Source organism: Lolium rigidum, chromosome 3 (assembly GCF_022539505.1).
Source record: "Lolium rigidum isolate FL_2022 chromosome 3, APGP_CSIRO_Lrig_0.1, whole genome shotgun sequence".
Lineage (NCBI taxonomy): Eukaryota > Viridiplantae > Streptophyta > Magnoliopsida > Poales > Poaceae > Lolium > Lolium rigidum.
Genome location: NC_061510.1, coordinates 180,528,478 through 180,588,739, shown reverse-complemented (window position 1 = coordinate 180,588,739; position 60,262 = coordinate 180,528,478). Strand labels below are relative to the sequence as shown.

At 44.4% G+C, this 60,262-nt stretch overlaps 2 protein-coding genes across 2 annotated transcripts; one reads left to right on the top strand and one right to left on the bottom strand.

The window, feature by feature from the left end:
• Nucleotides 1-9,170: 9,170 nt before the first annotated feature.
• On the top strand, nucleotides 9,171-28,198 carry LOC124702773 (DUF21 domain-containing protein At1g55930, chloroplastic-like; the record flags this gene model as incomplete). The annotated part of the gene is given in 15 exon segments (XM_047234933.1): nucleotides 9,171-9,512; nucleotides 9,722-9,819; nucleotides 9,920-10,013; nucleotides 10,112-10,194; nucleotides 10,289-10,387; nucleotides 11,307-11,388; nucleotides 11,897-12,036; nucleotides 12,116-12,194; nucleotides 12,297-12,360; nucleotides 12,621-12,712; nucleotides 16,798-16,863; nucleotides 18,302-18,418; nucleotides 20,631-20,810; nucleotides 25,287-25,552; nucleotides 27,856-28,198. Coding segments are annotated over 15 exon segments (1,968 nt in total), but the record flags the coding sequence as incomplete, so codon positions are not given.
• On the bottom strand, nucleotides 25,561-26,308 carry LOC124702774. The gene has a single exon (XM_047234934.1). The coding sequence runs from the start codon at nucleotides 26,179-26,181 to the stop codon at nucleotides 25,765-25,767; it is 417 nt and encodes a 138-aa protein (XP_047090890.1). The 5' UTR covers nucleotides 26,182-26,308; the 3' UTR covers nucleotides 25,561-25,764.
• Nucleotides 28,199-60,262: the final 32,064 nt, after the last annotated feature.

Sequence of the window (60,262 nt, the reverse complement as noted above, 5' to 3'; positions counted from 1 at the left end):
TGTGGGTCATCACTTGTCTGTGAGCATTTACAGTGAATCCTTCATCGAAACTGCTTGTCAACACCTTCTGCTCCTCGTTGGGTTCGACACTCTTATTTATCGAAAGTACTACGATATACCCCCTATACTTGTGGGTCATCAATGCCCACCGGTTGCATGCCGGTTTGATCGCGTCCCAACGTCCTTGAAGGGATCGGTACGTGCGATCGACAGGATGGAGAACGTGCGGCATCAGTTTATGGAATTTTTCCTTGATGCGTTGCTAGTAGCGCTTCCCTGTTTGATCGGTCCCGGAGGTTGCATCCATCCCCACAGCGGCCCAAGCTCGGCACAAGGTGGCGTCTTCTATTTCCGTTAGTTGTTCGCCCGTCTCTTCTTCCTCTTTCCATCGGCCTCCACCTCGACCACACCCTCTTCCCCTTCATCTTCTTCCCCTTCGTCCCCTTCTTCCCCTTCATCCACGTCGTCCTCATCTCCGCCGATCCCAGCATCGAACAGAGGAAGTGGGGTAATGTTTACCTCGTCCAACATCTACATGTACGAGGTGTTCTCGTTCCTAATAGTATGTGACCTCAATATCTACTCGCAATGAAAAACCGAAGAAGAGTTGTATTGTGTACCTTGTTGACCCGTCGTCGAGCACGTCCGCGGGGGTCGCATGGGTCGTCGGGGTGGTTGGTGTAGCGGCGGAAGCTCCGGCGACCGCAGGAGCAGGTGGCGGGGCCTGCGAGCTAGCAACGGCGGCCGGCTGGGTCGATTCGAGACTCATGGCGGAGAAATCGGACGATGGTGGCGCAGAGGAAGGTGAGGGTGCGCAGATCAGCGGCGGCAGCGGTTGGGAGGAGCTGAAACTTCTCTCGCGCGCAAACTAGGGGTTGTGTTCGGGCTGGTTCGGTTCGCTCCGTTGTCCCCTGCAAATACAGGCCGAGTATGGGTTTCGGTCTCAGACCGAATTTTCTTTTTTCAGTTACCGATTAGCGCCATTTTTCAGCCCGAAAAACTGGCGGTTATTTTTCGGTTTTGGCCCTTTTACGGCTCTGCTAGAGATGCTCTTAGGGCATGTACAATGGTGATGACTCAGTTGTATGTAAGAGATAGTTATAGGTGATTTTGGTGATGTGGAGGAAAGAGAATGAGGAGAGAGAAGGAGGCTGCCTGTAAAGTTACAGACAGCTTACAGACACCATTTTTGTTGTTGTATGAATGGTGTCTATAACTTATACTCACATATAGCTATGACTAAAAATAGATAACTTACAGACGGACTATTGTATACACTGTCTATATCATTGTCTATAGATGACATGGAGTAGTATTACAGACACCATCGGTCTAACCCAATGTACATGCCCTTAGAGCATCTCTAGCAGAGCCCGTAAAAACGCGAACCAAAAACCCTGAGTTCAGTGCACCGAACTCGTGTTTACGGGCCGGAAAACGGCTGGCGCAGAACAAAGCCCGTAATCAAAACTGAAGAACAGAATCTGTTCTTCAGTTTTGGTTACGGGCTCTGTTCTGCGCCAGCCATCTTCCGAACCCGTAAACACGTGGTTTTTCATAGAATTCATATGCAACAGACAGAACAATCGATCATAATTAATCAAATAATCACTACAACAGGACCCCCCTTTAGCAACACATTGATGCGTTGCCAAATGTTCATATAAGCGTTAGTAAGGTCTACACCAACGGATTTGTATGCATTGCCGTTGGTGGCGTTGCAAGGGTCTACAACAACACAAAAACATCCGTTGGTAATCAGCATCCATAAGCATTGTAAGATAGCAACGTATATAAGGAGAGATCAACAACACCTCATATGCGTTGGTGGTATCATGCATAATGGGTTTTGAAACCGATATATCGCTGCATAGCATGATCAGCTAATATTATGTTTTCTACATCTATTAGTAGTCACTAAGTCAATGCACTTAGTGCATAGGAGCCACGAGATACGGAAAAAAATATTTCATATAATATATTTACTATGTTCAACTACAAAGAACAAGATTCAAAGAACACAAATTATCTAGTACTTGCACCAATACAAATATATTCTCTTCCCAACATTGACAATTAAAATGACATTCTAAAACTAATTTAAGCTATCCAGGATTAGCATCAATCATCCTCTTGCAATCAACATCTCAACAATGCATAATCAATTTATCTTGGAAATCTACAAGAAAAAAAGATGAGATTAGTAAAGAAAAGGCATCATGTTTATAAAGTAGTTAAATTTTAGAGGGGCAAACATTACAAGAGGGTGACATACAAAGGTTGAAGGACATGCGATAGTTAATGTTGCTTCATGACAAATAATCTTGACCTTTTTGAGTGGTCATATCAAATCATCAGATTTTGGTAATGTGGCATCAACACGCACTGCCCATAACTGATTTCCAAGTTTAACGCCTTCCACTGCATATTTTGGGTCGCTACTTTGGAGTGTACCAAGAGAAACGTTATTGTTCGTATTTTCCAAACTCTTCAAAAATACTATAGTGCCAACCTTTTAGATAAACAAAGGTGCATGAGAAAACAATATACAATGCAGATTAAACCTGCAAAGAATCTCGAATGAAAGAAGCATAATGCACATACATCTATCGAGTTGGCACCCAATCCATTCATCGTACTGCCTTGTTTCTGCAGATGACAGTGCAACATCAGTATGCAATAAAGTGAAACCATAAGAAAACTGAAAAGGAGAAGTAAAAGGTTTCGAAATTCCATCTCATACATTAGCTTGGTTTGTTGCACTAGCCACTTTTGATATCTTCATGTTTCGGCCACCATGCTAATGAGAATTGCAATATAATCAGATATTAGAAATAAAAAAACTTCGTAAGAAACTTGAAGTGATAAAAAAATACACATTTTTCTATCCACAAACTACCGCTGTATAGTACAATTATTTTTATACTTGGGAACTGACTTTATCCTCTGTTTCATATATGTGTGCATTAGAATTGTTCCGATGACTTATGTAGGTTGGTCAGCACATGGAGCAAGAAAGGTATTAGCAGTCCAGGAAGCTCAACTTCACAGCCAGTTGGTCAATGTGTTACTGTTTTTTCATCTAGACTCAGATATGTGGTGGACTCAAGGATTGTGCATGTATGTAGAAGCTACATTATCAGTAATATGACTAACCAGATCATAAAGGCGTGCTTAGCCAGGCCCGTCCATTTCGAAGGTACAACTGTTAAGATACGGAAAGAAATATCCGTAGTCAATTATAATGAATTTAGGGTAGAAAGCACACACAACACGGACCAGGTTGTTACATGTCATTACATCATACAACTTTACGGAAATACACCGATTAACTCCAACCGAGCACTCAAGCCTCGAGGGAATGTGAACAAAACAATAACAAGTTAACAACATGTATGGTTATGTTTGTTTGATGCGCCATTATTCCTGATAAGAAGCAAGAGACATACTTGATTATTGAAGCAAAACATGTGGTGATGACCCTGACAAACGGCTAATGACCTGGGAATACAAAATTACCATGCATTAAGAGAGTTTTAGGTTTATTGCTTGATTTACGTTAGTGGGTAGAAGTAGCAAAAAGCAAAACGAACATTGTCTAGACAAATTCTTGCCAACAGATTCAGTTTTAGAGGCAGCTGCATGACTATTATAATCAGTTGGTTACTGGTAGAGCTTGGAATTGTATGAAGTGGTACATAGAGAGACAAAATGAAGATTCATCTGCAGTAAGTAGTAGTGATTAACCTTATCTTGTTTCCAATGGTCGAATTTGCATCATCATTTACAGAGTAAGGTGGTAATTCTAGGCGATGATAGTATTGTAATCTCTAATGCTTGTTGAGGTTCTTTGAGGCTGACATAAGAAATAGGCAATGGTAGTACATACAGTACATGTGAACATAGGGGCTTCTCTTATATGATGCAGACTAAGAAGGTTAAGTACTACTACTTGCTTCAATAAAATAATTCATGATGACATTTAAGTTTCTAGGCATGCCATGAAATGATTCAATATACACATTACCATACCTAAATATTTGAAGGAGAACTGATATAAAAAGGACTTAGATATTCAGTTATTTGCAACTCCAAGCCATATAAATAACAGGCATTGGCCATTCAAGATTAGGAAAGTACCCTTATGTATAATAAGAAAGTTGAATTGGCACCTGAATACCTGATCAAAGGGGAGAAGTAGTACACATGTACAGTAAAAGATGTAAAATTCCATTATCAGTGAGTAGAAAGAAAAACCCCGATCGATTAAACTAATCAGCTTCAGATCAAGATAGCCAAAAGCATAATTGCATACATCCAAATAATAAAGCCAATTCAATATACATATTAAACCTTCATGCAAGAAAAAAAACCAATTTTAGATAACCAGATCAGCACTGCACCATCCGATGACCTTAATTAGGTAGTAGGTGACTTGAAGCTTCGGATGCTGAAGTTGTTTCTTTTACCCTTCTTGTTTCAAGCATGCGGACGAAGGATCCAAATAAGTTGATTTATAAATAGTAAATAGTGTACACCTTTTCCGTGCTTTATTCATGAGTAATGTCATTTTTTATAAGTAAGTAAACAATGCTTTTGTCACTTGAATCAGCAGCTCTAGCAACTTGAATGGTCGCCAGTAACTAAAATGTCATAGGAAATAGGACAAACCTATGAAGGAGCTTGGGAGAGGACCGCAATAAAGACGATCCGAGTAGGAATCAACAACGAGCAAAGCAAGTACGATAAAAATCAACCAGCCCATAGGCCATTGTCTCTACTTGCACAGAACAACTTAGGCAAGTACTTCTCGGGACATCTAGATGGCTCTGCAAAACATAAGGAACACAATAAACATAGCGATTGTCAGACCGAGATCCACTCGAACCAAAGGCAACCGAGGGAAATAAGGCAAACGTCGAATAGTTACAGGAAGGAAGGAGGACCGCGGTAAAGACGATCCGAGTAGGATGGAAGACATTAGCTGACAATAACGAACATATTAATCATCATAATTAAAGGAAGTAATAGGTCGCCATAATTGGAGGAAGGATTGAATCGAAATTGCCACCATGATTACGGCACCGGCGGTTCTGTTTGCAATCCGCAATTAAACAGCTGCCCAAGGAGAGATGTTCCTCGGATCATGGACCGGGTCCACCGGTGAGCTGGGCAATGGTGGATGGTATGGAGGGAAATCAGTACACAGTCGGCAGCCATACAAACTTCGACCGCACCGTCGCCTGAGAAGAAACCAGAAAAACATATTAGTCGGCATGTTGTAAATCCGTCAGAACAAATAGAATGCAAGAAGAGAAGCAACAGGAGTTTGTAAAGTACCATCGTTGTTTCAGTGCAGGGAAAAGCTTGTCGGCCATATAGCGATAATATATATGGTTCCACAGATTGGTAGCTACAGCCTAGATGATACATGACCACGAGTGCAGAGTGCTGCCGGCTGCTGAAAGGGAGTGATTCATCTCTATCTGGTTACGTACATGGATGGCAGGGTCTAAGAGGCCGTGCTGCGATGGCATCGTGGCCTTGCGGATCGGCCTGAGATGCCGCCGCCGGCATAACTCGCCTTGGTCTGCGACACGCTCGGAGGCAGTAGCCGGATGGATCAGACAGAGGAGAGAAGACTGAGGGGAGAGGAGGCACTGACCTTGCAATCAGAGAATACGCCGCCGAATCGCTCCGGCCGCCGCCACCAGTCGACAGATTTTTGCTGGAGCTTTTATTGGAGAAGAGACCCACGACTTGGGATAGGGAGGTGCGGAGATGGGAAGTGCGGAGATTTAGAGGAAGTTGCAACAATCCTTTTTCTTTACATTTTAAGTAACTCATTTCACTGTTTAGTTTCTATGAGAGGTGGGGTCAATAAACTAGTACCATGCCATCCGGAACTTCCTTGCACTAGGATCGTGGGCGATAATTACGGGAGTAGTACGGGAAGTTGTTTCGAGCGGATTGATTGAGAAGTTGCAGTCCGCCTGCGATTGTCCGCCATGCTAGTAATCGTTAGATGAAAGATGTATGGCCCTGATTTGGTGGATCACCACCCTCTCTCCCTTTTAATAGTAGTGGTGATTAAAATGAGAGAACAACGCGCGCGTAATCAGCAAGCGTGAAAAAGAATCGGGGGGAATGAAATAATTGGAAGGATAAAATGGAGGGAAAGGGGGAGTACAAGAAAAAAAAAGGAGGAAGATTAAAATTGTTACAGTCCGCAATTTTTTTTTTTTGATGCAGTCTGCAAAGGGAAATTTTATAAAAAGGAAAAATTTAGGACTTCTGTAAAAAAGGAAATTTAGGACTTAATACCTAAGATTCATTGAAAAGGGAAATTTATCATTAGTGTTATATTTTCTAATCTTTATTATGTTCAGGACCAAAGGTCAAGAAACCAGTTGGTAAGGTGTTCCGATTATGTGTACCACTTCAATATTTCCGTGTCCCAACGCATACACTGCAACGCATGGAATTCGTTGTGACTCGTATAGTCCGTAACGGATAGACTTACCAACGCAAATATCCATAGCTATGTTGGTATTTTGCAGCGCATTTTTAAACCGTTGCAAATTATGCGATGCTATATGTGGGGGCTTGTTGTAGTGAATCATCCAAATTATTACAACACATAAACAATAGTCTGAACTAAATTATTACAACAATTTTGGAAAAATTGAACAAGTGAGAAATGTCTCAACCAAATTACAACAACTCTCAGAAAATTGGACATATAAATAAATGTCTCAACAATGACACATGTGACAAACAAATGAATGGAATGGTAGGATCACAGGCGACGGCCATGTCTGCCGATGAGTTTCAGATCATAGACGAGCTGGGCATGGGTACTGGCATTCTCAATCTACCGATGAGTTTCAAGGAAAGCTTCAATGCGATCCGAATTGCGTTTGGGTTCCACTCGGGTGCCAACATTGTCATAGAAGCAACGCAAGCTCAACTCTCTTTCATCCTCGATGATCATGTTGTGAAGAATCACACAACATGTCATGATGTTGACAAGGGTTTTCTTGTCCCAAATCTGGCTGGGCCACGAACAATGGCAAATCTTGCTTGCAAAACACCAAAGGCTCTCTCAATGTCCTTGCGAGCTGCTTCTTGGACTTTGGCAGATTCAGCTTCTATTCTATTTTGGGGATCCTTCACAGACTTAACAAAAGTTGCCCAGTCCGGATAGATGCCATCGACTAGGTAGTATCCCATGTGTACTCATTGTTCATGACCTTGTAGTTGCAAGTGGGTGCTTCCCCATTTGCCAATTTGGCAAACAAAGGGGACATTTGCAGCACGTTGATGTCATTGAGTGTCCCCGACAAACCAAAAAGCAATGCCAAATCCACAAATCTTGCGATGCAACGGCCTCAAGTACAATGGTTGCATCTTTGCTCTTGCCACGACATCGTCCATGCCGTTCCTTGGGACAATTCTTCCATGTCCAATGCATAGAATCAAGACTACCAAACATGCCCGACCAACCTCTTTTCTCGTTTATCTCCATCAATCGTTTGGTGTCATCCTCATTGGGAGCTCGGAGATAGGTTGGCCCAAACAACTTGATAATCAGGCGAGCAAACCTGCAGGGATGCCGTACACAATTACCCTCATGGCAGCAGAGATTTTTTGGAACGCGCTGAAATCCATCACCCCGGCGGCATTCCTACGTTGCTTGAAGTAATTCGATTTTTCTTTGCAGGCCTTGACGATTCGGACGAACAAGCTACGCCGCATGCGATACCTCCTACGGAATAGATGGGGAGGATAGGTAGGTACCTCGGCAAAGTAGTCCTCCATCAGCTGCTCGTGGCCGAGGAGGCGATTCCGCTGGATGTGGTTCCGGTCAAACACGGACCCGCGCCTCCGATTCAGCAGCTTCGCGCGGTCCTCCAGCTCCTTGACGGAGAGGAGGAGCATGGTGACCTCCATCTCGTCGTCCTGGAGCAGCTCGTCGAGGTCGGAATCGTCCGAGCTCGACGAATCGGACAGATCGACATCGACGAACTTGTCGCCCGAGCTCATCCTCGATTCGGACGGAGCGGCGGCGGCGGCGGGGGTGGCACCCGGAGTTGGGCGAGGAACAGCGGGCGGGGTGCGGGCCGACCTGCGCAAGCTCCGGGATGCGGGGCTCGGGCGAATCGGGCGGTGCGGCGGCGGCGGAGTGTGGTGGCGGCGCGGGGAAGGAGAGAGCGAGCGGTTGCGTCAGCTGAAATTTCAGCGCGCCCTAGATAAGGATCGAGCGTTCGGTTCGCTCGATCGACCACTACAAATACATGCCGTTTTTGGTTTTCGGTCTCGGCCCGAAATTTTTTTTTTCGGTTTTGGCCCTTTTACAGTAACTCATCGGCGTCTTTTTTCAGACCGAACCCGTAAACTGGCGGTAATTTTTCGGTTTTGGCCCGTTTACGGGCTCGTTGTTAGAGATGCTCTTAGACTGGCCATAGTGGGTAGTATTATATAGTAGTATCATATATATGATACTTTTGTATGATACTAGATCCATAATGCATAGTATCATAGACTAGTATCATAGTTTTGCTATATTAATTGATATGTAGAATCTCAATACAATTTGTGTACAAGATTTATTTGATACTAACTTTTCTCGTGATGTGCGCTATGATACAGTATCTACCTATGATACTCTAATCTCCTCACTCATCCATAATTACCTGCCACATCAGCATTTTTGGTGGAGCTAGGATGCATGATACTAGCTAAGATACTAGCACTATGGCTAGCCTTATGTGACAAGTTCTCTCCAGTGGCAGAAGGTGGGGTCGTGGCCTCCTGGCGGGTGCGCCCCGTCCGCCCGCCCCACACCCCCAGCTCCCATCTCCATGGCATCATCCCTCACGCAACCACCTCCCGTCCAGCGGCTAGCCCCCTCTTCCCAAGCCCACCTCCGCCTCGTCCCTCAGCCGCCGGCGAGCGCCATGTCTGCCCCTTCCACCTCGTTCCCCTCCACGGCCTCGTTGTTTCTCGCCAGCGGCAGGCTCCCGCGGTTTCAGTTCCAGTCGCTCCGCGCACCCACCAAGCCCCCCTATCGCTCCGCCTCCGCCTCCGCCTCCCCACCCCCCTCCTCTATGTGGTTCCGCGGCGTCGCCAGGAACACCCTGCTTGCCCCCATCTCCGCCTCTGCGCTGACCGCTGCTCCTCGGCCGCGGATGGATGCCGAGGATGACCCCGACCGCCGGGCGGCCGCGACGAGGGTCGTCCTGGCCCTGGCGTGTGGCGCGTTAACCTCGGCATGGTGCCGCCGGGCCCTGGCTATAGGGGCAGCCGCGGCGGGAGCAGGGGCAGAGGCGCCCGGGGCGGTGGAGGCGGCCGTTGGGGTCAGTTGGGCGGCGCTCCGAGGGAGCTGGCCCACGGTGCTCAAGATTCTACAGCTGCTAAAGGAGCAGGGCTTTGTTCTCGCCCTCTTGCTTGGCCTCTCTGCCTTCTTCTCCATGGCGGAGACCTCCATCACTACGCTCTGGCCTTGGAAGGTTCGTGCATACCTAGAAGAGAAATCCACTTTTTAACTTCCATGCCACTACTTATTACTAGTAGCAATGGTGCCGATGCATTGTTTGCATGTATTATGGGCCTTATATGTTTCCATTTGTTTTATTTTTATATCTCGAATGTTATAGGCCAATGGCCTATGCTATATAATAAGCCTATCTGCTGAAATTTTGCAATATGGTTCCATCAGGTTCGTGAGCTGGCTGAAAAGGAACCTGAGAATGGTGTTTTTAGAATGCTCCGGAATGATGTCACTCGCTTCCTGACAACCATACTCATTGGCACAACGTAACTATCGCTTTGCTGTGTTGCGCAGTGTTTCATGTAATTTACGTTTTACTCATACTAATTATCTTCGTCATCGGTGGGATGCTTTTTTATGAATTAGTGTGGTCAACATTGGTGCGACGGCAATTGTTACCGAGGCAGCAACAGCAATGTTTGGTGAAGCAGGTGTCAGCGCAGCAACTGGTGTCATGACTGTATGTCTTCTATCCCGTTTTGAACTTCTTTGGTTAACGCTTATTTGCTCACATGGTGCGCAGGATTCACTTTAACTGTGGAACCCTGTTCTTTCCAGGTTGCTGTTTTACTTCTTACAGAAATCACACCCAAAAATGTTGCAGTCCATAATGCCACAGAGGTTGCTAGGTTTGTGGTCAGGTGAGTCAGAATAATAACTTATTATCAAACAAGTTGTGTTGAAATACTCTTCTTGCTACACTGTATTTGAATGGGATCTTCTGTGATTTATCAGACCAGTTGCTTGGCTTTCACTTATCCTGTATCCCGTTGGGCGGATTGTTACAATTATATCGATGGGAATTCTAAAGATTCTAGGCCTGAAAGGAAGAAGGTAGGAACGTACATGCCACTATTCTTCAGTATTTCTTGTTTGCTTTGTGTGGTGCTATTGAAGTTCTCTAGTTATTGATCAACTGGCAACCATTCTTTTTTGAAAAATGTCTGCACGTCTATGAACTTGATCAGCTAGTATGGGAGCTTGAAAAGGGGAGTGTACCTGATGTTCACGGTGCTCTCACTTTAGATATAGTCTAGGATATTTCATATTGATTAAGACCAAATGAGGTGCTCCCAAGAAGTTTAAAATGAATCCCCTCAGAAACGTACGTCCACTTGTTCTCAGTTGTATTTAAACCAGGATTGCAGTTGAATTGGGTGTTTCTCAATACAGAACCTGTACCTTTACCGTATTATTCTTCAAATGATTTTGATTATACACAAATATTATATGTGTCTGAGTACCAAAGAAATGGTTACCGGATATAGATTTATAAAATTTCCTTGAACATATGTGGAGATTCTGTTTGACAGGATACTAGCTTTAATATCTACTAAGTTGTATATTTAATAGATTTTTAAAATCCTATCCTTAAATCAACACATGGAAGTATGACAAATTTCAAATTAATTTCGACAAGTCATCTATTTTCATGCATAGTAATTACTAGCTTTGTAATTATTTTTTGAAACTTGTTGTCGATAAGCAAAGGCATTGAAGTTTATTGAATTTGGACCTTTAAGTACATTAATTGAGACAGTGATCTGTATGCGGATTTTGACGGTGTAATTACTTTTTTCAGATGCAAAAGTATTGAACAAACCCATACCCTATGTGTTTCAGTAGTAGGTTAATTTGGCATCTCATATATATTCTTGATTTTACACCCCTAGCCCACTAGCTGTAACTGCACCTTATATGCATTTTGTAAGAACAGGCAGTGACAAGGTTTATATGCACTTATTTTCTTCAGTGAACCATATGTGACTGAAGACGAATTGAAATTAATGCTCCGCGGAGCGGAGTTGAGTGGTGCAATTGCGGAAGACGAACAGGTTAGATAGTTAATATAAGATGTACATGTACATTCACATATCTATATTCATGCCATATGTTCCTATTGTTCTTCTTTTGGTAGATCTCCCAGCACATTTTCTTGTCTCATCCAACATGTGTAAATTTCTTGTTGTACACATGTTGCTCCTTTAACAAATTAGGAGTTCTGCATCACATTCTGACAAAAGAATTTCACAATATTTTGTTGTTTACTTTGACTCTAAATTAATGCTTGCTTATGGCCCATATGTGTCCTGAACACCTGGAGGAATGATATGCCTATTTTTGTTACTACTTATGTGAAGATACTAGGAAACACTGCTTTTAAAATACAAACAGGACACATAACATCGAAATCAGCCTAATAATAACATCAGTACAATGTACATTATGTATCTACCAGCTGCTACTATGTTACACTATTGTGAACATCTGATTTATTTGTGGTTATGTATGACTATACTTAGTGAATGCATGACTATACTCAGCGCATGGGTCTTGTAACAGGATATGATTGAGAATGTACTCGAGATTAAAGATACACATGTCAGAGAGGTGATGACACCTTTGGTGGACGTAGTTGCAATTGATGCTGCCGCTACACTGATTGATTTCAAAAACCTTTGGGAAACTCACCAATACTCTAGGTATTCATGAGAACCCCAACTGCCATTTAATATGTACCCTCTAGTCTTGTCATTGACTTCTTCCATTATTCCCTTCCAGAGTTCCTGTATTTGAGGAGCGCATAGATAATATCGTTGGAATTGTATATGCAATGGACATGCTTGAATATGTTGAAGAGGTCCATCTCTCATCTACCACTTTTAGTTACAAACTAATTATATTGATTCTTCTTTAGTCTGTACAGTAACTTTCTGAAGAATCATTTATTTTTCTTTTGCAGGTTGAGAAGTTGAAGGAAATCACCGTGAAAGAAATCGCACATATGCCTACCTACTTTGTCCCAGGTAATTTTCACCACCAAAGCGTTTATTGTTTACAACGGAGTTCATCCGGACCAAAGCAGGATGATGCAACTAAATAAATACTTCAGGAGGCATTCATTTATCTTTTTAACTAGCTTATTCAATTATTTTCAGCTCAATTTTTTATTCGATTATTTTATTTTACTTTTGCATGTTTAAGCCATGGATTATATTTTTCTTCCTAATGTTTCCTCTCATAAATGCATTCCATGGTTGTAAAGTTGATCCTTTTAATCTGGCAGATTCGATGTCTGTTTGGAACCTGCTAAGAGAGTTCAGGATCAGGCAGGTTCATATGGCAGTGGTCCTCAATGAATATGGTGGAACTATTGGTGTATGTCAAAAACCCCATCCTTTGAATTCTTTGCTTCTACAAAATAAACCCAGCTTGCTACTTAATTACTTAATTTTGGGTCTGATCCCACATGGTTTCGTACCCATGGCTTTTACAAAATAAGCGTGTTAGAGAAATTCGTACTCCACGGGACGGCTAATTTATCCTTGACAGTCTTATCGCTGGGGGTGTGATGGTCGACGCAAACCTTGTCCCATCCTCATGACGAGGAGGACCAAAAAAGGGAGACCAGCTTATTCAAATCATGCCTTCGCACAGCATGTCATCACAATGCTTCTCCAGCTTGTCCTTTTCCAACTTCACAATCCGATATGATCGTATAACCACCAAGTCTGTTTCAAAAAGGGCACAGACTCGGTTATGCTTACGTTCTGGCAGCACGCTATGTTGCTCAGCTCAGACGTCATTGAAGTCATTGAGGAGCTCCTCCAATACGTCCGGTGCAGCACTGTTGTATGTGTGTCCCCAAAGGACTGGTTGGGAGGTCATGCTACTTACCTGCCAGCCTGCCTTGGTAAACCACTTGCTCATGTTGGGCTCCAAACGACGGCGTAAAATCCGGACCGTGGCACAAGGTCTCCAGGGGAACAGCTGGGCTTGCGACATCCACGGCATCCTTGGTATCCACGAGATTGGCCAGTACTTGCAGCTTTGGATTGCCATCGCTCAGACAACGCTGACGGCGGAGCCCGACAGACTCGTCTGGAAGTGGACGGACAGCGGCTGCTACACCGCCAAGTCCTGCTACCTCGCGATGTTCCAAGGCTCTACCACGTCCAGCTCGTGGAAGCTCACCTGGAAGACCTGGGCGTTGCCGCGCGTCAAATTATTCAGCTGGCTGGCGAGCATGGACCGCTGTTGGACCACGGAGCGGCTGACCCGGCGAGGACTGCAGCACCATCCCAGGTGCTTGCTGTGCGACCAACTGCCGGAGACGATGCACCACCTCATCCTCGCCTGCCCCTTCTCCAGGCAGGTCTGGCACGAGGTGTTGGCACGCTTGCGCTTGCGCATGACATGCCAACCGCCGACCGATTCTGACGCAACCCTGGACGACTGGTGGCGCAAAGCGAGGCAGCAAATCCCCAAGCCCCTGCGCGAAGGCCTAGACTCCATCACCCTACTCACGCCATGGCTTATCTGGAAGCACCGCAACGCTTGCGTTTTTGACAGGAGCTGGCCATCGATCTATGGCTTAGTAGATGACATCCTGGAGGAGGCAACGCAGTGGGCTAGGGCTGGTGCTAAGGGTTTAAGGGTAGTGCTGCCGACGACATGGGATGTGCACTGATGTATCTTCTTTTTGTTTCCTTCGCCTCCTAGGAGGATTGTAAAACTCTCTATCTTTTCAATGCAATGAAACACAAAAGTCTTTTGCGTTTTCTCGAAAAAAAACTGACTTGCTCATGTTAGAGAAGTCCCATATAATCGCCAAACGCATCTACCTTATTGAGTGTAATTTTATACCGAGCTACTGAATGTTGAGGATGATGTTGAAGGCGTTGAGTGGCAGTGTAGTCCATTGTGAATGCTAAAAGGGGAAGGGGACGTATGCTGGGATGGGGAAGAAGCCCGGCAGTGGTACGCTAGTGGGGAAGAAGGGGAAGGGCGGGGTCTCCATGGATGCGTACAGGACCAAGAATGGTGTGGAATTGATACGAATTGGAGGAAGAAGAAGCCGCCGGGGAGAAATTTTTTGGTCCGAGAATCAACCGCTCTGGTACCATTTGTGAGGATCCCGATTGGATCTGACGAGATAGGATCATCTAAAACATGAATTTGAGAGAAATTGAGAGATAAACTGGTAAAATTGCAGGATAGAAATTAAAGGATAAATAAATTGTAGGAAAGTACGAACAGGAATTAAGGGCAAGATAAATTTAGGGTTGATTCTTGATTGATATCACAGGATACAAATGTAGTCTTATATGGAGTGCCGCTAGCTACAAGATGATGGACTAGTTGAAATACCAATACTACCCTCACAATTAATAACCACTAGTAACCCCATATTACCTACATATCCTATTCCCTGACACCATCTGTCTCCCATTCTGTGGGCGAGTAGAGGGGTCATAATGCTATCACATTTTCCCCCTTAGGTGCCTTTTTGCCCTTCCATCAGATCCTAACGCTCCATTTGGGCATTAGTCATCCCGTTGCTAACCCTAACCGGCATATCCTTGCATTGGCCCCTTAACATGTTCAACTTCCTCCTCTATTACGGCTTGCTCAAGCATCTGGGCTAGTGGCGACTGGTCCCCAGCTGGTCTGGCAGGATCAGCCTCACTAACCAGAGCCCACCCAAGTCTTGATAATATGAGTGGGCTCAGCCTCATCCCGAGCTAATCCCACTTATTCTTGACGAGGTGGATGGGGTGATTTCGGAGAGTCCATCGAATAATATTGTTTTTGGTGGGTCCAGAAAAAAAAAAGCACATACAAAATATTTTGTGCGTTGAAACATTTCACATATAAGAGAATTAAGGAACTGCAATTTGACAAACAAATAAGTCTATTTTAGTGGGAAATAACTAGGGCTGCTTTCTTAAGGTCATAGATTCAACCCTCAGTTGCAATAGTTTTTTTACGGCCCGCATCCCATGGCGGGCTCGGAATTCAAGACCTACAACGCACTAGCTTGGCCCTCCGCACACAATGACAATGGCTAAACCGCATCGACACCAATCCGCGCATGGGCAGGCCTCGACTTGCAGTTCACCACCGAGGAGACGGATTTCTTCTTCGCCTCGACAACCATGACACTTGGCAATGGCCAGACTGCAAAGTTTTGGGAGGACCGCTGGATACATGGTCGCGCCGTCCGTGAGATTGCGCCAGACCTATATGCTTGCATCCCTAAGCGCCGACGCAAGGCCAGGACGGTGGTTGATGACTTGGCCGCGAACCATTGGGCTCAGGAAATCCATGGCACTATTGGCATCAACGAGCTTGGCCAGTACCTCCGGCTCTGGCAACAGGTTGAGCACGCGCAGCTATCAAACGACGATGACACTGGTCTGGAAGTGGCACAAGAGCGGCAAGTACACTGCTAGGTCTGCATACCTCGCCTCGTTCCACGGCTCCACCAACTGTGCTTCCTGGAAGTTCATCTGGAAAAGTTGGGCACCCAACCGCGTCAAATTCTTTCATTGGCTGGCCAACCTGGATCGCTGCTGGACCGCCATGGGATGTGGGCCGTAAAAAAACTATTGCAACTGAGGGTTGAATTCAATAGTTCAACTTCCTCTTCTATTACGGCTGGCTCAAGCATCTGGGCTTAGTGGCAACTGGTCCCCAGCTGGTCTGGCAGGATCAGCCTCACTAACCAGAGCCCACCCAAGTCTTGATAATGTGGGCAGGCTCAGCCTCATCCCGAGCTAATCCCACTTATTCTTGACGAGGTGGATGGGCTGATTTTGGAGAGTCCATCGAATAAAATTGTTTTTGGTGGGTCCAGAAAAAAATAAACACAGACAAAATATTTTGTGCGTTGATTCTCGTTGGGTGCGGTGTTAGCCGGTGCCCCCGGTTGCCTCCCTATAGTCTGGGGTTGGCCCTGGGGCGCCGGATAAAGAAAAGTTCGCGTTGGCGCGAAAGTTGTTTATAGGGGACGTGACTTGGGGCGTTTTCTCTCTCCGGCGCCCGTATTTTGGCTTTTTTTGGCCCTTTGGGGAGGATGAGTGGAGATGCTCTAACTTTGCTCTCTTCTCAGAGCTGGTTTCTCACTTCCTGTGGGTGGGCTTTACATCCTGTGTGTTTTTGTGGATGGCATCTAGGTTGGGGTTTATTTGTGAAGTCTGTTGTAATGTTTGTCTAGCAGTTGTTGGTCACAGTCTTATCTTGAGTACCGGTTGTTTCGATCTAGTCTTAGGCATGTACAGTTGTATAAAATTTTCTATCAATGTATCAAGGTGCAAGCTTCGCGTTCTTGTAAAAAAAAAGAGTACATGTTGCAACTATTGCATGTTTCCAATTATACTGATGCATTCTCTTCCAGCAACTTCTGATGTCATTTATCCCCTCTTTAATTTGGGAATAATTTCCATACTAACAAATCGCAGATTGTGACATTAGAAGATGTGGTGGAAGAAATTGTCGGCGAAATCTTTGACGAGAATGATTCAAAGGTGATTATTCTAGGATTTTGTCAATTTGAATTTATCAGTTCAGTGTTCAATGCCATTTACTTGCATGCTGTTTTATCTCTGTTTTATATAGTTTTACCACTGGTGATAGTACTCCTTATTTTTTGTTAAGTTCCTTTTATCCCTTGTATTTCTCCATGTATTGGAGAAGTGCATTTCATCTGGAGTGAGGAGTTTTTTTCAGTAGATCAATTGTATAAGGAGAACGGCTTGGCAAGGGGATAAGACACTAGAATGGGAAGAAGTTGACCATAGATAAGGGTGAAAATCTTTTGGTGAGATAGACTTGCTATTTCTTGCTCATTAGTAAGTTGAATGTGCAACAGGGCCATACCTGAGAAAATGGAGGCCCTGTGCGAAACAAGAAATTAGGCCCTCGACCTAACCATTTGCAATAAGGGAAAACATGCTTTGTCATAGATCTCATGTTGGTGGTGCAATTTTTGGAAGAACATCTTAAAAATCTGTTACTACCGGAATTTAAAAGTATTCACTCTGTTCCAAATAACTGACTTAGATTTGTCTAGATACAAATGTATCTACATATCCGTATCTAGACGCCGAGTCACTTATTTTGAAGTACTACATACTTTGGGTGAAAGTGCCATTGTTGAGAAGTAGCAGAGCAGAGAATGTCAAATTGAGAAGAAACCATGAAAGAAATCGATGGTAGATTGACGGTGCAGCTTGCGGTGTGCCATGTATGCCTGTTCATTGCAACAACAGATCTATTCTCACAAATCTCGACGTAATTAATCTACATAGGGGGCAGCGGTAGTGAAACGAAAAAAAAGAGAAATATAGATGCATGGGTGACTTGGGGCCTCTGGAGTTACTTTGGTGGTAGATTCCAAGGTAATACTGCTCAGCACATTCATTAGCCCCAACTATTTTTTAGGGAATAGATTAGGCCCAACTGAACCAGCCATTTGCAGTAGTAATGGTAATTTGGGGGCCCTCCTAATTGGGAGGCCCCATGTAGACGATCACTCTGCACATGCATCAAATATGGGCCTGATGTGCATAGCTTCATATGGTTCAAACTTTATGTAACATTCCAATCTAGTTGCAATTATGTTTTTGACACAACCTAAGTCACACTCTCCTGATGAAACTAACATATCAGAACTGAAACAAATTAATATGTAATGGTGCCGTTGACTTGTACTCAGATGGATTAATGGAATCTTGACTAACATTCTGAATTGGCCATAAGTCACACTGACCCAGACTAAATCAACATCGACTTGGTATTAAACCAACAGGAATTTATTATCCTGACTTTGCTGTGGCTGGAACGGCACCCACTGGATTTGGATGTCTTGATGATAAGTCATAACAGTTTTTTTCTTGTTTCCATTTGGGAAGCCAGGAGCTCTGTTAGTCTCAGTTTCTTATGCTACTTATTTACCCCATGTAGGAGGAAATCCAGAAGAAAACAGGTAATATAGTAATGCTGGAAGATGGAACATTTGATGTTGATGCAAATACATCAATCGACGATCTATCTGAAGAGCTCAGTGTTAAAATACCAGAGGTATATTTCTCATTTGATCTCTGTTTTCTCATCACGTTGCTAGGCACTCCCTCATACTCCGGTAAATGAAGGTTTGATTTTGTATAGTCTGTTTTAAAAATGCAAATTCAGTGACAATTTGTACCTAATATAGGAAGCGTTTTTCGTTCACATAATGTAGGGCGTATTGAGCGTAACAAGTGCTCATATGTGGTACATCTGCCCAGAATTAGACGTCAAAGATTTGTCTAGATTCGCATGTATCTATACACTAAAAAGCATCGTGTCTTGACTAATCTGCGACAAGTAATTCGGGACAGGGGGAGTATGATATAGGAAGTGGGTATTTTTATAAATATGCTAATGACTTGCATCTTTTCCTGTATTTCACTTTGGGTGTCGTAGGAATAATATATGTGTACTCAAATCGCTAAAACGCTCAGCAAAAGAAGGTGTATAAATTTTTTCTGAAGTCAAACAATGTAAAGTTTGGCCAAGTTTATCGAGAACTATAATACTAAATAGATATAATTTGAAAATATAGGTCATGATGTATCTAATGATATTAATTTGACATTTATAGATTTTGATAGGTTTTTCTAAAACTTGGTCAAACTTTACTTCGTTTGACTTCTTTTGAGGAAAGGAGGGGTTATTTACTTACATCACATGCGGTAGTATATGAGACATCAGACATGCAACTTGTAAACTGTATAACGTTCAGGGGCAGAGCTACTTTGGGGCCAACCTGGACCGTGGCCAGCCCAGGATTTTGTCACAACTTCGGGTTTTTTGCTGGGCCAGCCCATGAATGCTCCAATTATGAAGAGAAAACATGGTCTGTTGCAGCCTGGCCCACCCAGGATTTCTGCTGTAGCTCCGCCACTGATTACGTTACAATATTGTGGAGATTTTCTGTGAGACAGATCTGCATGACATGTTTATATGGTGGATATAAACTTGTTTGTGGAAATGCAAATAGTTTGGCTGCATATTTCCATGGTGATTATTGTTTGATTTGGAGTGAGCTCATATCATATCATGCTCCACAAAAAAAACAAGATGCTTTTCTTGCATGCTCCATATGAATGCTGACATTAGTCCACGTAAACATCTGCCCTTCTGTCTTTTATTCGGATAATACTTTTTGTTGCTATTCTCTGAGCTGTATCAGCACAGAAAGGAGCTGCTACATCTTCAGTGAGGCTCGTGACGGTTCTTCGGCCGGAGTTGGCAGCTGCCAGCAGATGTCCTGGTGAAGCAGTGGGTGTGGGCTAGGGTTTGGATCAGGCATGAGAACCCATGCGCTATGGTACCGTGTCAAATCTATTGCTTGTACCGCCAAGTTGGCCTAAGTGGGCTGATATAGCCTATATCATATAGGAGAGCTACAAAAAAGGAAGTAGGCATAGAAGTTGTACACAAGTGCTAACGGCAAATATATCATCTGTGCATCATATCGTGCCGTCTTGAAGTTCATACTGATATATGCACCTATGCTATTGATGGATGATTAACTGATAGTAGTGTACTCCCTCCTTGCTAAAATGTAGTTCATATAAGATTTTGCGAAAGTCAGACGATGTAAAGTGTGACCAAATAATTAAGAAAAAGCATCAACATGTAGAGCAACAAATCAATACCATTAGATACATCATGATGTTTATTTTTGTATGGTATATATTTGATATTATAGATATAGATGTTTTTCTCAATAAACTTGGTCAAACTTTACATCGTTTGAATTTTAAAAATCTTATATGCACTACATTGTGCCAAGGAGGGACTGTGCCATAAAATTAGTCGACTCATGTCAAGTAATGGAATGAAGACGCAGAAAAAGATGGATACCTAGTCCTCCGTTATATATGCACCTATGCTATTGATGGATGATTAATTGATGGTAGTGTATGCCATAAAATTAGTGGACTCATGTCAAGTAATGGAACATCCTATATCATGAAGACTCAGAAAAAAAACGGGTACCTAGTCCTCTGTTATGGACGTCCTCTGTTATGGACGTCACATTCGTTTGAGGTTTTCTGTTGATTCCTGCATAAATCATCATCTTCCACCCTTAGTGAACTCTGGAACGTGTGAACTGTATTATGGAAAGGTTGTTTTAGTGACATGCTCCTGGCGATCACTACATCTTACCATGTAGTCCCGTTATATATTCTTTTTCTGTTAGAATTGACTGAAATCATGAAATTGGAAATACATCTATTTGCAGGGCCATCAGTATGAGACCGTGTCTGGTTTTGTTTGTGAATCCTTTGGCTATATACCAGAAGAAGGTGGGAAAATGCTTGTCATACTTGAAAGGGATAAAAGAGAAGAGAACGGTGAATATCAGGAGGAAGGGTCTGATCACCAAGATGATCGAGAAACGACTCAAGCTTATGAACTTGAGGTAACTGTGACAATACCTCATGCACACTTTCTTTTTGGAGCAGAATCTTGCACGAGTTCTTTAGTACCACAATGATCCATCATTCTAAGGTAAACGTTTGAATGCTACTTCCTCTGTTCCCAAACATAAAACGTTTTGGCAAGCTAATTTAGTTTGCTAAATGTCTTATATAGTGAACAACGGAAGTATTTCCTTGTGTATCTGTGCCACTTGTATTGCATTGCCCCTTCACATTTCCTTTGCCATTAGTTGTATGCTTGTTGATTTGGTTCTTTTTTTTGTCCTTTTCAAATTAGAAATTTCATTATTGAATCTATTTTAGTAATGGAACGAAATGAACCCAATATTAGTTTGGTTCAGTTGTTTTAACTGGCTTGGATGCAGGGCACTGAAACCTTGTTTGTCGTCTTTGGGATTTTCAGTTGCTAACGAAATGATATTTTCATTTATATCCTTTCCTGTTGGTGAAATTTTTCAGAAAAAAAGATGATGCTGTCTAGTTAATGGAACCCAGCCAATCTAGGAAACAACTAATATGTTCTTTAGCCTTGCACCCTTCTCTAGTATAACTGCATTGTAATTTGTAAAACAACCATTCTCTAATGAATGTATGGAAAAGACCTAGCATATTCAAAGGCTAAGTTTGGACTGTATTATCAAAGGGATTTAAAAAATACTTCAAATCTTGAGTTTTTTTTCTTTCGAGAAAACGCAAAAAGCCTTTGCGTTTCATTTCATTGAAAAGGAGAGGGAATTAGTTTGTTGTTACAGTCCTCCTAAGAGGTAGGATCCGAAAAGGAAAAAACAAAGAGATACAGCTCAGTGTACATCCCAGTTTTGGGGCAGCAGAACGCGTAGGCCTGACGCCCCAGCCCTTGCCCAAAGCGTGGCTTCGTCCTGGATTTTTGCGACGGTGTCGGGAATGGACGGCTTGGCTCCGTTGAACACGCAGTCGTTGCGATGCTTCCATATGACCCAAGGCGTGAGGAGCGCGATCAAGGCGAGGCCTTTGCGCAGAAGTTTGGGCGTGGCGTGCTTGGCCTTGTGCCACCATGTGAGGAGGGTGTCGTCCTGCTTCGGGCGGTTGCAGGTTGCTTGCAGCCAGGAGAGGACGTCGTGCCAGACCTGGTGGGAGAAGCAACAGCCGTAGAGCATGTGCTGGATGGTTTCCATCTCCTGATCGCATAGCAGGGAGCGAGGGTGGTGCTGGAGGCGTCGGCGCTGAAGGCGAGCGACGCTCCAGCACTTGTCGAGGTGCGCGAGCCAATGGAAGAACTTGATGCTCGAGGGAGCCCAGGTTTTCCAGGTTAAACGCCAGGCGTCGCACAAGGTGGAGCCGAGGAAGGTGGCCTTGTAGCACAAGGCAGCAGTGTAGATGTCGCTGGCGTTCCACTTCCATGTCATGGCGTCGGCTTGGTTGGACAGCTGAATGTGTTCGAGCCGACGCCAGAGCAGCAGGTATTCGTCGATTTCATCAATGCCAAGGGTGCCGTGGATGTCGCGGGCCCAACTGTTAGCTAGGAGGCCATCATCGACGAGCCTGGCGTGACGGCGGCGCTTGGGGATGCATGCGTACAAGCGTGGCGCGATCTCGCTGATCGAGCGGCTGACGATCCAGCGATCCTCCCATAAGAGGGCCGTGCGGCCATCACCAATGGTCATGTAGGTCGAGGCCAAGAAGAGGGCGCGTTCTTCAGGAGTGAATTGCAGGTCAAGGCCTTGCCAGGCCAGGGATGTGTCGGTCCGGCTGATCCAGAGCCACCTCATGCGTAATGCGAGGCCAGCTTTCTCCATGTTCCGGATGCCCAGTCCGCCGTGCTCGATAGGGCGGCAAATGCGGCTCCAGCTAACGTGGCAGCTGCCGCCATTGGCTTCTTTGCGGCCAGCCCAAAGAAATCCTCGCTGTATTTTCTCGATGAGCTTGAGGACTTTCTTGGGCGGTGCATAGACAAGCAGCTGGTGGATGGGGACGGCAGTGAGGACGGATTTGATCAGCTTAAGCCTACCGGCCTTGTCCATCAGGTGGGCTTTCCACGTGGGAAGCTTAGCAGCGACGCGATCGACCAGGGGCTGGAGCTGAGCGCTGGTCGGCCTCCGGATGGTCAGTGGAATGCCCAAGTAGGTGAGCGGCATCTCCACGATGGGGCAGCCAAGCCCAGCTGTGACGGTGGTGGCCTTGGCCTCGGTGTAGTTGATGAGGGCGCGGAGCTCTTGCTGTAGTTGACTCGTAGGCCGAAGGCTTGGCCGAAGAAGCGCAGGATCTCGCGGACGGCGGCAGTGTCGTCGTGGGTGGGTCGGCAGAAGAGCACGACATCAGAAGAGCACGACATCGTCAGTGTAGAGCCACATCTCCGGGATGTGTCGCCGAGGGTGGAGCTCCGCGAGGATGCCGAGGGTGGCCGCGCGTCTGATCAGCCGGCCAAAGACGTCGATGGCTAGCACGAAGAGCTGCGGTGGCGGAGGCCACGGTGGTGCCATATGGGTGGGGCTGGGCTCGCCAATCCAGGAGCTGTGCGTCATGGATCTTTCGGCGTCGAGGGCGAGCATCCTGGTCGGCAGTTCCCCAGGTGATGTCAACGGCCAGCTCGTCAGCGCGGTGGCTGTGGCTGGCGTCAGGCCAGGAGAACACGTCGACCGCCATGCCATCGGCGCGGCCGTCCGAGGGTGGAGGGTTGGGGCGGCGCCGTTCCCTGTTGCGCCGGCGTGGGGGGGGGGGGTTATGCCCAGGCGCGTCGTTGCGGTCGTCGTCGGCATGGCCGTTCCGTCCTGGGCGGCGAGCGTTGTTGTCGTGGGCGTCGTCGGGGGAGGGTGCGCGGATGCTCTCGAGTTCACCGGGTTGATGGAGATGGGGTAGGACAGCCACGTGATGGTCGGAGGCTTGGAGGGGATGCGTGCGGGGTGACCTCGACGATATCCAGCATGGTGTGGCGGCGGATGGAGGATAGGTCGCAAGTCCTGGCGTCGATGCGGAAGGTGGCCATGTCGTCCCTGGTGCGCGTGGCGCGTGGCGGGGTGGATGCGCTCAATCCAACAGCTGGAGCCGATGAGGCGCTCCGCCGTGGATAGGTTCCACGCCTGGGCAGGGATACCGGAGAGCTCGAGCTGGAAGTTGAAGTCGAACGAGCCTGCGGTGGCGTGCGGTGGCGTGGGCGAGCTTGCACCAGGGCCGGAGGGAGAGGGTGAAGCCGAAGCCCGCGCCGCCCAGGAAATGGTCGCCGGAGAGCCTGTCCTTGAGCTCCTGGGAGCGGAAGATGAGGAGGAAGTCTTCGGGGCGGTGCATGTGGACGGAGAAGTTGCCGGGCCGCAGGTCGAACTGCTCGCAGATCATGGCGGCCACGTTGTCGGCGGAGACCGCGGGGCGTGTGCCCGTGATGGTGGCGACCATGGCGCGTCGCATCACGTCCTCAGCCTGCACAATTTCGATGGTGCGCGAGATGATGACACGGTCCGGATCCAGCGGATCAACGGCCGGTCTGCGCACTATCATCGTCATGGCAGGTGGCGCAGGAGGTGCCGTCGGCCTAGGGGCAGCGGCGACGCGTTGGAGGGGCTGAGGGCCTGGGCTCCTGAGTGCGCGGCGATGAGCGGTCGTTCTCCTGGCGGTGGTGGCGGGATTCGTGGCCAGACTTGTAGCAGAGGCGGCAACAGACGTCGCCGGTGCAGTCGCGGACGCGGTGGTGCGGCGACAGGCAGCGGAAGCAGATCCCACCTTCCTCCTCCGGCGTGGGGCTGCGAGGGCGTTCGTGGCTAGGGGGCTCCGGCGCGCGTGAGGCGGCTTTGCCTGAAGCGGCGGCGGGGGCGCTGGAAGCCGTCGACGTCGACCTGGGCGCCGTGGGGCACGCGGTGCACCTCGGGACGTGGCCCAAGGCGGGCTTGCGCCGGCACCCTGGCGGCGGAGGTGGCGACCGGTGGTGGTGGCGGCGGCGTGGAGGGTGCTGGCGACGTGTGGCGAGGAGCAGCGGAGGCGCTGCTGGCCACGTCGCGCTGCGACGAAGCGCCGGAGCCGCTGTCGGTTCCCAGCCAGCGGCGGGCGCCAGAGTCGGAGGGGGTGGCCATGGCGGGGAGGGGACTCGGTGGCCGGCGGCAGCGGGCTCGGGGCGGTGGCTAGGTTAGGCTAGGGGAGCTGGAGGAGGTGGGAGAGCTCCATTCCACCGAGTGAATAGTAAATTCTTGAGTTTTTGAGTGAGATATACAACCACGCTTGTTTTCACTTTCCTTATTAGTGACATTCATTCTTCAAGTTTGCACAGGGAAATTCGCCAACTCTTGAAAATCTACTTGCTCAAGTTACGATTAATGTTCTTCCAAAATAACCAACCAAATCCAGAACCGTAGCCGCAGTTGGAATCTTACCCATATTCTTCGTTTAGTTGTTTCCAACTACCAATCTCCCAAAGTTTCTTACACATAGTTGACTACATTTTCGGTTTTTTTTTATAAGTTTGCCCTTTTAAATGTCTGTCCTGGCCTTTGCAGGTACTGGAAGCTAATGCACGAAAGGTGAGCAAAGTACGTTTCAAGCCAATAAGCAGCGAATGTGTAGACAGTGACAACAAGGGTGTGAACCGGCTGATGTCGAAAAAGATAATCAAAAGGAAGAAAAAGAACCCTGGTGATTCTTCGGACAGCGATGATGATGAGTGCCCTGATATAACCGAAAATGGTTGCCCTGCAGAGCTAATTTCATACTCAGATGAGAAGAGTGCGGAGCTAGAAGATGCTGGCAGTTCCACAGCGACAAGGTAACAAAGAAAACAATGAGCACCGTTGTACTACTGGCAATAATTACAGCTCACCACCCTCCTGCCCCTAGTTTACAACTCAACCGAAGAAGAGAAAAGAGGACAAACATAGTAGGCTTGGTTACCAAAAACAGCAAGAGTAACACCGAGGAGACGGAGAAGGCTAACAGCTTAGGGCAACATTTCTAGTAGTAGCAGTAGTAGCAACTAATCTAGAGGTGCAGTGAAGTGTCGACATCAACTTCACTGGAGGCTTGCGTGTAGGCCTTGCTGGGCCACAGGTCCCCGGCAAGCGAGTCGCCGCGGAGCTGGATGGTTTTGCATTCAGAAGCAGTTGTGGTGGCCGGCACAAGCGGGAACAAGGCAGCGGTGCCACGCAGAGGCCTGCATGGATACAAGAGCTCCGGGTGGAAGAACCATCTAATCGGCTGCTCCCCTGGAGCAGCAGCAGCGATGGCGTTACTGCCGACGCCGAGAGCGTGAGGAAGGAGGTCAGCTTCGCTAGTGGTGAGTATCTGGAGAAGCCTCACCTCCCGCTTCTCCTTGACCCTCTCCAGCTCCCTGAACCTCTGCTGCAGCAGCGCGATGGAGGAGAACATCACTGCGCCTTCGTTGCTCTGCACCCCCATTGATGATTGATGAAGAGAAATGTGATGATTGAGTACTTCTAGAAGTTGAGTTGGGTCGAGTTTTCGTTTCTGTGTCTCCTTTGCTTTGGTTGCTGCTGTGTGGGGCTTGTTGTGGAGGGCGGTGGTAGTGGAGAAGAGCATCGTGGCTACTTATAAGCAGCAGGTTTTTGTCGCGGCGCAGGTCGTCGTCTTATGGTCGTGTTGCAAGTTGGTTTAATTCGTCCCCCCTTTGCATTATTTGATGTATGCTATGTTATGGGATGGTAGAAAATTATAATACTAGTGCCACTAGGTGGGAGGATCTGGGAGGGGAGAATGTCACGTTGTCCGAGAAAGAGAGCGGAAACGTGCAGCAGGTAAGAGAGGGGCGCGTGGGATTGTCCAAGGAAACTGGCCCTGGACGCTTGCGGTTGTGCGGTTTCTGTAGGTGGGAATCGTGTTGTGGGGTTGGCATGATTGTGCCCTGTTTGTCTCCTCTCTCAGCCTTTTCGTTTCCCACCCTCCCTCCCTTCTCTGGAAGGAGAGGCCGTGCTTGCCCTGTTCTTCTTTTCACTCCTTTTCTTTCCCTAATCACTGCCCCTATCGTCTAAACAGCCAGATGGTTGCGTCGGAAAATGCTCTCTCTCTCCCTCTCTCCCTCTCTCTCTCCATTATTTGGTGGAGCTAGTAGCTCGGTGCCGTGGGTTCTATCGGTTCTGTAGAGTAGCGTAGCGCAGTTCTGTGGTGCGGCTGAGATGTACAGTAAAATCCAGCGCTCCTTTCAGATGCCAAACTGTCCGCTGCATGAGCCCATGTCTTCGTGTGATTATATGGCCTTTGCTGCGGTCTTGGGTGCAGAAAGCCCGACTTGATTTTGCGTGTTCTCTACTCTGTGTTGACCGGATTTTTATACGCTCTACTGTAAGTTTTCAATTCATACTACTAGTGGGATACAGTAATCTTTATCTTCACTATTAATAAATTGTGATCCATCTGTTCGTACGTGTACGTCCTCTCCTCGACCCACCCGAGCCCCGAGCTCCGCTGGTCGATAAAAAAAAAACCGTATGTAGGGATCCTGCCAGATCGGATCTGCTAAAATAAAAGATCGGAAGAAAACCGCACGTACCTGATGTCCCTACTCGTGCCGAGAAAGGAGCCAGCAGCGGCGTGTTCCGCCACGCTAGGGCCACCCTCCGCGGCCACGCGAACATCGCGGCTCCACACCGCTTGCCATACAATCCTCTCCCGCTGCATCCAGGCAGGACGTATCTGTCTGCAGACTCACGCACAACAAGATCCTTGCCTACCGCTGCATCCTAGCAGGATGCATCTGCCTACAGGCTCGCACACAACAGGTCCTTGCTCGACATGAACTAGCATGGGAACGGCTGGGTTGTGAGGAGGGTGCCCCTTTTGATGAATTGATGCCCCGTGCTGTGCTTCTACTATCTATGCGTTCTTGGCTATGTGTAAAATTATGCAGAGACATGTATAGTGCTGCATATATTGAAAAATCCAAATTACTTCATGTTCTTAGTTTGTCGTTGTTTTAAGAAGTATGGATATGATTCTATGCGTAATAATTCTGCGCGCCACCTGGGGTCTTTTCCCTCTCGACCATTCGATTGCCTTAACTTTCGTCCACAGACTTCGTTTGACCTAAAACCCCCTATATATATGACCCCTCCCCAGGGTTTCCTTGACACGACGGAGGCCAGATCGAAAACACCAAAAGAGAGAGTCTGCTAGCGCCCGCCGGAGGAAGATTGGAGGGGGAACCGCTGCCGGAATCGCCTTTGGCCGCCTCTCTCCCTTCACCAACGCCTCCTCATCAATCTCCATGATGAGAGGGGAGTAGTCCACCCCTGTACAATGGGGTTGTGGTGGTAACTTGATCCAATCTCTCTATGTATGATCATGGATGAATTACATATGATATGCCTTGTATGTCTATGGATCTATCTGTATAATTCCTGTGGTCGATATTATGGTGTATGGTGATACTTGTTATGCATCTAAGGTTGTGTTGGAATTATTATGATTTGTCATACTTCGGAGATGCTTCGATGATACATGTTGTGATTTCTACGTTGTGATTTCTACTCTTAATGCCTTATTTATCTTGTCATGAGGTGCTTGACATCAAGTGTAGGTAGATGGGAGGGATGTTATTTGTTTCACACAACACATAAATCATTGCATCCATATCTAAAAGTGTTTACAATATATTAATATGATGTATATAGGTACTGGATGGCCAAGTGACAGATGGCATATGCATTGAGTGACATGTCAATGCAGCACCACATCCTTTATCTCGGGGTAAAAAGGGAGAAGTATCATGTGTGGTGTGACAATAACCAATGTTGCGATGACAATAACAACACAAAGGATTATTTCTTCTATGTGTTCTTGAACATGTAGCCATCATAAGTATTACCACTAAAACATGACTATGTTGTGTACTTTTATTATCTATAACATGATCACCACCATAGATTGAGAGGGAGGATTGAGTGAACCCATGAACCCATGTCCATTGTTCCTATAAGAGAAAACCCTATAAGAGAAAACCTCTGTCTTGTCCTCTTGTGTTGAAGAGGATTGGGACACTTTACATTGTTATTTTGCTGCACTTTATTTTCTTGTATCAAATAAACCTCCACCACTCAATTAAATTGTCTAGTGCATAATCAACTAAAACTTGTGACAATTTAGTCGTAGGGAATATTAGCTTTTCCTTCTTGCTCCCGCGGGTCGATGCCCCACTTCTACTTGTGAGGTGCTACAATGATCCTCTGCTCTTGGGGGTTATCAGTCATTAAATCTCCTTCTACTCGAGATAAAAAAACATAAATTCCCAGGAAAATTTTGGGTGGTTAAAAGGAATAAGGAGGATATATACCCATCCCAACTTGCCCAACGTGGAAACCCATGCCATTTCATCTCCTCCTTCCCCTGCAACAGTGCTAGGAGTCAACTCCGCCGCCATGGAGAACTTCCTTTTCAATCCACTGGCCTTCCTCTCTGACGACATGCCGATCGACCGTGGTCCGCCTGATCGCAAGGTATGCTCACATCTGGTTGTGCCTCCCAATGGACCATTCCAGCATGATATAGTTCTGATTGCGAAGACGAATAGATTCATCCCAATTTAGTTTAGAGAGCAGATGAGAGAGGATGTTAAGAGATTTGCTAGTGGAATCAGGACATATTGTGCGATATCATGATGATCATCCGTTTGGCCTCAGAGCGTATACATTCCCAGATACCCTCACAAAGGATAATGTGGTTGGCTTACGTTTGAACTGGATGAGGACACCACTATTAATTTTGTGAAGCACAATGAGGCTAAGAACATGCGTCTAACTTCATTTGGTAGGGAAAGTTGGATCTTATACTTCATTTGGTAGGGAAACTTGGATCTTATACCTAGGTTTTCCTCCAGACTATCATACTCATATTACATTAATGGTGATGTTGAAGACTTTGGCCTCCTCTTTGTTTGGATAATCCTCGTGGAAACGAGAAGTTTGTTCTGGTTCGTGTTTGGATTGTGGATCCAAAGTTTGTCCACAAAAGCCTTATTATTCATCAGTTGGGCGGATCAAGGTGCTACTGGTCTGCTCCAGTTGCGATGCTTCGAAGCACAAATTAGAATGCTCATGACCAACCGATTCCTCCTCCACATGAAGATCCTGAACCACCAAATGGTGACCCTCATCCGCTCTATGGTCCTGATGCCTATGCTGAAAAGATTTATCAACATCAGCTTGCACTTTGGCTCGATCAGAATCAGCAACTTGGTCCTCGTCCTAACAATAACCACGGGAATCAACATGTTCAACATATGCAAGTTCCAGTGAAAGATCTTTTCCCTATAACTACAAACAACTAGGGCTTCAATGACGGTATAGGGCTGACGTTTGAGAAATCCGTCAGCGAATGTATTTTTCTGTGACGGTACCGTGTTTTCGCGTCACAGGTGGCGTTTTGGGCCGCTTGGCCCCAAAAAATAGTGACCGACGAGCTCTAAACGTCACCTATTGTCCATAAATGTGCGTCGCGGGAGGTGGGCGTCCCGAATTGTGGAGTCGGCAGGGGGGAGGGCATCACAACAGGGGCTTCGGGCCGGTGGACACACCTGGCCCACACTCTCCATGCTTCTATTCACGTACTTTTCTATCTGCCCGCACAACAGTCCAAGGCCTACAACACTAGGACCGATATTTGTAAAGGGAGATAACCACTATCCGCATACATATACCCGACCTGCAGCACTCGGGCTCGCATGTCAGGTACCGACACGACCCTCCAGCGTGGGGCCGCCCGTTCTGACAGTCTCCCAGCATGCGAAGTGGACCAGAACTATCAGTACGATCAACATGGGCTCCACATGTCAGTTGTCAATGACTACTTTTTTTGGGCACGTGCGATCACAATTGTCTGCTTGCCTTCAATTCTGGACGCATGGCCCCACATTTTAGAGCTTGGTGGGCCTACATAATATGTCGGGCCTACATGGGTCCCAGGTGTCATTCCCGTCATGCCCACATGGAGATGTGGTGTGGCCCCGCATGTCAAAGCATCGGTGCGCCCGCATGTCAGAGCTTGGTGGGCCTGACATGTAAGATCTTGGTGGGCCCGCATGTCAGAGCTTGCTGGCCCTACATACTATGTCGGGCCTACGTGGGTCCCAGGTGCCATTCCCATCGGGCCCACATGGAGATGTGTCAATTCTGGACGTGTGGCCCCGCATGTCAGAGCTTGGTGGGCCTGCCAGGCCAACGTGGGTCCCATGTGGCATTCCTGTCGGGCCCACATGTAGACGTGGACCTCATGGCACTAGGTGTCCCACCTGTCAGTTACGCGTCGAGGTATCTTTGAGCCAGATTGGCTGACTAAAGGCCCAAGGCCAATTTATTCAGGTCGAAACAAGACACACAGAGGAAATTACTGGGCCTAAATTATAGGGCCCAGGGCCAATTTATTCAGGTTGAAAGAAGACACGCTGAGTTAATTACTGGGCCCAAGTCCAATTTATTCAGGTTGAAACAAAACACACATAAGAGCCCAGATTATATTCAAAGCCGAATAAGGGCCCAATGCCTTATCCTGGAATCGCATCCCCCGGTAGCATTGATACAACAAAAGCAGGTCTCTGATCGAAAAAAAGAATGTTCCTAGTAGCAGCACGCGCAGGGCTCTGTGTGACAGTGAGAGGTCTGGGCCACAACCAAACTTGACGGGAAAAAAACTTGCAGAATTACCCATACCGTCAGTCCGACGGATAGTCATCGTAGTAATCATAGTACGAGAAACCTAGCTCGCCATAAGGCTACACCCTCTGTAGTTCAGATAACTCGATGGTTCTGCAATACTCAGCCAACATCTCGTCAAGACGAAATGGGCCTCCATGTTTGTCCAGAGAACCTACTCCATAGCCAGGAACATATTCCAGATCCTCTTGCCACGAGAGACCCCCGTCATCATAAGCTCTAATCTCGGATAAATCCGCCTAGTAGATGCTTCCGGATTGAATGGTGTGGACCTTGCTGGTGTCAACGGAGATGCACATGTTCTGGCCGACGAAGATGGAGCGGCTGCCGATGCTTCTGACCGGCTCTAGGACGCGCATTTTGGTGTCCACCCGGTAGACAACATGTTTGCCATTGTAAACCCGCCCGCTCACCACATACAACAACTCCCCCTTAGACTCGACAAGGTAACACACATTGGCTGGGTATTGACTGGGCAGAGTTGTGCCAGAAATGATGGCGCTCATCTTCGAGTCCTTGCTGAGCGCAGCGATTGAGTTCCTTCATTGGCGGCGTAAGTCATGGTTGAAATGATGGAGCCGTATTTATCTGTTGCGAATATATCGCCTGCATAGTAGGTGATGTTGTGGAGAACTCCAAAGCAACCTACCGCCCGGTACTCTCCTTCTCCAAAGCCTGATGTGGATGGTTCTTCCTTGGTGCTCTGATCAGCCCACCGCAAGCCGCAATTTTGAAGGTCTGATACAAACACCATGAGCAGGGACGTCATCACGACTGTGGTGACCCGGCATACCACTGCATGGTGTAGTATGCAAGTCTGACATAACACCAATGAAACATCGTTCCACTAGTATTATATCGCTCAGAGTGGTACAACAGAAACATATGCGGGTCCAAGGTATGTCTATAGAATTACAACTCCGACTCTGTTACAGAAGATCAACACAGCCTCCTACTTTACAATGAGGTAAATCTGCAAATAAACTCCAGAAGAATGACTCGTAGTCTAATCCTATCACGAACTCTATTTGTAGAGTATTTAACAAGCTATAGAGGCTATGAATAGATTCTAGCTAAATAGGAGCTAGGTTTAGGAAGCTAGTTCCCTTCTATGGCTAATCTAGGTTTTATCCTTGTTGGATGTGGTGTTTGACTCTTCTGACAAGTTCCTGTCCCTTGAAGTAGTTGATGACCCCTCGGTCTTCGAGTTGCACTGTAGATCCTCCTTCGATGCCTCCATATCTAAGCAGGGGATTTAAGAGTGGGATGAGTACGAGCGTACTCAACAAGTTCATTATAGGAAAGAGGTGTTTAATGCACTAGCTACGGCATTAGACTAGAAAGTCTAATACCAATGCAGGTTTTGATAATCATTACTTCAAAAGGTTGCTTTTATTCAGAAGAACTATGTCCGTCAGCCTTCATCGGTTTACTAGAACTTCATGGAGTTCCTTTCCGGCCGCGTTCGCAGTTCCAAAACCCGGAACAGGGAGTGACATGTCACGATTCATTACACTCTGCGGAGGTGTGTTGCTTTACCCATAAGATATCTTAACCTTGGTGCCAACCGGGCAATTTCCCCGTCCACACTTCCTTTGGTGTGAGGCCCGGTATAAGGTCTTAGCCGTTCATATTCCTCCGCTACCTCGCACACCCACCCTTTGTTGCAATCCCCGACCCTGGGTCCTCGCCGGTGTACTTATACCAATTAAGGATGGCCCCCGACCACGACGACAGTTCAGGGCTCCTACCATAAACTCCTTCGCCGGTAGATGCAACCCATCATAGACCGCATTACCGTGGGGAATTAGAATGGGATCCCCACCCCACCGCTTGTCCCTCAGGATCAAGTGTCTACGGTAAGCGCATCCGCTGATGTACGAGAGGTGGAAATACAATTGACTACTCCGTCCCACTCCAGATCTTATGGTTAACACGAGTTTTACGACACAAGAATCACTGGACGACATTTGTTGTTTAATCCCCGATGGATATAAACCCTTGCAATGGAACCTCCACCTACTGCCGCATTGTGGAATTTAAAATCTCTAAGGGCATGGTCCTGTATCATCATTACCTGTGTTAGAGGGAGGAAGTTATCTACTAAACCTGCACAAAGAACTAGGATACTAAGCCTCCCCTTGTACTAGACTTTTCCACCGGAACTTGGCTTGGAAGAGTAGAACCTAAACGAATTACAACCATGAAGCTTTATTTCAACCTTCTTGCCTCTACATCTTTTGAGTCTATTTCCCAATGGGATAATAACCACATAAAAGAAACATGTATTATGATTTGCGTGAGGGGTGAACAGAAGGAAAAAATGACGCAGAGACACAAATGTAAGAACTTAGAACCAACGGAATCAAGGTGCATCCGGCAGATCCTTTAAAATAACCAACTACTCCCTCCTTTTAGAAATATAAGATGTTGAAGCACTTTCTTTAGTTCACCGACTTTAGTTTGTATCTAGTCTATTTTTAGTACTATGTAGGTATTCACTCAGTTAAGTTTGTATCTAGTCTACTTTATAAGCACCTAAAACATCTTAGAGGGAGTATCTTCTAGAATAACCAACTATATTCTCCCGAGATCTATATAAACAAACAAATGAACCGCCAACTAGCAAAATCGACCATACAATCGGGCAGATCATCAAACAATCGAGTTAACCAGGTGTAAAAGTAGAGTATACCCATTTTGATGCCGTTGCTCCGCACCAATGCTCGCGCACCAAAGACACAACTGGCCGAGACGAGCGTGAACGGCACCGGCGGGCGGGAGGCCGAGAAGGAGATGATTTTGCCGAAATGGTGACTTTCTGTCCCGGGTAAATTGAGGGCCAAGATGTGACCGAAGCGGCAGTGATCTGTAAGAATAAAGGGACGGAGAAATAGGCTAAGGTCGATGGTGGATGTGGCTGGAGACGGAGGCAGAGGCAGAGGCCGATCTAGGGTTTGTTGAAAAATGGGGAAAACCATGTTCATTTCGGCTGGGTGCGGGTTATGCTGCCCTTGGGTTAAAAGTAATATAATATCCTTGACCTCAGACGCGGTTGAGGTGTTACAATTGCCTGAGTCAGTGATAGATGGGACATTACCGCTGGTTCAAATTTCAGCTATCCCGCCAGTATGAATGCAAAATTTAGGGACATTTCAGACAGGTGGTCCACCTCACTCTTGGACTTCATGGGCTCAAGTTGGGCTACCTACACACCGGCGACACCGCCACAGAGGGACATGGCCAGACACATGTTTAGATTACGATATTGCCTATACATTTGTATTTTTCGATTTTTTAAAAATGTTTGCACTCAAATTGCCTCAATATAGCCCGAGATAGAAAAAAATCAATTGTTGAGCAATGCTAAGCCCGGGAGTTTGCTGAACTTGATCGGGGTTGATTCAAAGTCGATCGGTGACCATAGGAGAGGCTAGATAGGTTTATTTTATGATCAATCACGTGGCGGTCTATGCAATTATGTGCTAGCAATAATTGACTCAGGGCAGCACCTTTTTTGGGCGTCTGACCGTTGGTACGACGTCTACTATCACTATTCACTGTTCGACATGACCTGCATTAAAATGACGAGTCAAGTCATAGGAGTACTCCATTGTGACCTATGTTTCTGCACTCTACTAACATGTGCAAATGGTCAAACACAATGATGCACTTGACGCGCAAAAACATTACAGCTGCTGCACGATCTGGAAGACAAACAGAGTTATCATATCAATAATTCAAAGTTCTGACGGAGAATATCGAGCCGGGTACGAGAGAGAGAGAGAGAATTGCTGCCTAAATGAAATATATACCTGCTCACCACATAGAAAAATACATAAGTGCAATGTAGGAGTATCACAAGAGGACTACTTCTGAAATACCGACTTCATTCATAATACAGACCTGCACACCACACAAAGAATATACATATTTGTCTTTGATGTGTCTAAATTTGAATGTGCTAGATATAGTGTCTAGATACATAATACTCCCTCCGGTCTCTTTTAGTTGACTCGGATTTAGTACAACTTTGTACTAAATTCGAGTGAATTAAAAAGGACCGGAGGGAGTACATACCTGCACACTACATAGAGAATATACACATTTGTCTTAGATTCGTCTAGATACATAATACAGGCAGACATGATAAATCTGTGTTGCAAGAAGATGATGGAGAATAGGCAGAATCTGTGTCGCAAGAAGACGAGGGAAAGAACGGGTAAGGCATGATTTCTTCTTCATCACTGCCTTCCATCGTCGAGGCACTGCATACCCGATCGTTCCCTGGAGAAAGAATTCCATTCTTGACACACCGACTGGAATCCCTAATGTAAGGTCTGGATTTTTCGTGCGGTGTCACCGAAATCTAATAGTTCTCTTATCCAACCATTATTAGATTTGTCGATATACTATGAGGAATGACCGATGTGAGTAAGAGAACAACAGCTTCCAGTTCTAATATATTTTATCTTCACCACCGGAGAAAATACTTCATCAAAGTCAATACCTTTTCGATCTCTGGCTGAATCCTTTCACAGCTAGCCTGGCCTTGTACCCATGGATGTTACATTACTAGCGTATTTTAGTGCGTGTGAGCTGCTCAGTACCTTCTGGAAAGATAGAAGCTGTAGATCTCGTTTCGTCCACACGATGCAGCCATAGCCAAGTACATCGACGAAGCAACATGTTGAAACTCCTATCCCGGCTACATCAGGCGGACAGTATGGCGAAGGCTCGTCCATTTGCCCTTGGTTTCGTGCAGTGTAAACGAAATAGAGAACTGATTTAAAATACAACGGATAATTATTTTAGAGAATTTCGTGCAACACAAACACACAGTACATGCAAATAAGTCAAACACATACAACTGCTACCTCTTGACACCACTTGTCAGACAGAGAGATCTATACTACCCAGCTCTGTCTCGACAGAATGAGTACTACACTAGCTAAAAGAAAAAAACTATTTTCAAGTGCTACAACAAGATCTAGACAAAAAGAAGATCTTGGCATGAAGTACCTTCTCTTAGCTAATACACGGAAAAAACAACTATTCCATTTTCTCAACAAAATATATAGATTGGAAAAATGCAGATAATGCCACTAGTCCTACATTACAACAAAGTAGCTAATATTATAAAGCTAATCGGTTGTCATGAAAAACTTCGTGGTTAGCTCTTAATGTAGTGCACGTGCTTTGATTCAAACAGAGCATACAAATCTCCTTCAGCTCCACGGCAGTAGCAAGAGGTTATGTTACCTTTGGATCGGCGGATAGTCGGCGACATCGCCGTAGGGTCGACCTCCGCCGCATCTCCCACCTTCTCCCCATCGCCGCCACCACGTACAAGAGCTTGTGGAACAAGAGAGGAAGATGATGACTGGATGAGGGCCGCTGCGCTCATTTACGGCGGATGCGCACACCGTTCAGACGGGAAGAGTGTAAAATGCTTTGTTGATGGTTGCGGTGCAATATATAGTAGTATTACTATAAGGCCATTGTGAAGACTAGTCTCGCTGCCATATGGACTCACCTACCAGCGGACCCACACTGGTGGGGTTTTGCAGAAACCATGCATTTCTTTAAGAGGGCTTGTGCTTATGAGAGATGGTTAGATCGGTGCTTATGAGAGATTCCTAGAGGTGTTTAGATCGGTATACTTCTTTTGGGCTTGTGCTTAGGCATACTTATTTTGGGCTTGTGCTTATGAGAGATTCTTAGATCGGTGCTTACGGCATGTACGATGAGTTGTGTTTAGAGGGGTGCTTAAAAAATAAACCAAGCTTTTTGCTAAGCACCGCTGCATATTTGTACAAGAGGCACCTCTTCCAAACATCTTGCTTTAATTAACCATTACTGTGGGTATCAAAGGATGGGTAAGTACTACTTCCTCATTGCCACAATTAATACAGTGTATATAAGATTTTTTAAAGTCAAACAATACTAACTTTGACGAAGTTTTTTGAGAAAATAATCTACACCTACCATACAAAATATAACCCATAGGAAAATATACATCGTAAAGAATCTAATTGTATTTATTTGGTATTCTAGATGTTGATATTTTTTCCTGGATACTTGGTCAAATTTATGTAGTTTGACTTTTATATATTATTATATGCACCATTTTGGCAAGGAGGAAGTTCAGAGCTTGACAAATAACACGGGGGGGGGGGGGATCCAAAACATTATTATTTGCCCGGGGCCGGGGGCGGCAACCTTAGATTTTCCATACAAAAAAAATCATGCAGAATTCTGTGCAAAGCTGGTTGGGTGCCAGGGGAGGGGTGGGTCCGTTGGTTTACACTATATCATTGAAATGCAGAGTACAAAATCGATGTCATTATATACATCATGAAAAATACTTTCATGCATGTGATATCATTAGAATATCATATTTCTTGATAGATTATTCTAAAACTTTGGCCAAATTTTAATCGACTTGAGTTTTCAAAAAAAAGTGCCTCAAAATGTTGAAGTTAATTAAGGATATATCTATAAGTAAAATGAATAAATATATATAGACATTCATATATCAAGGAAAAATCGAGACACTTAATTATTTTAGGATGCATGTATAGTATAGTACAATATTTAGAACTAATACTGTACAATATGTGCATGGTACTATTATACTCCCACAATACAAGTTTAATTATGCGGGTAAAATCATGTTTTACGGGCTATATCATAAAACCGAGGTCATATGTGTATTACTTAATTATGTATACCCAGATTTACTATAATGCATTCTGTTTTATTTGATCAATAGTGTGAAAGTGGCGGAAGCACGGACGCAAAAACCGCTTCCTCTGTTCTTGGAGTATATATATACTTTTGCATGCATGCATAGAATGTTTTTGCTGGCAATAATTAATATATAGCCAATAATATCTGAATCCCAATTGTGATCTGCTATCATACATCGACATGTTCTGGCTAGCTATCACCCACTTCAGAATTTCTCGCAACTTAATTGTATTAGCAATATATAGTGTAAGGAATGTCACACTCAAGCCTCTAGTTGAGGGTATATATTGTAGATTGTGAGATAATTAACTTGGGCCCAATTTTGGTATTTTCAATTTTCCTATATAAGCGTGATCGTTCGCTAGTGCTAAACTAGTAAAAGCGTCATCCTAAACCTTTCACGTGGTCCTAGAGCATATATCTACATGCAGCCATATAATGTTTTGTGGTTGAAATAGCCAATATATAAATCCCAGTTCCGACCCCCTATATGATACATCCACATGTGCTAGCTAGCTATCACACTCATTTAAGAAGTTGTCGCGACGTAGCTATAGTATGAATGTCCACTTCGGGCCTCTAGTTGATGGTACAGAATGTTGTGAGAAAACTTGGGTCCATTTTCGGGGTTTTCAGTTTACTATATATATATGACCTAATAAAAGGAAGACAAACAAAAAAAGATAATAACACAAATTAAACAAAGATAAAAGACCAGTATTGATCAACCTGGCCTCAAGTCGGACAAAGGGTAGACATCACAGGTATGATCCAACATGTAGGGTTTTCCACAAAACGGCGATTCAGAATGTAAGAAAATACAATCGGCCAAAACTTGCATGTGTTCCTAGACCACATATATAGATTGTTGTTTCAAGGTTAAAAATAACGAATATCCGCTCTTCTCGCAAAGTGTGATCCGACCCTTCACATGTGTCAAGCTTCATGCACTAGCTAACGCAACCAAAAGTCCGAACTTATGGAAAGGGCTAGGAAGTCCACTTATAAACTTCAACATCCCCCTTCACGTGTGAAGGGAGACAAGTCAACACGTGGAAACACTCGGAGGTATAGCTCAAGAGGCATATACGTGGACTCCGAGGGGGCAACAACAGTTTTAGGATAAATTGTGAAAGCCAGAATTCGAACTCGAGACCCTGGCTCTGATACCATGTCAAGCTTCGTGCACTAGCCAACGCAATTAAAAGTCCGCTGATGGAAAGGGCTAGGCAATCCACTTATACACTTCAACAACATGCATGCGTGTGTACTATGAGAATTCGGAAGATTTGTGCTACTTAGACAGAATGTAGGGTCAAAGCTGGTTTTCCAAGATAATTACCAAGAACTAATTAACCAAAGACATGCATACATATTAAGATAAAATTAAGCACCATTTGTTCAACCCATCAAACCATGTGCTTTTTGCTGGATATTTCATACCAGGCGGCTCACGTTTAGGGCTCTTTTTGATTCATAGGATTTGCGTAGGAATTGTGTAGGATTAGGATCCTAGGATAAAATATCCCACAATGGATGGCATGCCTTGGCTTTCGAAAATCTGATTGGGCAATTGGTTTTTGTCATATGGAAGCACTCTAATGTTCTTCCAATCATCATTATATATTCCCTCAATTTTTGTTGAGACCAGAACTTTGGACATAACTAGATCCCTTAACAATACCAAAAAAAAACCTTTTGGCTCAAAAGAGCTGGATTTGGATATAGAATAAAATTCAACATGATTTATTTTGGGATCCAATGATATTGATCTCAGACTTGTGTGTGTGTGGGGGGGGGGGGGGGGGGGGGGTGCTTAAATTTTAAATGTAACAAGCCTTATGGTAGCAATTGTATGGAGTACATTATATTTCTTGTATGCTTGAACTGGATTGAGATCCAGTAACTTTACTAAGAGAAGTCACCATGTGACTTTACCCCCTTGAGTGCCATCCGATCAAGATCCAACACATACGGTTGATCCAAAATCTGAACCAAAATTACAAACTCTTAAGAAAAATGTTTTTTTAGTAAATCAAATATCTTTCATTGAGTATTCTGGGAAAGTTTCATTCTATTTAGATAATTGGATTATGATTAAATAGCTTTTTACGTTTCAAGCTCAAAAATCAAATAAATCATAAATAAATTTTTCAAATGAAATGAAACTTGCCCATAATACCAAGAGAACATATATGATTTACTGTAATTATTTCAATTTTTTAGAATAGTTTGAAAGAGTTCAATTTTTTGATCAACCATGTAGGTTGGATCTTAATCGGATGAGACTTACATGGGTAAATTCGCATGATGACTTCTCTTAGTAAGGTCACTGGATCTCAATCCGCTTGAACTTGCACCTTTGCATACTTTAAGCTCTTCCTCTCTTGTCCACTTGTTAATCAAAATTCAGTATATATTCTGTAATCTCTCGAAATTGACAAGTATGTCCTCCGTACCGTGAAAGTTGTCTTAAATCTATTAAAATTTACATGTATTTAGACATAATCTGGTATATAGATATTTCTAAATTTAGACAAGTTTCATAAGACGAAGGAAATAGTAGGTATGGCCTAACTGTACTTACCTAGCTAGCCTTTCCATAGTATAATTTTCTATGCCATGTTTCTCTTCCATTCCCTGGCTGCAACTTGGTAGCCATGGAGTCAATATTTTTTTTGAAACGAGGCAAAAGCTTTGCCTTTCATTGATATAGGAGAAAAGAGTTGGCCCGTTTATGAGGAAAACTGGCCGAAAAACCGTTACAACACGATACAGCCAGCCCCGAGGCTACGCTCCACACGGGTCGACGACCAACCAGGTCGACACGACACCTCAACGCAACAGGCGGAGACGAAAGTCCGGAGCCACCGCTCCAACTACCACGCCGGCCCGAAGGCCGCGCCCCGCCTGTCCGAAGACGAACCCGCCTCTGCCGAACCACCAAAACACTCCACAAGCCTCTCTGTCCGATGGACGTCCGATGCGAGGTCCCAAGAGGCAAAGCGACACAAGAGCGCCGCCCACGCCCGATCCCGCGAGGGATCTAGAGTTTCCCCCGGAGAGCTCGGGCGGAGATCATGAGACACCCACTTCGACGAAGCCTTCAAGAAGGATGCGGCGCCCACGGGCGTCACCGTCGTCGGTCCTAGCTGGCCGCCAAGACAAAGCTTTCGCCCAGCGAAGAGTCCTAAAATCTCGCGCCCGCCCAAACAAGGACCGGCTTAGACCACCACCTGCATCCGCCAGATCGCGACCCCCGGAGCAACACGCCTGTAGCCAACGGAGCACCGCCGAAGAGCACCGTGGGCGCCCCCGGAACGCCACATAGAGGGGACGCCGACCAACACCAACGCGGGGCTCGAGGACGAACGCCGAAGCCCGCAGACAAGAGCTCCCAGATCCGGCCGCCGCGCCGCCCACGCGGCCACCGCGGCCGCCGCACCGCCGAGGATTCCGGGGCCACCATCTTGTCGCGCCCCTCACCCAGCTCCTCCTCCAGGGACACCCCGCGCCCGCCCAGGCCTCCGTACGCCGGCAACAACACACCTCCACCGCGCCGCACGGCCCCTTCACGCCACCAGGGGCCAAAAGCGCCGCCGCGCCAGCCGCACGCAGCCCCGCCCGCAGAACGTCGCCGCGCCCCCCGCACGCCGCCGCACCCGCCGTCCTGAGCCGCGCCCGAGCGAGCTCCCTCCCGCCATGGACGCGGGAGGGGAAGAAACGCCCTGCTGCCACCTTCCTCAGGGAGCGCGCGGCTTTGCTGGCCCCCTCCGACGGCGGCGAGGCAAGGAAGGGAGGAAGGTGGGGGCCTGAGGCAGCGGCTAGGGTTTCCCCCATGGTCGCCAAAGGAGGGCGACGCAGGGGGACAGAGTTTTCCTTTAGCTTCCTTTTTATGGAGTCAATAATAATTAAACAGAGAGTACGTAGTCTGTTAACCAATGGATAGACAATGTGATGTCGGAAGAATAATGTGGGACGGCGGGACGGGGGAAATAGAATAGCCTGATCACATCGATAGGCCTCCACATTCACCGAGAGAGAGAGAGTGAGTGCTTTAAGAAGGTGATCGAGAAGGAAGATCGATAGTATATGGGCGGCTCCATGAACATTCTCTTGTCGTGGACTGGGTGGACGCAAATGGCATGCGTGCGGCTGCAGAGCATTTCTCGCGTGCCCTTCTTCTCACACGTCTCGATCACCCCCGGCCCAGCCGCACTGTGAACTGTGATTGAGCTCTGTCTGTGTAAGTGTGTCGTCGTTGGGGTTTGGGTGCTCCCTAAAGCACCGCTCCCTCGTGCATGCGCCCTTTCTTTTCCTTCCTCACTTTTTATCTATTCTTTCCTCTTGTTTTCTATCGTCTTTTCATTTTTCCTTTCAGTGACATCACTGTCCCCGCCCAGTACAAAAGCTAGATGACGGAGAAGGGAGGCGAGATGGAAGCTAATGGCCCGCTCGATCGATACCCGCGAGCATATATATCTTTCTGTCTGTCATGCAATAACCACGACACGAAGAGCCACAGGTAAGTAATCTACAGTCAAACAAGTGCTGCCCGATCGACGTCAATTTTTAAATTCACACTAACGGACAGGATAATTTTCGATTCATTTTTGAATCCCCTCTAGAGAACTTCATATCCGGTTTAAAAGAATCTGATGGGAAAGGATATCCAATTTTGAACTTGACACCGGACACGATATAGGACATGGTATGTCAAATAACATCCAAAATACGTATCCAAAATTTATTTAGAATTATCATATAGTTTTTATCTAAATAATACGATTTTATCAAAAATGTCAAGCTAATAGAGCACATTTAGTAGTTAGAGCATCTCCCATCACACCTCATATACGTCGTATGGCAGCAGCGATACTCACACGTTTCTTATTTAGGGTTTTGTTTAATTCAAGAGATTTATAGAACACGAGAACATAAAAACTAGATGATTGAAATGTCGTATGTTCAGTTGATCCTATATGATTTGGAACCTACATGATATTCTTTCAAGCAACGTTTAACTCACAGGAAAAACAAAAAAATGTAACATGAGTTTTGACCGGATGAAAAAATTTCTCCAAAACATAGTGCAATGTTAATTATCATCCAATAGGAAAGAATCTTAGAGTATCTCCAGCCGCGTTCCCTTAACGGCGCCGGATCGAGCGTTTGGCGGACTTTTTTTCTTCGTGCCGCGTTTGGGGGGCATCACTGTCCAGCCGCGTCCCCCAAACGCGGCCCCCAAAATTGTTTTTACATTAAATTAACTTTTTTTTTCATTTTCATTTCAATTCAGAGGAGGAACATTACACAAACTAATACATAGTTTGAAACATGGTTAAAATATTGCAAAATGAGGAACCCTATCTAGTGTTGGCCTCGCATATTTCGTATGTTCGCCGCCAAGAAAGAACACTCCCAGGCACTCTCAGTCACCCAAATTGGAAAATCCAGCTGGCAATTATAGCCCTGTTGGTCCTATGCAGGGAGAACATACAGAAACCTCCGTGGCCATTTTCGTTGCGAAGAAAGAACACCTGGCGTGTTCAATCGTCGTCCTCTTCGTCGTCGCTATGGTAGTGATGGTGGCAAGACGTGTCGTCGAACACCTTCACGCTCATCTCCTCGTCACCTTGTTAGGAGAATGTGAGTACGCAGCCGGTTTGGAGATCGTGGAAGCGCTCGAACTTCTCCCAGCCGGTGTGGAGGTACATCTTGCCGCTCCCGTCAAAGAGCACGTCCACCAGCCACAGGCAGAAGCCGCAGCCAGCCTCCCGCAGTTGCAGCGCGGCCGGCTCATTGCCGGCGACGAACTCGGCAAACTTGTCCTGCAGCCTCTAGATGTCGAGTGGGTCGCCATTGAGAACGACGATGAACTCGAACTCACACTCCCTCTCGGAAGATGATGATGGCGCATGCGACGGCGACCATGCAGGCCTTGCTGCTCCAGCACGGCCACCGCGACCGCGACCTCGGCTTCGATCTTGGCCTCTACTAGCCATGGAATGGCCCTCGATTCTTGAGATTGTGGCGGCGAGAGTTGGGAAGAGAGGCGCTAGGGTTTGTGTGTGAGGATGATACCCACAAGTATATGGGATCACGGAAATCTTCGATGGGAAATATCACCCAAATTTATAGTTCGACTCAAGGAGAACACAAGAATACCATCCAATAAGACTTTAGAAATTGAGACGTCAGTCTCAACCACACATGTATATCAAAAAACTCACAAAACAAGTGGTGATTTTATAGCAGTTGATTCAAAACAGTAAAAGAAAACAGTAAATAGAAGCAAGAGATTTCCAGTTTTCACCGGAATAAGTAATGTGAAACTTGCAGTGGCTAAAAGCGTAGACATGAGGCAACAATGGGGTGATATGTGGATGATATTTATCATGTAATGTAATCCAACTAACATAGCACTCATCTCTAATTTTGTTGTGTGTAGTTGTGTGATCCAAATATAGTTATGCGTACTAACTAAGAGAATTTGCATAACATCTTTTGTTCAGCTTGCCCATTTCACCGGGGCCAACTTGGAACTACAAGCAATTAAGGTCTACCCTTCCAAAAAGACCGTAATAAAGCATTAAGATTCATGAACACATATAACCCTCAAAATTACTATATCTCACGTTTGTTTTTCCCACCTGTCACCTAGGGATTCACATGATCAATATAAAAACAAGTGATACAACTCGCAGAAAAATACCAACCTCATATATATGATAAATCAATATAAGTTCAGTACTAAAATCATGTCACTCGGGCCCTAGTAACAAGCATTAAACCTAGCAAAGGTGTACCAACACTCATACAATAATATCTTCAAGACGAACACCTAAAATCTCGACACATACGGAGGATTACATGATCAATCTCATCCAAAACCCATCCACCTCTAAACCTACATAGAACTACTCACTCATGGTGATGGAGAGTGAGTCCATGCTGGTTGGTGATGATGTTGGTGGCGGTGATGATAAAGAAGCCCTCGAAATCCCTCTCTCCGGGGTGGAGAGCAGGATCAATCTGGCCCCCAAAACGAAGATCGTGGTCCCGGCGGCGCTCTGTTTCGCGAAACTTCGTGTGCCTACAGGGGGTAGTTTTTTAGGGTATATAAGGCACCTCGCGAGCGGGGGGGGGGGCGAGATGACGATCGAGGGCCGAACGAGCACTGGTGGCGGCGCCAAGAAGTTGGGCCGCACCACCTGGCCTCGTTCGGGCCTCGTGGCTCCCCTCTCGTGATCCAAAGCGCTAGATGCCTCCTTTTGGTAAATAACTTCCGTGGTATTTTTCTCCGATTTTATTTCCTGCGAAAACTTGACAAAAAATGAGACTTTGCTAAAAACAACATCAGATTTGGTAGTTTTTATCCAAGTATGGTGAGACTCCGGAGTAATTCATTGAGCAAAGTGCTTGGAAAAGTAGATACATTTGGGATGTATCAACTCCCCCAAGCTTACGTCGTTGTTTGTCCTCAAACAACTCAAACACAATGTAGAGGCGATAAAAGATTTTGACAAGAAATTTGCTCTATGCATGCATAAACAATTTAACATGGTAAGTATTTGATACATAGCTTCATAAATGAATGATAGAGTGTTACTAAATATGCACGGTGTTCATGTTACTCTATCTATGCATGGTGTAAGAGAGGTATTATATGGCAACACTATTTGGACAAGATTAATTGGTAGTAGCAAAAATTAAAGTTGTAGCACCGCATCCGATTGAATTATGAACAAGGCTGTTGAGACCTTTCGATTCTTTCAATTGTTGACTAGTAATTTCATCATATTTTCATTGCAAAACCAAATAATTGGAGGACGTTGTACCCTTCCAGTCCTTTAACATTCAGACTCTCATAGAGGACTCATACATGAGTAAGAAGCTAGTATTTTTGGTTGACCGTGGTTGAATGACAAGGTAGGTGTTTTGCTTATTAGCGTTAACACCTTATGAGTGGAAGGGGTGCATCCCTTTTTAGCTTATGAGTGCAAGTCAGCGGGCACCTCTTAGTTTTATCCCTTTCTGTCTTCAAAGCTGCCAACTCATTGGGTTATAGTTCTTCTCCTTATTTCCTCACATTTTTCTTTCTTTTTCCAATCTTTCATTTTTTCACTCTTCTAATTTGAGGATGCTCTTTGCTGAAACTTTCACCATGATTAGGCACGGCTTTTGTTAGCGGCCCATTGCTCTTCTCTCACGAGTATCACAATGAGTTACCTCCATGCCGCATGTACAAATGATCAAAGGATATAGATATCTCTACTATAGGCCATCCATACCGGGACAACATAAACAACAGACGGCGAGCATCCTCCTAACTCTCTCTCACTTTTTTTTCTAAATCTTTTTTCTTTCTTCTATTTTGCTTTTTTTTTTATATTTTCTCTCAAAGATGTGGCTCAATGGTTCAAGGCTAAAAAGAACAGTGGTTGGTCAACCAAATATACTATCAACTAACTTATATATGTTTGAACGATGAGTTCTTCCATTTAAAGGGTTGGACTGACATATAAACATCAACCTTCATATTTTAAAGACACATAGGAATATAATTCATCATTGAATATGTGCCAAGTATGCAATAACAAGTATGATGGGATGCAAAGACTTTACTCAAAACCACAATCTCTCAATCATGTATAAATAGCATTCCCTCAATAATATCTCGCTTGCATCATAAATAGAGCTGAGAACACAAAGATAGTAGACATCTAATATCACTTTCCCAAGTATTGATGAAACTATGCACAAATATTTGCTATCGTTAAATTCCATACATGAATATGGAAAATGTGTCATACCTGTTTTATCGATCCTCACATACAGTTTCATCATCGTTGTTCTTCCTCTCCCAACTGAAATTGTGCAACAAGCCCAAATATAGGAGTAAAAGATTTAAACTTGGTTCACTAAAAACACTTAATTCTTGCAGTAGCACCCTTGAAAATATGATGTAAATAAGGTGTACCATCTGGCTGGGATCCATATAAAAGTATAGCAACTCATTTTGGACCAATAGAAAATTCAACTAGCCACTTTAGTAATGAAAAACAAATCTATCAATAAAATCTATCATTATGCAAACCTTTTTTGCCCCACTTAAACATCCCAGGAATTTTAGAATTTTTTTGTGAGAGTAGAAGATGAAACGTTTTGAATTTCAGCCAAAGTTTCAGCCCAATCGGAGTTACATACTAGGTAAAAATCAAACGGTGAAGACTATCATGCAAAAATCTGCAACTCCGTTTTCTCTTTTGAAAGCAAAACGAAAATCTTTTTGTATTTTTGAACTTGTAAACAAAACAAAGGTGCAACAAGAAAGAAAAAGAAAATAAATCTTTTTGGGTTTTTAAGGTTTTTGTTTGAAAATAAAGCAAAACACAAGAAACTAGAAAACATAAATCTTTTAGGGTTTTTGAGTTTTTAGTTTGAAAGAAAACAAAATGCAACAACTAAAAAGGAGAAATATTTTTGGGGTTTTCAAAAGGTGAACTAAAAAAACTACAATGAAACAATACTGAAATAAAAACTAGCATGACAATACACAATGGAGAAAAGGTGAAGGACACATACTCCCCCCAAGCTTGGATGAAGCTAGTAGCCGAGATGGTCGGAGCCGGGCCCCCAACCGTGCGATCCATCATCGAAGAAGGTCCTGCCTGCCCCCACTGCGAAGAAGCACCTTCTTTCCCCCATTAGGAAGAAGATCCTTCCCCAGGCAGGTAGTAGGGCACGACAGGTGCGAACCCCAAGCATCCGGTACAGTTGGTGCCTACCAATCTTGCTGCGGCGGTGCTTGCCACTCTTGCTGAGGCGGTGCCTGCCATTCTTGCTGCGGTGGCACGAGCATGTACCACTCATGTTGCTGTGTGCTGGCTCGTGCCATTCCGCCTGTGGCTGCACAAGTACCTCCTCCAACTCCTCCTGATGATGAGGCTCAGGGGCCTCCTCAGGCCATGCATCGTCATGTGGAGTAGTGGGCGCCAACTCCCACTCATGCTCTTCTTCCTCATTTAAACATCTATTAGTTAACCTGCCACAATACTTAGGACGAGGAAGCATAGTGCAAGCAAAAACACCTTTCTTAACCATATATTTATACTTGTAAAAATCTATCCACCACGGTCCAACAAGAATATCCATACTAATCAACATTTTAGCATCCAACAAGTTGGATTCTACAATTTCAGTACCAATGTTGCGGAAATTCTATTCTTCTATATGTGCTCATATACCATAGTGGCAATGGCACCTACAAACAGTGGCTTAGATTCACTGTGACAAACAGCATAAGACAAGCCCCTAACAAGAATTACTCCCACATTAAATATAGGAAAAACTCCATTCCTAGCACACCTTAACAAATACACAATAGGCCCAGTGCAAGTAGTTACATTATTTCTAGCTAGGAATCCCCTAACTAGGAACAAAGCAAAATACCTCAACCCTGGGTGTTGGATGTGAGAAAGTCTGCTTCTATGGATATCATTTGGAACATCCACACTAATACTCCTCCAAAATGTTCGGAGGTCCTCATCGGAATCACAAGGGATTTCCTCCCATCTCCCAACATTTGGAACATTAATGGCATTGCAAAATTCCTCAATAGACATAACAAATCTCTTATTTTGCATGGTGATTTTAACATCAAATTTGACGGGGATAGTCTTACCTCTCTTACCTGTCTTTGTCTTGGTATGCACAAACCTGAATGTGGCGAGGAACTAGTGGGTTAGTTCGGCATACGTCTTGTATGGACAGCTTGCAAATCCTTCAAGCCAAGTATATGCTCCAGGAAGAAGGCAAAGTCTTATTCCATATGCATTGCATTTAGCATCTTGGGGTATTGCCACCTACTGGCATGGACATGAAGGGCTTCAACTTGATATAGCATCCTGTCCTCAAAATCATGTTCATCATCCATATTAAGAGACACCCTTGCATTCCTTCTTGACCTAAGGCTACTAAACAAGCTCTTTCCCTTCTCCACGAGGGTAAATACCTACAACACTTTAATAAAAAAGCACTAAAAAGTTAGATGTAGCAAGTTATATCAACTCAATAATACTCATAGAGGCTCTACCAAGCAAAACTACCAATTATTTCACCCAAAATATTGCAAATATTGGAATTTCTCAAGCAAAATATATGACACCAAGAACATCATCCTCCACAAAAGATAAAGAACCGTATCAAAAACTAATTGTATTGGTGGAGGAGTCACATACTGATGCGTGCAATTAACACACGTCCGTTGGGAACCCCAAGAGGAAGGTGTGATGCGTACAGTAGCAAGTTTTCCCTCAGTAAGAAACCAAGGTTATCGAACCAGTAGGAGTCAAGGAGCACGTGAAGGTTGTTGGTGAAGGAGTGTAGTGCGGCGCAACACCAGGGATTCCGGCGCCAACGTGGAACCTGCACAACACAATCAAAGTACTTTGCCCCAACGTAACGGTGAGGTTGTCAATCTCACCGGCTTGCTCGTAAACAAAGGATTAACCGTATAGTGTGGAAGATGATATTTGTTTGCGAAGAACAAGTAAAGAACAAGTATTGCGATAGATTGTATTTCAGATGTAAAGAATGGACCGGGGTCCACAGTTCACTAGTGGTGTCTCTCCGATAAGATAACTAGCATGTTGGGTGAACAAATTACAGTTGGGCAATTGACAAATAGAGATTCGCATACATATATCATGATGACTACTATGAGATTTAATCAGGGCATTACGACAAAGTACATAGATCGCTATCCAGCATGCATCTATGCCTAAATAGTCCACCTTCAGGTTATCATCCGAACCCCCTCCAGTATTAAGTTGCAAACAACGGACAATTGCATTAAGTATGGTGCGTAATGTAATCAACACAAATATCCTTAGACAAAGCATCGATGTTTTATCCCTAGTGGCAACAACACATCCACAACCTTAGAACTTTCCGTCACTCGTCCCGCATTCAATGGAGGCATGAACCCACTATCGAGCATAAATACCCCCTCTTGGAGTTACAAGTATCAACTTGGCCGGAGCCTCTACTAGCAACGGAGAGCATGCAAGAACATAAACAACACATATATGATAGATTGATAATCAACTTGACATAGTATTCAATATTCATCGGATCCCAACAAACACAACATGTAGCATTACAAATAGATGATCTTGATCATGATAGGTAGCTCACAAGATCTAACATGATGGCACAATGAGGAGAAGACAACCATCTAGCTACTGCTATGGACCCATAGTCCAGGGGTGAACTACTCACACATCGATCCGGAGGCGATCATGGCGATGAAGAGCCCTCCGGGAGATGATTCCCCTCTCCGGCAGGGTGACGGAGGCGATCTCGTGAATCCCCCGAGATGGGATTGGCGGCGGCGGCGTCACAGTAAGGTTTTCCGTATCGTGGCTGTCGGTACTGAGGGTTTCGCGACAAAGGCTTTAAGTAGGCGGAAGGGTAGAGTCGGGGGGCTGACGGGGGCCCCACACGCTAGGGCGGCGCGGGCCCCCCTGGGCCGCCTGGCCCTAGTGTGGCGGCGCCTCGTCGCCCCACTTCGTGATCCTTTCGGTCTTCTGGAAGCTTCGTGGAAAAATAAGACCCTGGGCGTTAATTTCGTCCAATTCCGAGAATATTTCCTTTGTAGGATTTCTGAAACCAAAAACAGAAGAAAACAGCAACTGGCTCTTCGGCATCTTGTCAATAGGTTAGTGCCGGAAAATGCATAATAATGACATAAAGTGTGTATAAAATATGTGAGTATCATCATAAAAGTAGCATGGAACATAAGAAATTATAGATACGTTTGAGACGTATCAAGCATCCCCAAGCTTAGTTCCTACTCGCCCTCGAGTAGGTAAACGATAACAAGGATAATTTCTGAAGTGACATGCTATCATAATCTTGATCAATACTATTGTAAAGCATATGAAGTGAATGAAGTGATTCGAAGCAATGGTAAAGACAATGATTAAACAACTGAATCATATAGCAAAGACTTTTCATGAATAGTACTTTCAAGACAAGCATCAATAAGACTTGCATAGGAGTTAACTCATAAGGCAATAAATTCTTAGTAGAGAGTTTTGAAGCAACTCAAAGGAAGATATAAGTTTTAGCAGTTGCTTTCAACTTCAACATGTATATCTCATGGATAATTGTCAACATAATGCAATATAACAAGTGCAATAAGTAAACATGTAAGAATCAATGCACACAGTTTACACAAGTGTTTGCTTCTAAGATAGAAAGAAGTAGGTAAACTGACTCAACAATAAAGTAGAAGAATGGCCCTTCGCATAGGGAAGCATTGATTACTATTTTTGTGCTAGAGCTTTTCATTTTGAAAACATAGAAACAATTTTATCAACGGTAGTAATAAATCATATGTGTTATGTATAAGATATCCTATAAGTTGCAAGCCTCATGCATAGAATACTAATAGTGCCCGCACCTTGTCCTAATTAGCTTGGATTAACACGGATTATCATTGCATAACATATGTTTCAACCAAGTGTCACAAAGGGGTACCTCTATGCCGCCTGTACAAGGGTCTAAGGAGAAAGTTCGCATTGGATTTCTCGCTTTTGATCATTCTATACTTAGACACCCATACCGGGACAACATAGACAACAGATAATGGACTCCTTTTTTAATGCTTAAGCATTTAACAACATATAATATTCTCATAAGAGATTGAGGATTTGTGTCCAAACTGAAACTTCCACCATGAGTCATGGCTTTAGTTAGCGGCCCAATGTTCTTCTCTAACAATATGCATACTCAAACCATTTGATCATGAAAATCGCCCTTACTTCAGACAAGACGAACATGCATAGCAACTCACATGATATTCAACAAAGGTAAAAGTTGATGGCGTCCCCGAAACATGGTTACCGCTCAACAAGCAACTTATTAAGAAATAAGATACATAAGTACATATTCTTCACCACAATAGTTTTTAAGGCTATTTTCCCATGAGCTATATATTGCAAAGGCAAAGAATAGAATTTTAAAGGTAGCACTCAAGCAATGTACTTTGGAATGGAAGAGAAATACCATGTGGTAGGTAGGTATGGTGGACACAATTGGCATGGATTTTGGCTCAAGGATTTGGATGCACGAGAAGTATTTCCTCTCAATACAAGGCTAGGCTAGCAAGGTTGTTTGAAGCAAACTCAAGTATAAAACGGTGCAGCAAGACGCACATATGAACATATTGTAAGCATTATAAGACTTTACATCGTCTCCTTGTTGTTCAAACACCTTAATCAGAAAATATCTAGACTCTAGAGACCAATCATGCAAACCAAATTTTAACAAACTCTATGTAGTTCTTCATTAATAGGTGCAAAGTACATGATGCAAGAGCTTAAACATGATCTATATGAGCACAACAATTGCCAAGTATCAAATTATTCAAGACAATATACCAATTACCACATGCAGCATTTTTCGTTTCCAACTATATAACAGTGAACGAAGCAGTTTTAACCTTCGCCATGAACGTTAAGAATAAAGCTAAGAACATATGTGTTCATACGAAACAGCGGAGCGTGTCTCTCTCCCACACAAAGAATGCTAGGATACGATTTTATTCAAACAAAAACAAAAATAAAAGCAAACATACGCTCCAAGTAAAGCACATAAGATGTGACTGAATAAAAATATAGTTTCACTAGAGGTGACCTGATAAGTTGTCGATGAAGAAGGGGATGCCTTGGGCATCCCCAAGCTTAGATGCTTGAGTCTTCTTGAAATATGCAGGGATGAACCACGGGGGCATCCCCAAGCTTAGACTTTTCACTCTTCTTGATCACATTGTATCATCCTCCTCTCTTGATCATTGAAAACTTCCTCCACACCAAACTCAAAACAAACTCATTAGAGGGTTATTGCATAATCAAAAATTCACATATTCAGAGGTGACATAATCATTCTTAACACTTCTGGACATTGCACAAAGCTACTGAAAGTTAATGGAACAAAGAAATCCATCAAACATAGCAAAAGAGGCAATGCGAAATAAAAGGCAGAATCTGTCAAAATAGAACAGTCCATAAGGACGAATTTTTCTGGGGCACTTAACTTGCTCAGATGAAAAATCTCAAATTGAATGAAAGTTGCGTACATATCTGAGGATCACGCACGTAAATTGGAAGAATTTTATGAGTTATCTACAGACGGGGCTGCTCAATTTCGTGACAGTAAGAAATCTGTTTCTGCGCAGTAATCCAAATCTAGTATCAACATTACTATCAAAGACTTTACTTGGCACAACAATGCAATAAAATAAAGATAAGGAGAGGCTGCTACAGTAATAACAACTTCCAAGACTCAAGTGCTGTAGTAAAATAATGGGTTGTCTCCCATAAGCGCTTTTCTTTAACGCCTTTCAGCTAGGCGCAGAAAGTGTGAATCAAGTATTATCGAGAGATGAAGCATCAACATCATAATTTGTTCTAATAATAGAATCAAAAGGCAACTTCATTCTATTTCTAGGGAAGTGTTCCATACATTTTCTTGAGAGGAAGTTGATACTTAATATTACCTTCCTTCATATCAATAATAGCACCAACAGTTCGAAGAAAAGGTCTTCCCAATATAATGGGACAAGATGCATTGCATTCAATATCCAAGACAACAAAATCAATGGGGACAAGGTTATTGTTAACCGTAATGCGAACATTATCAATCCTCCCCAAAGGTTTCTTTATAGAATGATCAGCAAGATTAACATCCAAATAACAATTTTTCAATGGTGGCAAGTTAAGCATATCATAGAGTTTCTTAGGCATAGATAGCAACCAATCTTTAGCTCTTCCTCTTAATGAGAAAGGAAACAATTTCAGTTTTATAATGTCACCATCTACATCCTTATACTTTTGCATTTCACAAAGTTCAACAAAATTATTAAGATGGGCGCAGCAGCATCATCAGAACTAACACCAGAAAATTGCTCTCTCATGACAAGATTCAGTAAAGCAGGTTTAATTTCAAAAAATTCTGCTGCACTAGCAGGTGGAGCAATAGGTGTGCATAGGAAATCATTATTGTTTGTGCTAGTGAAGTCACACAACTTAGTGTTTTCAGGAGTATTCATTTTAACAGTAGTAAATAAAGCAAACTAAATAAAGTAAATGCAAATAACTATTTTTTTTTCTGTTTTTAATATAGAGAACGCAAACAAGATAGTAAATAAAGTGAAACTAGCAACTAATTTTTTTGTGTTTTTGATATAAGAGCAAACAAAGCAGTAAATAAAGTAAAGTAAAGCAAGACAAAAACAAAGTAAAGAGATTGGATGTGAGAGACTCCCCTTGCAGCGTGTCTTGATCTCCCCGGCAACGGCGCCAGAAAAAGAGCTTGATGCGTGCAGTTAACACACGTTCGTTGGGAACCCCAAGAGGAAGGTGTGATGCGTACAGTAGCAAGTTTTCCCTCTGTAAGAAACCAAGGTTATCGAACCCGTAGGAGTCAAGGAGCACGTGAAGGTTGTTGGTGAAGGAGTGTAGTGCGGCGCAACACCAGGGATTCCGGCGCCAACGTGGAACCTGCACAACACAATCAAAGTACTTTGCCCCAACGTAACAGTGAGGTTGTCAATCTCACCGGCTTGCTGTAAACAAAGGATTAACCGTATAGTGTGGAAGATGATGTTTGTTTGCGAAGAACAGTAAAGAGCAAGTATTGCAGTAAATTGTATTTCAGATGTAAAGAATGGACCGGGGTCCACAGTTCACTAGTGGTGTCTCTCCGATAAGATAACTAGCATGTTGGGTGAACAAATTACAGTTGGGCAATTGACAAATAGAGATTTGCATACATATATCATGATGACTACTATGGGATTTAATCAGGGCATTACGACAAAGTACATAGACCGCTATCCAGCATGCATCTATGCCTAAATAGTCCACCTTCAGTTATCATCCGAACCCCCTCCAGTATTAAGTTGCAAACAACAGACAATTGCATTAAGTATGGTGCGTAATGTAATCAACACAAATATCCTTAGACAAAGCATCGATGTTTTATCCCTAGTGGCAACAGCACATCCACAACCTTAGAACTTTCTCGTCATCGTCCCGCATTCAATGGAGGCATGAACCCACTATCGAGCATAAATACCCCCTCTTGGAGTTACAAGTATCAACTTGGCCGGAGCCTCTACTAGCAACGGAGAGCATGCAAGAACATAAACAACACATATATGATAGATTGATAATCAACTTGACATAGTATTCAATATTCATCGGATCCCAACAAACACAACATGTAGCATTACAAATAGATGATCTTGATCATGATAGGCAGCTCACAAGATCTAACATGATGGCACAATGAGGAGAAGACAACCATCTAGCTACTGCTATGGACCCATAGTCCAGGGGTGAACTACTCACACATCGATCCGGAGGCGATCATGGCGATGAAGAGCCCTCCGGGAGATGATTCCCCTATCCGGCAGGGTGCCGGAGGCGATCTCCTGAATCCCCCGAGATGGGATTGGCGGCGGCGGCGTCACAGTAAGGTTTTCCGTATCGTGGCTCTCGGTACTGAGGGTTTCGCGACGAAGGCTTTAAGTAGGCGGAAGGGTAGAGTCGGGGGGCTGACGGGGGCCCCACACGCTAGGGCGGCGCGGCCCCCCCTGGGCCGCGCGGCCCTAGTGTGGCGGCGCCTCGTCGCCCCACTTCGTGATCCTTTCGGTCTTCTGGAAGCTTCGTGGAAAAATAAGACCCTGGGCGTTGATTTCGTCCAATTCCGAGAATATTTTCTTTGTAGGATTTCTGAAACCAAAAACAGCAGAAAACAACAACTGGCTCTTCGGCATCTTGTCAATAGGTTAGTGCCGGAAAATGCATAATAATGACATAAAGTGTGTATAAAACATGTGAGTATTATCATAAAAGTAGCATGGAACATAAGAAATTATAGATACGTTTGAGACGTATCACATACCAATGAGTAATTCCTCCAAAGGAATTTGCAAATGGCTGCCCAAATTGATAGATCAAAGATGGAGCAACAATGGAGCAGAGGATTTTTTTTGAAAGATACCTGGTCAGGTTTTGAGTCGAGGTGATGCACCTGGGCATTTGCCCCTCACCTAACTCCCTCTTTGGGCCAAAGAGGACAGGTGGCGTGGCCAGAAAGTTGGGCCGCGCCACCCATGCTCTTTCCTCCCATGTGCGCTGTTTTGTCTCGTTCTTTTTCCTGGTAGATCCTCTGTGGAGAAAAAATGACCTGTGTATTTTTTTGGTAAATTTTGGGGAACATTTTCTTTGTAATTTTTTTCGAAACTCAAAAACTGTTAAAAGCTGGTGGAAATTAAATGAAGAGATAAAATGCTAAATGGAAAAACTTGAAAGAAACTTTAATACTAATGATAAAACATAGTACTAGGAATCATAATCTTATCATTATCATGTTAAGAATGAGGTTGATCAAGTCTCATTATGACTATGACAAAGATAGAAACAATGATTCAAGGAAAATAACAAAGGAAATTTTAGGGTACCTCATAACGGATTGGAATTGTTCCAACCAATAGTATTTGGTACTTTGGTTTCGGAGGAGGAATAGGTATTTCAAACCTTAATTTTTTTAGAAACTTGGGCTCAATAGCATTAATACTTTTTCTTAGATAGCTCAATAGAATATTTCTTCGGGAAATGAATAGTATGCTCCTTTCCTTTTACATGGAAAGTAACCTTGCTTTCAGTGCAATTTATAACGGCCCATGCAGTATTAAGAAAAGGTCTACCAACAAATAATAGATAAATTATCATCTTCTGGCATTTCTAATATCACAAAGTCCGTAAGGATTTGTACATTAGCAATCATAATAGGAACATCTTCACATATACCAATATGAATAGGAGTGGATTTATCAGCCATTTGAAGTGAAACCTCAGTAGGCACTAATTTATTCAAGTTAAGTTTCTTATAAAAGAGAGAATGACATAACACTTACCACTGCTCCTAAATCACATAGACCATATTTCACATATGTATTCTTAACTAGTTGAATGCCCGTGCGTTGCTACGGTCCTTACAATTATTATCTTATCTCACATGCAAATATAATACACACAAAATTCACAGGTATTCAGAAGTAGATGGTTAAATTCTGATAACCCATATTTCCAAAAAATATCCCAATGCAATAAGTCACGTGAAATTGTTGCTAAGAGTTTAGAAATTCACATACCCATGTGAAAATTCTATTGAAGTGAAATCCATGTGAAAATTCTAGTGAAGTGGAGGACATTGTCGTTTGGTTTCTCAAACTAATGGGGCATGCTCTTGATCTTCTTGATCAGTGCAATAAGAAAGTTACACGCTTCTGTTTTACATTGCAATTGATACTGGTTGTTGGTTTTTAAGTATAATAACTATAAATAAAATGTATACCTTTGGATTTATAGGATATTCTTTTTTGTCTTATTCTTCTCTTAATTTATTTTGAGATCTTTGGTAGATGATATAATTGAGAACTTTGATATCAATCTTTTTGGGTAGTTTCTCAATATTTTTGAGACATAATGTTCCACATGATAGTCTATGTATGGTGCGAAATAATAGCCAGACAATAAATCTCTCCGGCTAATATGCTAAGAAAGTTGTACAACAAATTCAAAGGTTGGCAAATTCTAAATAGCAGTAATAGTTAAACTACGTTTCCGTTTACGGTGGTGAAGGTACGCCCACCTTTGGCTCGGCACTATTCCTCTATCTACTATGTTTTTTGTGCTCATCGGCCTTCAACAAATGAGAAATGTTGACATCATTCTCACGCTTTCTTTATCTCTGATAACCATCATGCACGCATCTAATAATATGAAAATGACATCATCGTTCCTCATCCTCATCCACCTTCCTAATTTTCAGAATATAACTTTGCAACTTGATTTACACTTATAAAATTAATTTTCCGTGTTAAAACAAATTCAAACAGTATGTAAGGTGTGATTTAGAGATGCCATGAGATTCGATCATTACCCACGGCTACAAGAATCTTTAGATGGGTATTGGGCAGTGGTATGGTAACCTGCTGGATAGAAGACTTCTTCGGTGCTATCTGTACAAATATAGCTAGTGAATTTGTTTATCATGAATAAAATGCCCGAACAAATATAAAAAGAAGATGTCTTACGGCTGACAGTTGGTAGTTCTCAGCAGAATAGTGCCATAGTTGTTGCTGAATTCTAACATTCCGGCTATGCTCTAAATCAAAATAACAAACAATATTTCACGCATATACAGGAAGACTGATACTTAACACATATCACTGAGAATCTAACAAGCAAGAGATAATTCAATAAATCAACATGATATTTCGAGATAAGGGGTTTGCATGTACAAGGTGGGTGGTATAGGGTATCCATGGCCGACGATTCAAGCGGTGGAGGGACACCCCAAATTATATTGTAATGAAGGAGCCACCTGTGCAGAAGATGTTCTATCCACCAAGGCTACAAGACAAGACGAACCCAAAATCATCATGTTTCATGGACATCATAGGCATCCATGGATACCAATGTCATGATAATTAGTTTAAGGTACATACTAAATAATTGCAGCAGGGTATAATGCATCTTGACCCGATGGCAAAACGACATCTTGATCGGACGGCGCCACGCCGGATCAAATAATTTTCCCCGCCACCAACCGCATGGCTCCCTTCTCTGGCGTCCACACCTCATTGAACTCATATACCTTGTCGCGCTTGAGGAGCTCGTAGCCGGTCATGCAGGGTATCCAGTAGTCGGTGATGATCATGTTAACGTTGGTGATGTGCCCCAGGAAAGCAGCTCCAGCGCCCTCGACGCCGACTCCAAGGTGACTGCAAAAAAGAACACCGCACATCAGAAACCCACATCCATGAACAAATCACCGACCAATTCTCAAAATTTTCCATCAAAGACAAAACACGAGGGCAAAGTAATTTACCTCTATACTTAGAGCTACGCACTGCCCGGTGGTCGTCCACAACAAGCACGTGCATCTCCCGGACCTGGAAAGCCTGGCCACCATCACCGTCACCACCTTCACGTTGCGGGCCTTCAGCGATGCTACCTTCTGCGCCATCATGGCGGGTAGAGACATGCCACCGGAGCCGAGGTCGGGGCAGCCGCAACCATCTATTCGATCAAATTCTCGTCTTCTCTTGCCGGACCCGAGTCGTGTAGGTCTACTAAGATTATCAATCGCCCTTCGTCGTGGTGGGTGTGCTAGATGGGCGCTGCTCGGCTTGGTCCTATGCCACCGCCGGGCTAATGGGAGAGAAATAGGGATTGCGGGGGGATTTTGGTTTCGTACATCAGGAGAGAGCCTAATTGCTTCCCTAACATAATGGTGAAAGATTACCTATACCGTGACTGATGTAATTGATTACCTCAAATACTACGTGATTTGAGAGATGTGCCGTGGCTAATTAAGTTGTAATCCTGCAAGAATGCTAGAGAAATGACGATGAAAGCAGTCAAGGCAGTGGCGAACGATGACGGTTGTGGTGATCAATCCTTGGCTGCAAACATATTGTGATTGTTTCCTTGATTGTTGGACACGATTGTTTCCTTGAATGAAGCCGGAAGTTAATGCTTGGTGGCGTCTTTGTTTCCTTGATTGTGGGGATTGGCTTGATAGGTAAACCTTAAGTTTCTATTTTATTCTGAGCGACCTGAGGCCTATGTGTCGTCGGATGTAGATTGAACGGATCATATGAAGACAAATTGCAAAGTGCAAAGTGAAAATTGCAAAGTGTGACGTACCATCACCAACTCCAATATAATAGTATAGATTATATGAATAACATATGGTGATTCTAACTAAATAGGAAAGAGAGGATTTGATTGTGCTAACAAAATAAGGAAAGAGATGATTTGATTGATCCCGCAAAAGAAAAAAACATTTTCTTCGGATTTGATTTGATTGTGCTAACAAAATAAGGAAATGCATCGGACGGGTACGTGAGACGGATGCAGATTAACGCTCCGGATGTTCCCAATCTCTTTCACCAAACACGTTGTATGACCTACGACCAA

Bases quoted from the DNA above. Each gene is read 5' to 3' on its own strand.
- LOC124702774 (XM_047234934.1), bottom strand. From the start codon at position 26,181: ATGGGGGTGCAGAGCAACGAAGGCGCAGTGATGTTCTCCTCCATCGCG.